The sequence below is a fragment of the Primulina tabacum genome, chromosome 6 (assembly GCF_025594145.1).
Source record: "Primulina tabacum isolate GXHZ01 chromosome 6, ASM2559414v2, whole genome shotgun sequence".
In the NCBI taxonomy this organism is placed as follows: Eukaryota; Viridiplantae; Streptophyta; class Magnoliopsida; order Lamiales; family Gesneriaceae; genus Primulina; species Primulina tabacum.
The window spans coordinates 18,324,670-18,396,758 of NC_134555.1; positions in this window are offsets into that span (position 1 = coordinate 18,324,670).

Consider the following 72,089-nt stretch of genomic DNA (forward strand, 5'->3'; position numbering starts at 1 on the left):
TTTTCCGCAAATTTTCAAGAAAGGAGTTTTAGGCCCTTCGCAGAGTTGCTCCTGTCCCGGTGTTTTGTTATAACACGGGAGCCATTGATCAAGCAAAGGAGCCGAGGTCTCATGAGAAGTCCAGACACGTATTGAGAAAGTACCACATCCTTAGAGAGATCGTGGAAAGAGGAGATGTCCCTATTGACAAAGTCGGCTCCGCAGATAATGTTGCTGATCCACTATTTAAGCCTTTACCTGGACCATTATTCGAGAAGCATCGCGAATCGATGGGTTTGAAACATATGGGTAGTTGGCTCTAGTGCAAGTGGGAGATTGTTAGAGTTGGTGCCCGTCGAGCCAAGTGTTGGCCGAGTGTTCACAATGAAACTCTATGTATGAACATTCTTTATTTTAATAATATTTGAAATTATTATTTTGGCACATCTTTATCTGTATACCCATGCTAGTTGCATAGATAAAACCCTTGAATATACAAATAGTAGAAAGAATATGAGATGCTCATATGATGAGTATCATGAAACTCATATTTGGAATACTGTATATTCTAAATAGTTTCTAGTCGATTCAGCCGCCACCAAGAAGGATATAGGCCGCTCGTGTTCGAGACTAGTATCTGCGATGTGAGTACCATGTTTCAATGGTAGGGGACATTGTGATGTCCGAGCATTCAGATAGGTGCTCCTGGTGGAGTGCACTGAACAACCCTCCATAAAGGACTTTCCAAGTGGTTCTCACTTATCGAGTGGAAAAGTCCTAGTTTATGGTTGTACACCATTAGTCCTTATGACCCGGGACAACATTGAGACTCTATGTGCTAGAATTACACTTTGACTTGTTTACCAACTCTCATGGGGTCATCACGTGGCAAGGTTGGGTGTTCTGTCGAAACATATAGGAGTCGATGCATTGTAGTTGGGGATTCACCGCTTACCTTCGGGTATGGATATCCTATGTGTTCTCATGTATGTGTAGTATGAAATCTCTGATGAGTATGGTGGTAATTATCAAAGGGGTTTCATAGATTACACCATCGATGAACCTACGACATGACACATAGTATCGATTCATTGACAACTCTCGATATACCAATGGTTGTCGAATCGGTCGGAATATATGAGTTGAAGGGACCGTACTGTATGCTAACCATAATTGAATGGTTCTTGCAGGCACTATTATTTGATACCTAGGGAATCATGTAAGCGATGCTGCTATGCATTTAACATGATTGCTTGGGTACTATCAGACTTGAGTTCTGACGTTCTTGCCATCAATGAGTTGATAAGTAAGAATGGAGCAATTGGGGTATGCTCATATAAGGACATGTTTAGTCCGAATCACATGGAGATGTGAACCCATGGCTAGTTGTATCAATGAACCATTGAGGGCCACACAAGTACTAGCTTTCTAGATCCCGTTGAGAAGTAAAATAGTTCAATGTGTTGAACGGCTTAAAAATGAGTTTATAAGCGTAAGGAAAATAGGAGTATGACTTCTATGAGAGAAATGTAACTTTTAATTTATGAATGTGTTCCTAAATTAAAAAGTAGGCCAAATAAATAATGTATTTGAAAATTGTGATTTTCATAAACATTATTATGAACTAAATTAAATTAATAATGTATTTGAAAATTGTGATTTTCATAAACATTATTATGGACTAAATTAAATTAATTAAGTGTTGAATTAATTAAACACTAGTGGGCCTAGAAGAGTCCAAATAATTAAATTATTAAACTAGTGGGCTTGAGTAAAATCAAAAAAACCTTAAATGAGCTCAAATGTGTTTGAGACATTTAAAAATAAAAGTCCATGGGCCTTGTAAATGTTACAAGCCCAAATAGATTTGCATGCATGGGATGTGAAAAGTTGGGAAACAACTTTTGCAACATCCAAGGCATGGCATGCCTTTGGAATACACAACACCTTTTCCCACAACCGAGACTAGTCTTCCCTCCTCCCATTTTGAGTGTGCTTGGCCGAAAATTTGAGAGATTTTCTCCCAAAAAATTCTCTCAATTTTCTTCTTCAAGAGTTGAGGAAAGAAATCAATTCTCCTTGAAAAGTCCTTTTGTTTTTCTAGTGCAAAATAAGAGGGGATCTTCTTAGCAAGTGGTGGGCCTAATTTTGAGCAAGGTGTGCTCAAGGAAAGCTTGTAGAAGTTCATCCTTTGAAGAGCTAAAGTGTTTACACTTTGGTTGGAGCCATCATAAATCTTGAGAGATTGATAGGTAAATTTCTAAACACCCTATGAATGTCATAGTTTGTGTTTTTGTATATGTTACATACTAGTACTAAGGTGCTCGATTTTTCTCTTGCAAAAACCGAAAATTTTGTACCTTCCGTTGCGCATTCGGGCACCTAAAATCGATCCCTATCAATGGCTGCCACAACGGGACCTGGAGTCTGCCTCTTCAAGGGCACGTTCTTCTTGGGACGTTGGAAAGAACGCTTCTTTCCCTTCCCAGGTGGACCGGTCTTCGTACCAGATGAAGAGCCCACAAAAAGAACCGGCTTCTCTTTCTTGATGGTGGACTCAAAGGTCACAAGCATGTTCACCAACTCCTCAAGGGTCGGCTCCATCTTGTTCACGTTGAAGTTCACCACAAAAGGATCAAATGAGCTAGGCAGCGATAACAGCAACACGTCGGTGGTCAACTCCGAAGTCAATATCAAATCCATGCCAACGAGCTTGTCCACGAGCCCAATCATCTTTAGGCCAGGCTCATGGACCGAGGCCCCATCTCGCATGCGCAAAGTGATCAGCTCCTTGACGGTAGCATGCCTAAGAGGACGTGTTTGCTCTCCAAAGAGCTCCTTGAGGCGCAAATGAATGTCAACAGCACTCTTTGCATCCTCAAAACGCCTCTGCAGCTCATCATTCATAGAAGCCTACATATAACACTTGGCCTTCAAGTCATGGTCACACCAATCCTTGTAGATCTGCAATTCCTCAGGAGTGCAGTCTGTTGGAGCCTTATCAGGGGGCGACTCAGTCAGTGTATATGCAATCTTTTCCAAGTTCAAGACGATTTTCAGATTTCTTAGCCCAGTGATGTAATTAGGTCCGGTTAATACGTGTTTTTTGAGTATGGCAGAAAGTGGATTGCGAATTGAAGACATTGTCAAATTTTGTACTGAAAAGTAAAACAGATAAATGTTAATGACTATTTTAAAATATTTAGTACGATATAAAGTATGGACTTTTACTTTATAAATTTTCGCTCCCACTGTTTTGACATTTTCACTACCCTCTAGTGAAAACGGGAAACTCCTTTCCTCAGTAGGTACGTAAGGTCCAATTAGCGAATTATGATCCCGAATAATATCAGCCAATCATAATCCCTAAAAGGTAGTTTCCAATTGCATCACAATGCAACCCTCTACGTAAACTTTTGTCTCACGTTTGATTAGGACCCAATAATATGACGTCGTTCATCTTCACGTGTCAAGCCTTACCCATCGATGTTGAACCTTAATGGACGGTCGCCATGAGTTCTCCCAATAATATGAGCCGAAATTATGGGAGTTCCACGTAGTTCACATCACCATGTCAATGGATGTCACAGCTTTCCGGCACCCAGGGCCCCCACAATAATATGAGCCGAGCCCCGAGTACGGGTAGCGTTAATCATGCACCCATTGTCGATGGAAGACATGGAAATTATAAACAAATTTATAATTCCCCTTTTCGGGCTTGATATTAATTTTGAATCTTATTCAAAATGAGGGTTTTTAATTTTGAAAGGTCTCATCATTAATTTTATTTAAAAGCTCGTCATGTTTGATCGTATGTTTGTCGGATTCATGCAACTTTGTTATTATAATAATAATAACGCACGTACTCATTATTTATAACATATCAAACATATATTATAAACAGTAAACAAACAAGGATGATCAATCGCCCCAATGGTAATGGCCCGTGTGAGCTAAACACGGGTCTAGGTCCAATCCTAGGGAAATGCATGGGATGCAAATGCAACTATTACATTAGCTACCAATATTTACATGTCTCCGATCTTCATAATCATCATGGCCACCATCTTCCAATCTTGATCATCCACTATACTAATATTTACAAATAAATATCCATGACAAATAGGGATACATCTCATGGGGGTGGGAACGGGCCATAAACCAAGCCCACTTTAAATTTGATAATTATTACAATCATTCAACACAAAATATCCTAGCATACACCTAGCAAATTGGGCTTGGGCTTTTGATCATCCTTCATGCATAACATCACATATCATACACCATCAATTAATTATCACAATAATTAATTGATCCAATATTATATGTCTTGAACCAATCACTAACCGCCACGATTATAAACTAAATTAACAAAGTATACAAACACCTTTGTCTACTTTCCAATTAATTTATTTATAACCGAATTTCTTGTAAATCACGATTTACTATAAATAATTAAAGTCCAACTTCAATTATTTATTTTATGAGAAAATATTTGCAACTTTTGTAATTTTAAAGTTAAGGGCCCAAAAAACTCATTTTTCACCAAAAACATTTTGGCCCATTTAAAATTCACAAATATGTTAGCCATCCAATGGCCCAACAACTCAAGGCCCATGACACTTTGATATTTTAAAACACCTTTTGAAAACCTAGTCGTCATCGCCGTCGCCGGAGCTCCGTGGCCGGATTCCGGCCAACAACAAATTTTTTTTTTATATTTTAAATGGGTTGTTCGGGGCTGCCCTAGCTGCCTGAAAGCTGTCCGAAATTCCCCTTGCAATGCCTTGATTTTTGTTGCAAATTTTCATCTCATGCGGTTAGAAATCGACCTCAATATAATATTATGTATATGCTACACAAAAACTAGTATCCTTAGCTCATGATACCACTTGTAAGGGATCGATTTTAGGTGCCCGAATGCGCAACGGAAGATACAAAATTTTCGGTTTTTGCAAGAGAAAAATCGAGCACCTTAGTACTAGTGTGTAACATATACTAAACACCTTTGTCATACATAGGGTGTTAAGAAATTTTACCTATCAATCTTAAAAGATTGATGTTTGGCTCCAACTTAGTTGTCAAGCAACTAAGCTCTTCAATGGCAAGACCTTCTACAAGCTTCCTTTGAACACTCCTTGTTCAAAATTAGGCTCACCACTAGCTAGGAAGATCCACTCATATTTTGCACTAGAAAAATATGAGGATTTTTCTTTGAGAAGTGAATTATTTCTCCAACAATTGAAGAGCAAAAATGAGGGAGAAAAGAACAAGGAATTTCGGCCAAGGTGATGCAAGAAAATGGGGAGTGAATGAGTTGTCTTGGTGTGTGAAAAGTAAGTCCAACTTTTGGCATGCCATGTATTATTTAATAAAAAGTATTCCATAACTTTTCACCTCCCAAGCATGCAAATCAAGTGGGCTTGTAACATTTACAAAGGGCCCATGGACTTTTTAATTTAAATTGTCTCAAACATATTTGAGCCCAATTAAACAATGCTTGATTTTACTCAAGCCCACTAGTTAAATAATTATTTCCAATTGGGCTCTACAAGGCCCAATGTTATTTAATTAATTCAACACTTGAATTAGTTTAATTATTTGGACTCTACTAGGCCGACTAGTGTTTAATTAATTCAACACTTGAATTAATTTAATTTAGTCCGTAATAATGTTTATGAAAATCACAATTTTCAAATACATTATTTTTTTGGTCAACTTTTTAATTTAGGAACACATTCATAAATTAAAAGTTACATTTCTCTCATAGAAGTCATACTTCTATTTTCCTTACGCTTATAAACTCATTTATAAGCTGTTCAACACATTGAACTATTTTACTTCTCCATGGGATCTAGAAAGCTAGTACTTGTGTGGCCCTCAATGGTTCATTGATACAACTAGCCGTGGGTTCACATCTCCATGTGATTCGAACTAAACATCTCCTTCTATGAGCATACCCCAATTGCTACATTCTTACTTATCAACTCCTTGATAGCAAGAACGTCAGAACTCAAGTCTGATAGCACCCAACCAATCATGTTAAACGCCTAGCAGCATCGCTTACATGATTCCCTAGGTATCAAATGATAGTGCCTGCAAGAACCATTCAATTATGGTTAGCGTACAGTACGGTCCCTTAACTCATATATCCCGACCGATTCGACAACCATTGGTATATCGAGAGTTGTCAATGAATCGATACTATGTGTCATGTCGTAGTTGCATCGATGGTGTAATCTATGAAACCCCTTTCACAATTACCACCATACTCTGATCAGAGATTTCAACCTACATACACATGAGAACACATAGGATATCCATATCCGAAGGTAAGCGGTGAATCCCCAACTACAATGCATCGACTTCTATATGTTTCGACAGAACACCCAACCTTGCCACCTGATGACCCCATGAGAGTCGGTAAACAAGTCAAAGTGTAATTCTAGCACATAGAGTCTCAATGTTGTCCCGGGTCATAAGGACTAATGGTGTACAACCATAAACTAGGACTTTTCCACTCGATAAGTGAGAACCACTTGGAAAGTCCTTTATGGAGGGTCGTTCAGTGCACTCTACCAGGAGCACCTATCTGCATGCTCGGACATCACAATGTCCCCTACCAATGAAACATGGTACTCACATCGCAGATACTAGTCTCGAACTCGAGCGGCCTATATCCTTCTTAGCGGCGGCTGAATCGACTAGGTACTGTTTAAAATATACAGTATTCCAAATATGAGTTTCATGATACTCATCAAATGAGCATCTCATTTTCTTTCTACTATTTGTACATTCAAGTACTTTATCTATGCAACTAGCATGAATATACAGATAAAGAAGTGCCAAAATGATAAATTCAAATATTATTAAAATAAAGACAATTTATACATAGAGTTTCATTGTGAACACTCGGCCAACACTTGGCTCGACGTGCACCTACTCTAACATTGTCGTGTTTGTATGTGTGCATGGCAACAGATGGGATAAGATCAGGGTCGAGGAGATGATGAGTGAGCGTGATTAGAGTGGAGACTACGGACATTGACGTTGCTGTAGATAGGATTCAGCACTTGACTTTTATTTGTTGAACCTTAGTTTGAGTTTGATGCTTGTCGTACAAGACTTGTACCTTTATACTGATATGTATATTAGAGTATATTCCATTATGTTCCGCGTTTAATACTGTATTTGAAAAAGGAAAAAATTTAGACCCTGTTTATTATAATGAATTGAATTGTCCCAATGATGATTAAGAATATGATTAGCGTTCGGGTCCCCACAACTACTCAGCTTATGAAAGTTCAGTGGAGTCGTCATGGCATTGAAGAAGCTACCTTGAAGACTGAGTCTGATATGTGGCAGTGATTCCCAGATTTATTTTATTGATGTGAGTATTCTTATTTTGCTTCTATTCTCCATTCTTTATTTTATCTGGTGGATATTTGATTTGATATCTGATTGAATTTCCTGTGATTTCGGGGACGAAATCAAATCTTAGGGGGGGAGAAATGTAATGCCTGAGATTTTGATTCTGTTAAACTGAGATTATTGATTTTGAACTGATGTGATTATAGATGGACCATTCCGAGACCAGATTGGGTGAGGCATGTGATTTACGTATATTTTGTACAGAACTGTTGGCGCCCGAGCGGTAGAAAAGGGCTGCCCAAGTGCCAATGTATCACAAAAATGGATTTTGGACAGAGAGTCTGGCGCCCGAGCGGTAGTTTTTGACTGCCCGACCCGGGCGGTAGTTTATGATCGCCCGAGCACCAGTGCATAATAAAACAAGAGCTTGGGCAGAACATTCCGCGCCCGGGCGGTGATTCTCGACCGCCCGAGCGCTGACCGAAGTTTAAGAAAAAGAGACACATATCATAGCCATGCAGTTGAGATATATATATAAGTTTTCTTCTTTCAGAATCATCAGAAACGAAGAAAGGGAAAAAAAAACGTTCGTAGAAAATCCTTACGCCTTTACATTTCTATCCGTCTGTCTGATTTTAAATCCGACTTCAGTACTGTGTTGCTATTGACAAGAGCTTCAACTGGACGTAAGTTTTATTACGTTTTGATATGTTTTGGAAATATGATGTTGAAGGAATCGGATATGATTCATATATGGTGTTTATTATATGTTAGACATCGTATAATCAAAACCGGATTGAAGAACGGATACCGTATAGAATTTTTATGATTTTCAGAGTTGATTTGATTGTGATTAGACCGATTTGATATCAGAATTGTGATGTTATTGATTATGAGATGTTGGGATTGATATCTGATTGATACTGTATTGCTGGATATATTGATATTATTCAGATTTGGATGAGATGAGTTGTTGATTGTATATACTGATATTGTATTGCCGGTATTTCTAGATTGTACAGTTTTATCGTTAAAACAGAATTTGAATGAATTCTAATTATATCCAGTACTGATTTGATTGAGGAGTATATTGATATCGTGTCTATTCGATATTGTCATTGCCAGATTGATATGGACAGATTTTAATTTGAGACTTCGACTTCGTCAGACCGAGAAGAGAAAGGTATAAATTAATGTTGATTCGGGATTGCACAACTCGAGTTTGATTTGACTTGAGTTTCCCAAAATCACATACTTTATCTTATTGCATTGATATTTGCAATTGATAAGTTTGATATGTCTAGGCTATAGATGTATAGTCTAGAATGTGTTGGGATGAGTCAGTGGCAGGACATGCCAGGGCGGATAGGCCTAGTCTTTGGCAGGATATGCCAAGACACCGAACGTTTGGTCATATTGATGGTGCATAGTAGTGGAGCAACTTCTATAGCGAGATTCAGTATGGACAGGACCAAAGTCCGTAATAAGAACGTACCGCCACCACGATCGGGAAAGTAGGTGGGAGATTCTTGCGTTCTTATTCAGATCGGGATCCCTAGATTAGGAATGAGTCGAGTCAGAGTCTCAGAGTCACAGAGCGTGATTTAACGCTTCCGTTAGAATTGCCAGAGGGACCAATCACGAGGGGACGTCTGAAGAAGTTCAAAGAAGCATTGAATGGGCTTATGACCAATCAAGGAGGGCTTACATGCAAGGAGCAAAGGGCCGAAGGGTTCGTGATGCATGGGAGTGAGTCCGGGAACCAAAGAAATATTATTCAGGCATATTTTTGAAGGACCGAGGCTGCACGGACCTGTACACGGGTCCGTGTTCATCACATCCAAGAAGAAGAAATCCCGAGTCTACACGGACCCAAGCATGGACCCGTACAAGGGCTCAGTGTCCTATGTTTTTGGCAAAGACCGAGTCTACACGGACCCCCTTCCGGACCTCTACACGGGGTCCGTCTATTAGGCGGCTTGGCGAGAATATTTTAAGAAATTAGAGTTTTAATATTTTGGCAACTAGATTTTGGGTATCTTTGATTATGTAAAGCATAATGGACGAAAATTAACACAGTTATTCAGATTATTATTGAGTGTATCAAAATTTTGAGATTTTTCTCTCAACTTTCAAGGCTTTTGCTTTGTTCTTCAAAATCAAACTTATCAAAGTTTAACTTTGTGGCATTTGTCGATCGTTCTTATGCGGATTGTCAAAGACGAGTTCTTTGAAAGTTCGTTCCAATTTCGATTGTTTTCATCGTGATTCTTTATTACTAAACCTCATAGTTTATGGGTGAAAATCACACCATACTTGATTCAAAAGATCGGGACAACACAACACGATCCTTGTTCATATTTGAATTGATGGCACGATTCGATTTTAATCGTGATTGCTTTTCATTCGCACGATCGTTCACATCAGTACCTGAAACTGATCCGCTACGCACCTTACCTTTTTTGCTAGGAGAATGGGAATATGGTCCAAGATGGGTTTAAGAGGTCTTTCCTGCAAGACGTTGAACAAAATCCTCTTCCTGTTATTTCTAAAGCCGAGAATCGAAATCCATAAAACTAGGAATTGGAGACCGAGTTAGCCTGATCGGAGATTCCATTGAGCTGGAAGGCCTAGAGACGGTCTTTAGAATTTCGATGCGGATGTAGACTCAGAACATGAAGATTGCTTACCGGCAGAAGAGGGAAGGAAAACAAACCTTATTTGATACTAAGGCTCAAGTGATACGAATCTGGCCGGTCATGACTTGCTAAATCTTGCGATTCGAAGCTTCAAAGAATTTGGCATGGATAGCAATGAAGTTGGAAGATATTTCCATGTTATTCAAGTGCTAAATTATGAAGAGGAAGCCAAATCAAGACCCTGGACCTGAGGGCCCTGCGCTAAGGCGGCCAAACATTACCGCCCCAGCGCCAAAGACACTGTCCAGAAGGTGAAGTTCAGAACGCTTCGCGCTAGGGCGGCCAAACTTCACCGCCCCAGCGCGCCTAGTCCAGAAGAATTGGCGCTAGGGCGGCCAAATTTGACAGCCCCAGCGCGCCGTCTACGAGAATATTATTTAGTTTCCTATTTTAGAGTCCTATTTGTTTTGGTAATTAGATTTTCGTATCTTTCTGATTTTGTGATAATATATGGACGAAAATTATCATTGTAAAATGACAATTAGAATTGACATTATATTGATTTTAATCATAAAGATTGAGTTTTCTCTCAACTTTTTAAAGGTCGGCTTTGTATACACCTTTGTGTGTTTCTCAAATCAAACTTATCAAAGTTTAGTACTTTGTGGTTTTTTCGATTGTTCTTCACTCGGATTGTCAAAGACGAGTTCTTTGAAGGTTCGCTTGAATTTCAGTTGTTATCTAGTTAATATTTGTTGCTAAATTCTTCGTAATTTAGAGGTGAATATTACAACCTTACTTGTTCAAAAAGATCGGGACAACACAACCGTTTCTTTGTTTCATCGAATCGAGGGCGTGACTCCATTTTTGAGTGGGTTTGCTTTTTGTGGTTCGAAGGATCCCATCATTTTGTATCAGAGCTTTAGGTTCCCTTTGATTCAAGTAAGTTTATATATTTTTATTATCAGATCTGTGTTTATCCATTTTTTGCTTTCAGATCTGTATTGTTCTTCCGTTCTTCGTCTTTTGTGAATCTTTGATTCTCGAAATTTTGAGATATTTTTTTCTTTTTTCGAGTTGCATGAATCCAGCCTTGTGCAAATACAAAATAAAAAAAATACAAAATTTTCGAAATTTTGCCATAGATTGGTTTTGGTATTTTGTTCTATTCTCTTGTGGGAGCCATATTCAAGTGCCTCTCACAATAAAAAAAAATTGTGCTATTATTTAGCATTAAATCTTCTTCTTATCTCTATTTTGAGTCATATTCAAGTGACTCTCACAATCCAAAAATATATATATTTCAAATTTCTCATTTTACGCAGTCCGTGTAAGTCAGTTTGCAAGTGTCGTGAAGTTTGAAATTGTGGTTTTGATGCACACAAGCTACAAAGCCTGAAACTGTACCTACGAGAGATCTCTCGAAATTGAGTGACATACTTGAGGGCGAGTGCTTATTTCTTGGAGTGACGTGCGAGGTTTTGTAGTGAGGACAAAAAAAAGGAGAGAAAAAAAAAGAAGAGTCGAGTGAATTTTCATTGGAGTTACCGGTGAGGATTCGTGGTGAGGAAATTATATCTTTTATTGTTTTATACTAACCTTTTCTTGCAGGTATAATGATTGACGAACGTCAATTTCAAACCATGTTAGGATGGTTGGATAGAATATGTGAGAAGGAGTTTAAGCCTCTACGAAAAAAATATAGGAGGTGTGAGGAAGAGGAAATACATGATAGGCAATATGATGAGGATAGGCGACGTAGAAGATTTGGAGGGAATAGATCGATGTATTTGCATCGTGAGGATGATAGGGGATGTGATGAGAGTAGTGGGTATAGCAACCGGGGAGAGAAAATCATTGTTAGTCCAATGGAGCAGTCGGGACGTGAAACTACAAGATATGAATATCAAGGTACATTTAAAAATTCAATTTCTAGTACTTGTGATGTAATGCCCGAGATTTTGATTCTATTAATCTGAGATTATTGATTATGAACTGATGTGATTATAGCCGGGCCATTCCGAGACCAGATTGGGCAAAGCATATGAATTGTACAAGTTTTGGACAAAACTATTGGCGCCCGAGCGGTAGAAAGTGACCGCCCGAGCGCCAATGATTAATCGGGAGGAAGAACACCTCGCGCCCGAGCAGTATTCTTCAACCGTCCGAGCGCCAAGCAAGCGCCCGGGCGGAAATTTATGGCCGCCCGAGCGCCAATCGATAGGGATGAAAAAATGATGCCACGTTTCTAGCCATGCAACTTGCAATATATATATCTCTTTCCTTCTAGATTTTCAATCCAACTTCAGTACTAAGTTTCTATCGACGCAGGCTGCAATGGGACGTAAGTTTCATTGATTTTTGTTATGTTCTGAAATTATGATATTGAAGGAATCAGATATGATTCATATATGGTGTTTCTGATATATTAGACATCGTATAATCGAAACCGGATTGAAGAACGGATACCGTGTAGAATTGTTATGAATTTCAGAGTTGATTTGACTAAGATGTGATATCAGATTTGTATCGTATTGATTATGAGTTGTGGAAATGGATATCTGATTGATTTATATTGCCGGGTATATTGAGATTGTACAGTTATGCTGTTGAAACAGAATTTGATTGAGTTCTGATTATATCCAGTATTGATTGAGTGGGGTATTGATATTGTATTCCTCGTTATTGCCATTGTCAGATGGAGTATTGACAGATTTGATTCCGAGACTTCGACAGATTCAGACTAAAAGAGAGAAAGGTATAAATCAATGTTGATTCGGGATTGCACAACTCGAGTTAGATTTGACTCGAGTTTCCCAAAATCACATACTGAATGATTATTGCATTGATATTTGCAATTCTTGATATTGATATTCTTAGTCTATTGATCTATAGGAAAGCACGAGTAGAGTTGGGCAGATCAGCCTAGTCTTTGGCAGAATCGCCATGGCAGAACCGCCAAGTCACTGGACATTTGGATATATATTGATAAACTGAGGAGAAGACCGACTCCCATTGTAGATCTTCGATATAGACAGCCAAAGTCTGGGACTAAAAACATACTACCATCTAGCTGGGGTAAAGTAGATGGGAGAACGTTGCGTTCTTATTCAGATCGGGATCCCTAGATTAGAGATGAGTCCTGTAGAACCCGTAATCAGTAGACGTATAGGTCATGCATAATTCTAGTGTTTTAAATTTAATTGACTTCATTGCATGATTATTTAAATGCATTTTTTTGAAGTTAATTATTTTATTATCTCAGTTCAGTAGTTTGATTTTTAGCATTTCAGTTATTTCAGTGAGGGCGGACTGGAGTCGGAGTTTGGAGATAGAATTTAAGATTCGAGAAATATTTCCAGAAGTTAATTTAGCTAGCAAGTAAGTTCATTTAAGTTAAAAAGGAGGTTTGAGGATTTAATTTAAGATGCTTGAGGTGATTAAGAAATAAGCTCATTTAAGTTGCATAATTAATGGTTTTATTCACTAAATTATTTAAGGGATTAGTGAGACTTTTAAGAGTTATTAATTTAGTAAATAAACAACATTCCCCATTCCTTCTATTAGTGGATTTCGGCCCAGCCCATAGTTGCTAGGAAATGCATTTGCCAATTCACCACCCTTTGACCCATTCTTGGTTGAATTAGCATAATGATCTTTTTATTTTTAGTCCACCTTAAATAAGTAAATATTTAGCATCATCCTAGTCCAATAAGCTCTATATTTCGGCCACTATACTCTAGAAGCATCCAACAAAGAGTTGATAGCAAACCACAATTCAAATTCAAAATTCAAATGCTTGGAGACTTGGTCTTAGATCTTTCTTATATTGTGCACCCTTCTCCTCACCTTCATAACCACTCAATCCCTCTCCCTCTCCACCGAAATTTAGAGTATTACAGAGGTAAAAGTCGTGAGTTTCATAGCCAAACAGAAGGGAGAAAAACCCGAGAGCAAGAAAGGAAAGAAACGTTCCACTCCTCCGTGCCGCGTCGTCGTCGTTTCGTTCGTTTTCTTTCGAAACGAAACCAGGCAAGTCTAGTTTTCTTTCAAAACCTCAATCAAGTCCTATTATCATCTATTTAACATTACATGCTCATCTTTTATGTGCAAAAACCGAAACATGACAGAAATTTTCAGAAAATTTTAGCATGCAGATTTCGGCCCTTCCCTTACCAAGCTTCACGTTTTTCTGAGTTTTGTGGTTTCAGATGATTGGTTCGACTCTAGGCTCCCAAGGCGACATCTATACACATAATAGGATGCATTAGGATCAGATTGGTCCATTCATTCAAGCCCCTTGTCGCTCGAAATTCAGAAAATGACAGCAACTTCACTTCTATACATTTACGCTTTTCGAAAATTCAGTTTGGTTGTCTAGGAGAAAGGATCTGATCTTGGCTGCCCCAGGGCTCATGGCCATGGTTGGACCACTCCCCTAGCATTTCTAAGACGTGACTAAGTCACCCTTTTGGTGGCTTGGTCCATGGCTCATCGGTTTTTAATCAAAACATTAAAACAGCCCCCTATACCCTTCGGCCCCTTCCATTTTTCAGCACATGTATTTCGAGTTGGTTGGGTTAGTGTGGATCTTGGTTGGCCTATGGCCCTTAGCCACGGTTCATACCATGCCCCTATATGTCTAGATCGTGCCATGGTCAATCAAATGGCCATTGGAACGATGCAAGACATCGATCTAAGCAAAACACTACACACGCATGCACGTTGGTTCTCGGTTGGAGTTTCGGTTGAGTTATGGTGTGATGCGGGTGGTGGCTGGCCTAGGGCCCTTAGACATGGTTCAAATCACTCCTTGGGATGTTGGTAAGAGTCTCTGGTTGGTGGTTCACGCCCCAATGGCCGGTAGTCTCGAAAACAACACAAGTTACACGATTGTACAGTTGCTGGAATTTTACAGTAAGTTGCGGTGTTGATTCGGTGGCTCGTTCGAGTTCTTGGTTGGCTTTTAGCCTATGGCCTTGGACTGGGCAGTGCCCCATTGAGTTGGGAAGGTCATGATTTTGACCATTCGTGATTCGGATCATTTTTGAGGTCGTACGAGAATTTACGGTGCGATGTGCCAAATTGACTCTCGAAATAGCGTTTCGTGTTTTGGCCTCCATTCCACCTAGATTTCGACCCTATCATTTTAGGAGCATTATTTTATGATTTTTCAGCGTATTTTAATCATGACTATACGTCGGTTTGTTGTCGGTTCAGGTTGGCTCAGAGTCATGATTAAATGCGAAGTCATTAGGCGTCATAGTCGCATCTTTTGAACTAAATTGCATAGTTGGTAAAGTTTAAGCTATTGCATATTTTTCATGGCACAGTTAGGTTGCAGCGAGCCTGGGGACGATCCAATCCAATCCAGTTGGTAAAATTACGGGACATTTTCATTATGCCAGTTAATTATTTTACGTGCATTAAATAGAAAATGATTATTTTTGAGATTTATGCGATATGGCTTGTGGTTCATTCACTACGTGGGAGTATTATTTTATACGGTCGCCAGTGACCGCACAGTTCAGTTTTGTACCACCCCGTCGCCAGTGACCGGCCAACTCAGTTCAGTTTCAGACTCCCCAGTAGCCAGTTACCGATCAGTTCAGCTTAGTGCAGTGGCCACAGGCGTAAAACATAATCTCAACAGAAAATTTTACCAGTTATTTCAGTACAGGCTCCAAGGAGTAAACATTTTTTTTTACTGTGATTATCAGTTCAGTTATGTACGTATTATAATTGCTCAGTACAGATTATTTTCAGCATGCCTCAGGACAGGATATGTTATCACATGCATATTTTAATTCAGATTTTTACTCGTTACCTGCGATATATGCATGCTGAGTCTTTAGGCTCACTAGACTTGATTGTTGTAGGTACTGATGAGGCCAGGGCCGAGGGCGGGGACCAGTGAGCCAGCTTGGGTCGACAGTAGTGGCACCCGAGGACCTCAGAGCAGCAGTTGTTATTTTATTCCGCAAACATTTTATCAGTCGTTGGATAGTTTTTAAATCGTGATTTTTGGCAAACTTTATTTTCTTCCGCTCCAATATTTTTAAATATTGAACTTGATTCACCAGTGATTTTATGAATGAGGCTATTTAAGTTCTCTTAAAAAGAAATTTTTAATTTTCCGCAAATTTTCAAGCAAGAAGTTCTAGGGCCTTTGCAATTGGTATCAGAGCGATGGTTCTGTATAGGGTTACCATACTACTGACCACGAGAAGCTCACGAAGCCACGCCTTCGGTCTGTAAGTTTTACAATTCAGCATTTTATTTATAGCATGAATTATTTTGAAAGCATGCTTCCATGAAATAATTTCAACCAGATTTTCAGTATTTCAGTGTTCATTCAAAATAAATTATGGAATTATGCATGTTAGTTACGTATGGGATATGTTGGAACAGTATGCCCCCTAGACGTATTCTAGAGCGCAATAGAGAGGAGGAGCCTCGCCAAGAGGACATAGATGAGCATAGACCAGAGGGAGACCTACCACCTCCTCGACCGCCCCCACCGGACATGAGTGCCCAGATGCTAGCTGGGATGACACAGTTCTTCGCACAGTTTGCGGGGAACAATGCGGTGGTGACTAGGCCGACAGGGCCAGAGGCCGTTTATGAGCGATTCATGAAGATGCGCCCGAAGGAATTCTCTGGGACATCTGACCCCATGGTTGCCGAGGGATGGATCAAATCCCTCGAGGTTATCTTCGATTTCATGGAGCTGGGAGATGCAGACAGAGTCCGTTGTGCCACCTATCTGTTCAGTGGAGATGCCCGCTTATGGTGGGAAGGAGCGTCAGTAGCCCTGACCTTGGCTACATTTTCATGGACCCGCTTTACGGAGGTGTTCTACTCCAAATAATTTGCTGAGGAAGTGCGCACCAGGTTGACCACTGAGTTCATGAGCCTGAGACAGGGAGATATGACGGTTACGGAGTTCATCCGTAAGTTCGAGAGGGGCTGTCATTTTGTGCCCCTGATCGCGAATGATGCCAAAGCCAAGTTGATGCATTTTCTGGTGGGTCTACGGCCGATCTTGCGCCGGGATGTTAGGGTGTCTGACCGTGATACTTACGAGATTGCTGTCTCCAAGGCCCTAGCCGCAGAGCAGGATCTGCGGGATATCAAGTGGGATCGCCAGGGCAAGCGCCCAGTTCTGGTACCACACTGCCCTACTCCTCATTAGCATCAGCAGCAGAACAAGAGGCCTTTTTATGGACCGCCTCGAAACAGAGGCCAGCAACAGCAGCAGCAGCGGGGACGCCCAGCGGCGAGGACTTATGAGCACCCAGTCTGCCCCAGGTGCTCATGCCGCCATGCTGGAGCATGTATGTCTGGCTCAGGAAAGTGTTTTAAGTGTGGCAGTCCAGACCACATGTTGCTGCAGTGCCCTCAGAGGAATCTGCCTACCCAAGGCAGAGTTTTTGCTCTCCATGCCGCGGAAACCAACCCTGAGACTATGTTGTTGACAGGGAGAATTTTTATATCTGGTTCCGCTACCAAGGCCTTGATAGATTCAGGGGCCACTCACTCGTTTATTTCGGAGGTCTTTGCTAACTTTCTCAAGATCAAGACCATTGGGCTAGACATAGCCTTTTCAGTAGTGTTGCCGTCAGGCGAGGAGATGGCAGCCACCAATGTTATTCGAGATATAGACCTGGAGCTGCACGGTAATCTTGTTTATGCGGATCTGATTGTGCTACCGATGCCGGAATTTGACATTATCCTAGGGATGGACTGGCTATTGAAGAACATAGTGTTGATAGACTTCCAGCGGAGATCTGTCCTTGTCCGACCGCCTGGAATGGAGCAGTTCTTATTTGAGCCGGACAGGTACTTTCCTTTACCGCGCATTATTCCGTATGTTCAGGCCAGGAAGCTCATGCATAGAGGGTGTCGGGCATTTCTAGCGACCTTTTTATCTGTCCCCGAGGAACCCAGCCAGTCAGCCTCAGATGTTCCGATTGTCAGAGATTTCTTAGACGTTTTTCCCGAAGACGTCTCTGGTATGCCACCCGAGAGAGAGGTGGAGTTTTTCATTGAGCTTATGCCAGGTACGGATCCGATATCCAAAGCGCCGTACCGACTAGCACCGACAGAGATGGCAGAGCTTAAGAAGCAGATTAAAAAACTTCTCGACAAGGAGTTCATTCGCCCGATCTTTTCACCATGGGGCGCGCTGGTCTTATTTGTGAAAAAGAGGGATGGCTCGATGAGGCTTTGCATTGACTACCGGGAGTTGAACAGGGTTACAGTGAAGAATAAATACCCACTTCCGAGGATTGAGGATCTGTTTGACCAGTTTCAGGGAGCTTCAATTTTCTCCAAGGTTGATCTGCGCTCTGGTTATCACCAGTTGAGGGTGAGAGATGCTGATGTTTCAAAGACTGCTTTTAGGACCCGTTATGGCCACTACGAGTTCCTTGTGATGTCGTTCGGTCTGACGAATGCCCCAGCGATCTTCATGGATCTCATGAATCGCGTATTTCAGCCGTATCTCGACCATTTTGTGATAGTGTTCATAGATGACATACTCGTCTACTCCAAGAGTCGGGAGGAGCACAGCAGGCATCTGACCACAGTGTTGCAGACACTGCAGAAGCACAAATTATTCGCAAAGTTCAGTAAATGCGAATTCTGGTTAGAGAAGGTGGCGTTCTTGGTCCACATTGTCTCCAGCAGTGGTATTTAGGTAGACCCCGCAAAAGTTGCAGCAGTCAGAGATTGGGTTGTGCCTCTGAATGCATCCGAGATCCGCAGTTTTCATGGGTCGGCAGGATATTACAGGAAGTTCATTCGGGGATTCTCATCCATTGCCGTTCCACTCACAGCACACTGACCAAGAAAAATGTGAAATTTGTGTGGAGCGAGGAGTGTCAGAAGAGCTTCGAGACTTTGAAGCAAGCTCTTATCTCAGCACCCGTTTTGGCTGTACCGTCAGGATCTGGTGAGCTTGTCCTTTATACCGATGCTTCGAAGCTTGGTTTAGGTGCATTTTTGATGCACCATGGGAGAGTGATAGCATATGCTTCTCGACAGCTGAAAATCCATGAGAAGAATTACCCTACCCATGATCTGGAGTTAGCGGCCGTAGTTTTTGCTTTGAAGATTTGGAGGCACTATCTATATGGAGAGAAATGCCAGATCTTTACCGACCACAAGAGCCTCAAGTATTTCTTTACGCAGAAGGAGCTGAACATGCGTCAGAGGCGTTGGTTGGAGCTTGTGAAAGACTACGATTGTGACATTAGCTACCACCCGGGTAAAGCTAATGTAGTTGCGGATGCATTGAGCAGAAAAGTCGCTGTGATGGCTCATTTGACGATTCAGAAACCTCTTCAGTTTGAGATACAGAGGTTTGATCTCGAGACTTATCCTCGAGGTAGAGTTCCTCGTCTATCTACCTTGACCATTCAGTCTTCCCTTATGGACCGTATTCGCAGTGGTCAGTCAGCAGATGAGCAATTGGCATAGTGGAAGAAGATAGATGAAGCCAAGGGCAGTGTTTTGTATACAGTTAGCGACGGTATTGTGAGATACCGAGATAGGATATGGGTTCCTAGCAGTGATTCTATCCGAGCAGACATCTTATCAGAGGCCCATACGTCCCCGTACTCCATTCACCCTAGGGAGTACGAAGATGTACAAAGATCTGCAGCTTTTGTATTGGTGGCCAGGGATGAAGAAGGACATCAGGCGTTTTGTATCAAAGTGCCTGACTTGCCAGTTAGTGAAGGCCGAGCATCAGAGACCAGCAGGTTTTCTCAAGCCTCTTCCTATTCTCCGAGTGGAAGTGGGAGAACATTACCATGGATTTTATGACCGGTTTGCCGAAGTCAGCCAGAGGATCGAATGCCATCTGGGTGATTGTAGATCGTCTTACCAAATCAGCGCACTTCTTGCCTATTAAGACGACTTTCACCATGGTTCAGTATGCAGAGTTGTATATCCGAGAAATAGTCCGACTTCATGGTATTCCAGTTTCTATCGTATCCGACAGAGATCCCAGATTCACTTCCTCATTTTGGAAGAGTTTGCATTCGACTTTGGGTACGAAGTTGCTGTTTAGCACAGCTTTCCATCCGCAGACAGATGGACAGTCGGAGCGAGTTATTCAGATTTTGGAGGATCTTCTTCGCGCTTGCGTCATCGATTTCTCAGGGAGTTGGGAGACGAACTTACCATTGGTAGAGTTCACCTATAACAACAGTTTCCAGTCGTCTATAGGTATGGCTCCGTATGAAGCGCTGTATGGACGCAAGTGTAGATCTCCTGTTCATTGGGATGAAGTAGGAGAGAGAGCAGAGTTGGGTCCAGAGATTGTTCAGCAGGCAGCAGAGGTAGTAGCCAAGATCCGTGATAGGATGAGAACTGCTCAGAGCCGACAGAAGAGTTATGCCGATCAGCGGAGGAGAGACTTAGAGTTTGCAGTGGGCGATCATGTCTTTGTGAAAGTGGCACCTATGAAGGGTGTCATGAGGTTTGGCAAGAAAGGGAAGCTCAGTCGGAGATTCATTGGACCGTTTGAGATCCTTGACAGAGTTGGGACGCTAGCGTATCGTGTGGCTCTTCCGCCGAATCTGGCCGGAGTACACAATGTGTTCCACGTCTCCATGCTGAGGAAGTATATGGCAAATCCTTCGCATGTGCTGAATTTCGAGCCGTTGCAGCTTACTCCGAACTTATCTTATGAGGAGAGACCCGTGCAGATCCTAGACAGGCAGGAGAAGAAGCTTCGGAACAAGCTAGTTAAGCGAGTCAAAGTCAAATGGCTTAACCATTCTGAAGAGAAAGCTACATGGGAGTCTGAGTCAGAGATGAGGGAGCGTTACCCCGAGTTATTCGGTGAGTTCTAATTTCGAGGACGAAATTTATTTTAAGGGGGGAAGGATTGTAGAACCCGTAATCAGTAGACGTATAGGCCATGCATAATTCTAGTGTTTTAAATTTAATTGACTTCATTGCATGATTATTTAAATGCATTTCTTTGAAGTTAATTATTTTATTATCTCAGTTCAGTAGTTTGATTTTTAGCATTTCAGTTATTTCAGTGAGGCCGGACTGGAGTCGGAGTTTGGAGATAGAATTTAAGATTCGAGAAATATTTCCAGAAGGTAATTTAGCTAGCAAGTAAGTTCATTTAAGTTAAAAAGGAGGTTTGAGGATTTAATTTAAGATGCTTGAGGTGATTAAGAAATAAGCTCATTTAAGTTGCATAATTAATGGTTTTATTCACTAAATTATTTAAGGGATTAGTGAGGCTTTTAAGAGTTATTAATTTAGTAAATAAACAACACTCCCCATTCCTTCTATTAGTGGATTTCGGCCCACCCCATAGTTGCTAGGCAATGCATTTTCCAACTCACCACCCTTTGACCCATTCTTGGTTGAATTAGCATAATGATCTTTTTATTTTTAGTCCACCTTAATTAAGTAAATATTTAGCATCATCCTAGTCTAATAAGCTCTATATTTCGGCCACTATACTTTAGAAGCATCCAAAAAAGAGTTGATAGCAAACCACAATTCAAATTCAAAATTCAAATGCTTGGAAACTTGGTCTTGGATCTTCCTTATATTGTGCACCCTTCTCCTCACCTTCATAACCACTCAATCCCTCTCCCTCACCACCAAAATTTAGATTATTTCAGAGGTAAAAGTCGTGAGTTTCATAGCCAAACAGAAGGGAGAAAAACCCGAGAGCAAGAAAGGAAAGAAACGTTCCACTCCTCCGTGCCGCGTCGTCGTCGTTTCGTTCGTTTTCTTTCGAAACGAAACCAGGCATGTCTAGTTTTCTTTCAAAACCTCAATCAAGTCCTATTATCATCTATTTAACATTACGTGATCATCTTTTATGTGCAAAAACCGAAATATGAAAGAAATTTTCAGAAAATTTTAGCATGCAGATTTCGGCCCTTCCCTTACCAAGCTTCACGTTTTTCTGCGTTTTGTGGTTTCAGGTTATTGGTTCGACTCCAGGCTCCCAAGGCAAAATCTATACACATAATAGGATGCATTTGGATCAGATTGGTCCGTTCGTTCAAGCCCCTTGTCGCTGGAAATTCAGAAATTGACAGCAACTTCACTTCTATACATTTACGCTTTTCTAAAATTCAGTTTGGTTGTCTAGGAGAAAGGATCTGATCTTGGCTGCCCCAGGGCTCATGGCCATGGTTGGACCACTCCCCTAGCATGTCTAAGACGTGATTAAGTCGCCCTTTTGGTGGCTTGGTCCATGGATCATCGGTTTTTAATCAAAACATCAAAACAACCCCCTATACCCTTCGGCCCCTTCCATTTTTCAGCACATGTATTTCGAGTTGGTTGGGTTAGTGTGAATCTTGTTTGGCCTATGGCCCTTAGCCACGGTTCATACCATGCCCCTATATTTCTAGATCGTGCCATGGTCAATCAAATGGCCACTGGAACTGACGCAAGACATCGATCTAAGCAAAACACTACACACGAATGCACGTTGGTTCTCGGTTGGAGTTTCGGTTGAGTTATGGTGTGATGCGGGTGGTGGCTGGCCTAGGGCCCTTAGCCATGGTTCAAATCACTCCTTGGGATGTTGGTAAGAGTCTCTGGTCGGTGGTTCACGCCCCAATGGCCGGTAGTCTCGAAAACAACACAAGTTACACGATTGTACAGTTGCTGGAATTTTACAGCAAGTTGCGGTGTTGATTCGGTGGCTCGTTCGAGTTCTCGGTTGGCTTTTAGCCTATGTCCTTGGACTGGACAGTGCCCCTTTGAGTTGGGAAGGTCAGGTTTTCGACCGTTCGTGATTCGGATCATTTTGAGGTCGTACGAGAATTTACGGTGCGATGTGCCAAATTGACTCTCGAAAGAGCGTTTCGTGTTTTGGCCTCCATTCCACCTAGATTTCGACCCTATCATTTTAGGAGCATTATTTTATGATTACGGGACATTTTCATTATGCCAGTTAATTATTTTACGTGCATTAAATAGAAAATGATTATTTTTGACATTTATGCGACATGTCTTGTGGTTCATTCACTATGTGGGAGTATTATTTTATACGGTCGCCAGTGACCGCTCAGTTCAGTTTGGTACCACCCGGTCGCCAGTGACCGGCCAGCTCAGTTCAGTTTCGGACTCCCCGGTAGCCAGTTACCGATCAGTTCAGCTTAGTGCAGTGGCCACAGACGTAAAACATAATCTCAACAGAAAATTTTACCAGTTATTTCAGTACAGGCTCCAAGGAGCAAACATTTTTTTTTACTGTGATTATCAGTTCAGTTATGCACGTATTATAATTGCTCAGTACAGATTATTTTCAGCATGCCTCAGGACAGGATATGTTATCACATGCATATTTTAATTCAGATTTTTACTCGTTACCTGCGATATATGCATGCTGAGTCTTTAGGCTCACTAGACTTGATTGTTGTAGGTACTGATGAGGCCAGGGCCGAGGGCGGGGACCAGTGAGCCAGCTTGGGTCGGCAGTAGTGGCACCCGAGGACCTCAGAGCAGCAGTTGTTATTTTATTCCGCAAACATTTTATCAGTCGTTAGATATTTTTAAATTGTGATTTTTGGCAAACTTTATTTTTTTCCGCTGCATTATTTTTAAATATTGAACATGATTCACCAGTGATTTTATGAATGAGGCCATTTAAGTTCTCTTAAAAAGAAAATTTTTAATTTTCCGCAAATTTTCAAGCAAGAAGTTCTAGGGCCTTTGCAAGTCGAGTCTGAGATGACGAGTCTAGAGTTGATTTACAGTTTTATATCGATACATGTTTTTCAGATTTGATACATGCTATTGATATGTGTTTCATGCTTTTATATATAAGTTTTTATATGACTGCATGTTTACATTGTTTATACTGGGATTGTATTTCTCACCGGAGTTATCCGGCTGTTGTCTTGTTTGTATGTGTGCATGACAACAGATGGGGCAGGATCAGGATCAGGAAGAGGATGAGAGATTACGATTAGCGTAGAGATCCGGACTTAGAGTAGATTGATTTTCAGTACTTGATGTAGTAACTGAACTTGAGTGTGAGATAAATAATGTTGTACAAGACTTGTACTTTTATATTGACATGTATATCAGAGTGTTTATATTACGTTTCCGCATTTGCATTTTAAGAAAAAAAATTTATGTCCCACATTTCTTAATTGTTATATTGATTCTTAATAATGATTAAGAAGACGAATTAGGTTCGGGTCCCCACAGCAGGTGGTATCAGAGCAGTAGGTACCTTTGATGGTGATAGGAGCTGGTGAGCGGGGTAGAATGAGTTTTCTTTCCTTGATTTTGAATGATAGCATGCTTTACTGCTTTATATGATACATGTTTAATTGACTATCTGATTGATTGGTAACGGGTATTATTGAGAATGAATCAGAACCGATTCTTGATTAGCAGTAAGATGATCAGAGGAGGACTGAAACAGGTTGTGGTATTTGGTTGCTAACCCTTTTGGTAATCAGATATGCCTCCTCGAAGAGTATCAGAACAGGGTAGTACATCTGCAAATCCGATGGATGTTAAAGCAACTCCGATGGAAACGTTACTGAAGAGGTTTCAGTCGTTTAAACCGCCAACCTTAAAGGGAACAGAGACTTCTGTTGACTGTGAGTGTTGGTTAGATGATATTGAAATGCTGTTTGATTTGTTGGATTACACAGATGAGCGTCGAATCCGATTGCTAGGACACCAATTGCATGATGTTTCAAAGAACTGGTGGATTACGACGAAGAGAGCATTGGAGCATCGAGGTACGACTATTATCTGGAATGTTTTTAAAGCTCAGTTATATCAGAGATTTTTCCCAGTATCGTATAGGAAAAACAAAGGGGCAGAATTTGCCAATCTGAGACAGGGTCAGTTGAACATTGAAGAGTATGTGACCAAGTTCTCTACTTTGTTGCGATTTGCTCCACATGTGGCCGAGAATGAGGAAGCTATTGCTGATCAGTTCATCAATGGTTTGAACCCCGAGATTTTTACATTGGTGAACACTGGGCGACCGAATAACTTTGCTGACGCCCTAAACAGAGCTAAAGGAGCTGAAGCTGGCCTGATTAGGCAGAAGGGAGCTTTGTTTGTTTCTTCAGCACCGAGACCACGGCAACCTCCTCCCAGATTAGAGGGTGGCAGCAGCAGTGGTGGAAAGAAAGATTTCTTGAAAGCCCGAGGAAAGCAGCTCAAGAAGTTAGGAAAGCGGTTCGTCTAGTTCCAGTGGTTCTAGTCAGAGTTACACCAGGATCTATTGTAGCATTTGCGGAGGGAGACATCCCACCGAGCAATGCCAAGGAGTATTTGGTAGTTGCCACATTTGCAAACGATGAGGACATTTTGCTAGAGTATGTCGACTGAGCGATTCCCGAAGATCACAGGGAGCAGAACCATCTGGACCAGTGGCACCGTCTGATAGACCATCATCTGTTGTTTGCTCTTTCCAACCACCCTGTAATGCCCGAGATTTTAGCTTAATACTTTTGAGTTATCATGTATTATGAATAAGGGAATGAAAGAACAGACACGGAGAAGCGAAATTGCAATTTGGGTTTAGTTGCAAAGTATAGAGTTGGAGTAGAAAGACCAGTGCACCCGCGCTTTAAAAGCTACCGCACCCATGGAGTTGGGACAGTGAGGGCAGCGCACCCGCGGTAAAATAGTTAGCGCACCCGCGGTCGTTCTTCTGAAATTATTGAAGTGATCTAGTACGCTCAGCGCACCCGCGGTGCAGAGTGACCGCACCCGCGGTGTGACGTGCAGCATGAACACGAAGCCACATTTTTTGAGCCATGCATGATATATATTACCAATTTCGTTCCTTCATTCAGATTCAGCAGAAAGGAAGAACGGAAGCTATAAGTTCTTAGGTACTAGCTTCGTGATTACAAGAAATCCGCCCGTCAGATTTTATATCTGAGCTCACTACCGAGTTCATAGCGACGACAACTACAAAAAAACGTAAGTTTTATTGAATTCTGGTATCATTTGAAAATATGATATTGGGGGCATTGTGATTTGACTGATATACTGTGTTCTGGGTATACTGATTAGTATATAACTGAAGAAAGATCGAAGAACGGGCTGTGTATGTAATTGTTATGATTTTTTTTGAAGTAATATGATCAAGATTGTACAGATTTGATATCATGACCTGTTCTTATTGAAGATTATGATTCCTACTGATATCGATTATAAATGATGGTATTATTTCTGTGATGTTGAGATTGACGGGGCGATCAAGACTGTATTATCATGCCATCGAAACATCAGTAGATTGGTTGTGATCAGATTCAGTATTGATTGAGATTGTGTCATGATATCGTTGATATGGATCAGATTATGTTTGATTTGAGTATTGATCGGAACAGGTTTTGAATTGAGTTATACATTAATACAGTATATTCGATATTGTCAATTTAGATTTGATATTGACAGATTTGACTTCGAGACTTCGACTTCGTCAGATCGAGAAGACAAAGGTATAAGTCATTGTGGTATTGGGAGATCGACTCAAGTAGGATATACTTGAGTTTCCCTAAATCACATACTTATTGTTATTATATGCTTTGATTTGATTTTATATGCTTGTTCTATTGATTTATAGAAAGCACGTATTAAATGAGTATTAGACGAGTGATCTTGTGACAGAAGTGCCTGATAGTGGTGGGATCGCCACGGGCACATTGCTCGATGTCACAGGATAGTGAATTGGCGATAATGCCAAAGTCTGTGACGGATAGGTCAAGACACTGGATGTTCGGTTATATCGACGTGGATAGAATTGGAGTTTCTTCTATTATTGTTGGTCGATATACGTATACCAACATCTGAAAACCGGGATCCCTAGACTAAGATTGAGTCTAGTATGAGCCGTGGAGTCACGAGTATGATTTACGATTTCATATTGATTATGTTTCAGATTTGATATGATTGCATGTTTCATTGATTTATACTGGGATTTTATTCTCACCGGAGTTATCCGGCTGTTGTCATGTTTGTATGTGTGCATGACAATAGGTGGGAAAGGTTCAGGGTCGAGGAGATGAAGATAGATCGTGATTAGAGTGGAGACTACGGACTTGGATTAGAGATAGGGTTTGGACACTTGACATTTAGTTGTTAAACCTTAGTTGAATGATTGTATATATAGTACAAGACTTGTACTTTAATATTGATATGTATATCAGATTGAATCCCATTACATTCCGCATTTTAACAAAAAAAAAGAAATTTAGACTCTGTTTATTATAATTGATTAAATTGTTCTAATGATGATTAAGAGTATGATTAGCGTCCGGGTCCCCACAACAGGTTGTATCAGAGCGATAGATCCTTTAGACTGAGATAGGAGCTAGTGAGCGGGGTAGAATGAATTTTCTTTCCTTGCATGTGATTGCTAGTGTAATATCCAAGCCTGGTAAACAGTAAAGTTTAAGATTTCATACGTTTATTGACTACTTGGTCAAGTTTAAGTATAGTTTGGATGTTAAGAGTTTCGATTTATGATTTATAGTATAGTTGGTTATAGATGACGTGTAGTGTTATAGTAGCGGCGTTACGATTAAATTCATGATAATTTATATATTGATCCAAATGAGGTGAGACCACTTCCATTAGAAAGATAAGACTTAAGGCTATAAATATTTTGTTATGGGTTTTGTTCAAATCATTGTGGAAGATAAGCCAAAAGTGCCCCGAAGTGTGTCGTGTGTTTCGTCGTTCCTCCAGTGACACATGTTGGGAGAATGGGCATAAATTTTTACTCAGACCTCCAAATGACCTGAAATTTGGGGAGATTCAAGAAAAGACATAGGGATACAACTTTCATGTTTACCATTTTCCTAATTCTGAAGGGAAGAGACGTTTCGGAAGAAATCTTTTATGTAGCAGTGAGCAGAGCGCGCCCGGGCCGAAAAAGATGTACGCCCGGGCGAGCCTAGTTCGAAAATTTTAGATTTCTGGCCGAGAGTTCCGCGCCTGGGCGGAAAAAGATGTTCGCCTGGGTGGCCAGCAATGTTTAAAAGTCGTGTTTTGGTATTTTTAGTGTTTAAATACAGGTATTTGCCCTCATTTCTCTCATTTCCTCCATTCTTCTCGGTTCTTCACTTCAAGGGAGAGCTAGGGTTCTCATTCCTTCTTCATTTCCTTTTATTCAAGCTTCTTGTTGGGTTGTTGAAGTGAGAGCAAGATTATTTTGGGTTCAAGGAGCTAAGGTAAGCTTGTGGTTTTGTTTATTCTTGGATTTTCATGTTGGGGAGAAATCATGGGTTTGTTGATTGTGTTGGTTTTATGGATGTTATGTTTTGGTTGTTGGATTATTGAGTTGTTGATGGTGCAATACATGGTTTATTGTTGTAGGTTTTGTACCAAGAGTTTTGAATCAAGTGCTCCAAGTGTAGAAAGTGGAATTCATTTCCTTGTGCTCACATGATAATATATGTATTGTGTTCCAATATTTTAACATGTTATTCTCTTCCATTTGATTCATATTATGTATAGATATACCATGTTGTATATGAGAGGCTTTATATGTCTCAATTGTGTAAAAGGGATTACAAAAGAAAAGAGTATGCAAAGTGTTTGGTTTAATGCCCAAAAGAGAGTTCAAATGATTTATTGGATTGATAGAGAGATAGTCAGAGATTGCATGCAATTAGTTGATCAACGACCATAGACTTATATCCCAACAAAGTATCGATTTATATCGATGGGATATAGGTACAGAGACAGAGATACTATTTAAATATCAATCCACCATAGAAAAGAGAAATACCATCGTTATTGTTATGCTATACCATGTTATTCTTGTTTCAAGAGTTGGATGGTATTCAATGATTTCGAAGTCATGTTTTACAAAGTATGATATATGTAGATTGTTATGTAAGAGTTCCACTTGCTGAGTTTTATACTCATTCCAGTTATTTAATGTGATGCAGATAAGAGTGACGGGCCCGGACGTTGATTGAAGCCGGGGTCATATGCATACAAGAGATGTGAGAACCCGAGATTTTACGATCCCAAGTAAATAAGGTAAGAAATATACAAGCTTAAAACTTAGCTTAATCTAAGATCAAAATACTTTCATTCTAATTATAAAACTTAAATATGAACTTAGATTTTCAGCTAGTAACTCGTGGAAGTAAATTCAAAGCTCGGGAATGAGCTCAACAGAAAGCCAAGCTACAAGTAACCGCATCCAGCGAAGTATTGTCACGGGAGGAGTAAAACCCCAGCTCAAGGACACGATCTTTCAGCTCAAAGCAGCTCAACCAAGTTTGTCCTAACAGAACCAATAAGGGAGCTAAAAGATAAGCCAAGGAATTAGACAAACTTTTAATGTAAGAAGCTACTTTTGAGATAACCAAGGTAGAAGCTAAGGGAAAAGCTAAAGGATAGGACAAACTTAATATGCAAGAGTTGACCTTTGAGATAATCCATGAATGAGCCAAGGGAAGAGCTAGGAGATCAAGACACCTTTATTATGCAAAGAATGACTCTTGGTGCTTGGATTTCTTTAACCAACATTATGATCACCATTATGGCCATTCTTGGAGACCAAGAATTTGGCCATGAGGCTAGGTGAAAAGCCTTGGATTGCCTATAAATACCACACCAAAGTGATAGAAAAACCATCCCACAAAGCCTCAAAATTTCGGCTATCTCCCTCTCATCTAAAGTCATTCGGCCGAAATTGAAAAAAAAAAAAGAAAAAGAAGCTCGTGCTACTCGAGTGCTAGAATTCTACGTCGAAGTGCTGCCGGAGTAAAGACAATAATTGCTAAGATTACGACGTAGTGCTGTCAAATTTCAAGAAACAAGTTCGCAACAAAGTCGAATCTATCTCCAAAATTCGGTAAGTGGGCTTTTGATATATATTCGTTTGTATTTTAAAACTTGAATATGTATATCATGACATGCATGTATGTGTGTCTTCATTTTCGAAAAAGGGCATGATGTCCGTCTTTTATAATTTCGATCGATTATGTGCTCTGTTTGTTGTTCAAAATTCTTTGGTTCCGCTGAATCCGTCTGAAACTCTGATATCTGAAAACTCTGATACGTTCTGTCTGGTAAATCTGAATATCTGAAAAGTTCTGTCTGTTACTTCTGAATTCTGTTTGCACTGTTATGAATTGATTTGAGATGGGACGAGAATTGTAATTCTGTCTGGCTCCCATTGGTGGGTATAAAACCATGTTCTGTTCTGGCCCCCATTGGTGGGTATAAAACCATGTTCTTTTCTGGCCCCCATCGGTGGGTATAAAACCATGTTCTGGCCTCACCCCTTAGAGGACTAACATATTGGGGACAATTTGACCATGGAAATGAGATGAGTAACAGTGTTCTGTTTGTTATGATATGTTCTGTTCTGAATTGAGTAATCGGTTTTCGAATTGTTCTGAATCATCTGATGAATTCTGTCATTTATTCGATTTGTCTCTGTCCTGATAAGTTAAGAATATTAAGTTTTGAAAGTCTGTTAAAAGAACGTTTTAAGAAAACGAAGTTCTATATGTATCTTTGGAATCGATCGACCCCACTTGCTGAGTGTTTCCCTAAACACTCTGTTAGAGTAGGTTCCCGTCGAGCCAAGTGTTGGCCGAGTGTTCACAACCGGAAGCGCAACGGAAGTTTAAAAAATCAAATTTTTCATGTAAATTTTCGGTCACCCCTCATTTCATGTAGCAAATACAAAAACACAACTATGTCAAACATAGGGTGTAAGAAAATCGTTACCTATCAACCTCTTGAGGTTGATGATGGCTCCAACTAAGTTGCAAACAACTTGGCTCTTCAAATGCAAGACAAATCTACAAGCTCTCCTTGTTCTTGAGTCCTTCTTTCAAAATCAAGCCCACCACCAACTAGGTAGATCCCCTCATATTTTGCACTAGAAAAATATGAGGATTTTTCAAAGAGAAGAGAAATGTTTCCTCAACAAATTATAGAACAAAAATTAGAGAAAAACTTGGAGAGAATTGAGGGGAGAGTTCGGCCAACATGAGTGTGGAATGGGGGAAGGGAGACTTGTCTTGGACTTGCAAAAAGCAAAAAGCAAAAGTAGCATGCCAAGCCTTGAAAACTCAAAAAGTAGTCTCCCAACCTTTCACCTCCCATGCATGCATATTATATGGTTTTTTATCAAAATAAAAAAACCATGGACTAAATTTAATTATCTCAAACATATTTGAGACTAATTAAACATTACTTGAATTTACCCAAGTCCCACTAGTTAAATAATTAATTTAAATTGAGCTCTACAAGACTCAATATAATTTAATTAATTCAACACTTGAATTAATTTAATTATTTGGACTCTACTAGGTCCACTAGTGTTTAATTAATTCAACACTTGAATTAATTTAATTTAGTCCATAATAATTTTTATGAAAATCACAATTTTCAAATACATTATTCACTTGGCCAACTTTTAATTTAGGAACACTTCCATAAATTAAAATTTACATTTCTCTCATAGAAGTCATACTTCTATTTTTCCTTACGCCTATAAACTCATTTATAAGCCGTTCAACACATTGAACTATTTTCTCCTTTATAGAAGTCAAACTTCTAATTTTATTTACGCATATAAACTCTTTTATAAGCCGTTCAACACATTGAACTATTTTACTTCTCAACGGATCTAGAAAGCTAGTACTTGTGTGGCCCTTAATGGTTCATTGATACAACTAACCGTGGGTTCACATCTCCATTTGATTCGGACTAAACATGTCCTCATTCGAGCATACCCCAATTGCTCCATTCTTACTTATCAACTCCTTGATAATAAGAACATCAGAACTCAAGTCTGATAGTACCCAACCAATCATGTTAAACGCATAGCAGCACCGCTTACATGATTCCCTAGGTATCAAATGATAGTGCCTGCAAGAACCATTCAATTATGGTTAGCGTACAGTACGGTCCCTTCAACTCATATATCCCGACCGATTCGACAACCATTGGTTTATCGAGAGTTGTCCATGAATCGATACTATGTGTCATGTCGTAGTTGCATCGATGGTGTAATCTATGAAACCCCTTTCATAATTACCATCATACTCTGGCCAGAGATTTCAACCTACATACACATGATAACACATAGGATATCCATACCCGAAGGTAAGCGGTGAATCCCCGACTACAATGCATCGACTCCTATGTGTTTCGACAGAACACCCAACCTTGCCACCCGATGACCCCATGAGAGTCGGTAAACAAGTCAAAGTGTAATTCTAGCACATAGAGTCTCAATGTTGTCCCGGGTCATAAGGACTAATCGTGTACAACCATAAACTAGGACTTTTCCACTCGATAAGTGAGAACCACTTGGAAAGTCCTTTTATGGAGGGTTGTTCACTACACTCAAGAAGGAGCACCTATCTGCATATTCGGACATCACAATGTCCCCTACCAATGAAACATGGCACTCACATCGCAGATACTAGTCTCGAACTCGAGCGGCCTATATCCTTCTTAGTGGCGGCTGAATCGACTAGGAACCGTTTAGAATATACAGTATTAAAAATATGAGTTTCATGATACCCATCATATAACCATCTCATATTCTTTCTACCATTTGTATATTCAAGGGATTTATCTATGCAACTAGCATAGATATACAGATAAAGATGTGCCAAAATAATAATATCAAATATTACTAAAATAAAGATTGCTTATACATAGAGTTTCATTGTGAAAACTCGGCCAACACTTGGCTCGACGGGTACCTACTCTAACAATCTCCCACTTGCACTAGTGCCAACTACCCATATGCTTCAAACCCAATGATTCGCGATGCATCTCGAATAATGGTCTAGGTAAAGGCTTAGCTAGTGGATCAACAACTTTATCTGCGGAGCCGACTATGTCAAAAGGCACTTCTTCCTCTTTCCACAATCTCTCCGAGGATGTGGTACTTTCTCAATACATGTTCGGACTTCTGATGAGACCTTGGCTCCTTTGCTTGAGCTAAAGCTCCCGTGTTGTCACACAACACTGGGATAGGAGCAACTCAATTAGGAATGACATCCAACTCTTGGACAAAATTCCTTATCCAAACAGCCTCCCTTGCTGCATCTGATGCAGCAATGTATTCGGCCTCTGTGCTGGAATCCGCAGTATTGTCTTGCTTGGAACTCTTCCAAGAGACAGCAGCACCATTGAGCATGAATACAAACCCAGAGGTTGACTTCGAGCCATCGATATCGCTTTGGAAGCTAGAGTCGGTATAGCCTTCCAATTTTAGTTCTCCACCCCATAGACCAAGAACAATTTATTGGTCCTTCTCAACTACTTGAGGATGTCTTTCACAGCTTTCAGATGTGGAAGACCAGGGTTCGATTGATATCTACTCACTACATTTAGTGCAAAAGCCACGTCAGAACGTGTAGATATCATCCCATACATGATGCTACCAATCGCAGATGCATAAGCAATGCTTTGTCATCGCCGCTATCTCTGCATCAGTCTTGAAAGACAGACTTGGATAGGGACACGCCATGACACATTGGTAGATGTCCTCTCTTGGACTTATCCATCGAGAACCGCTTCATGATGGTATCAATGTATGTGGACTGGGTGAGACCAAGCAATCTTCTCGATCTATCTCTATAGATCTGTATGCCAATACAAAAGATGCTTCACCCAAGTCCTGCATCGAGAACTTACTCGCTAACCATATCTTAGTTGATTGCAACATTCCTACATCATTCCCAATGAGTAGAATGTCATCAATATAAAACACCAGGAATGTCACTACACTTCCCATTGACCTTCTTATACACACAGGGTTCCTCAGGATTCTTAGTAAAACCAAACTCTTTGATTGTACTATCGAATCTGAGGTTCCAACTCCTAGATGCCTGCTTTAGACCATAAATTGATCTTTGAAGTTTGCATACCATATGCTCACTTCCGATAGATGTAAACCCTTCGGGTTAAGACATGTAAATCTCTTCCTTAATATCCCCATTAAGAAAGACTATCTTAACATCCATCTGCCATATCTCATAGTCATACCATGCAGCTATGGCTAGCAAAATCCTTATGGACTTGAACATTGCGACTGGGGAAAAGGTTTCCTCAAAGTCAACTCCTTGTCTTTGAGTATATCCTTTTGCCACCAATCGCGCCTTGAAGGTCAATACCTTCCCATCCGCCCCAAGTTTCCTCTTGTAAATCCATTTACACCCTATGGAAACAATTCTCTCAGGTGGATCCACGAGATTCCACACTTGGTTCGAATGCATGGAATTCATCTCAGATTCCATTGCTTCAAGCCATTTGGATGAATCGGCATCAGATAACGCTTCCCTGAAGGTCCTTGGATCACATCCATGGTTAGGCTCATCATGGCCCTCTTCAAGAAGCAGACCATACCTCATAGGTGGTCTCGAGACTCTCTCGGATCTTCTAGGAGCTTGTATCTCCTCTCTTGGCTCTTCGGGTGTGGGTTCTATAATTGTGGGTGTTTCTCGAACCTCTTCGAGTTCTATCATCTTTCCCTCTTCTATCCAATAGAAATTCCTTTTCCAAAAAGGTCGCATTCCTAGAAACAAACACTTTTGTTTCTTGGGGATGATAGAAGTAGTATCCAACCGAATTCATTGGATATCCCACAAAGTAGCATAAAATGGATCGACTATCCAATTTATCTCTCACTACCTGCTTCATATGCAGGGCACCCCTATATTCTAAAATAAGAATATTTGGGAGGCTTACCAATCCATATCTCATATGGTGTCTGCCTTTGAATAGACATTTAATGGAATATCTTTTAATTTTAAGTTATAGAGATCGTTTTCAAGTTCTCAAGTACCAATTAAACATTCATTCTTGTAAATGTTGCAAACACCTTTGCTAAATAGACAAGAATATCCATCTTTATCACAATAGAAATGAAAACAATGTTTTTCACCAAAAAGGTACAAACAAAACATCTCTTAAAAATCAACTTAAAATCATTGTTCAACAATGAGTAAACATTTATTAAGGTCTTGGCAGCAACTCTTGCTCCATTGCCTATCCTCAAGAAGGTCTCACCTTCTCTTAGTCTCCTACTTCTTCCCATCACCTGCAACTCATTACAGAGATGTGATCAACATTTGGTATCCAATACCCAAGAAGTAGAGTTAATTGAAATGTTTACTTCTATTTAGAACATACCGTTTCAAGAACTCTTCTGGGTCAGATATTCCTTGCAATTTCGCCTCCAATGTCCAGGCTTCTTGCAGTGATGACAAACATCACTAGTCTTGTCAGCCTTAACTGGTATGGCTGCCACAACGGGATTCGGAGATTGCCTCAACAAGGGCATGTTCTTCTTGGGACGTTGGAAAGAACGCTTCTTTCCCTTCCCATGTGGATCAATCTTCGTACCAGATAAAGAACCCACATAAAGAACCAACTTCTCTTTCTTGATAGTGGATTCAAACGTAACAAGCATGTTCACCAACTCCTTAAGGGTCGGCTCCATCTTGTTCATGTTGAAGTTCACCACAAAAGGATCAAATGAGCTAGGCAATGATAACAGCAACACGTCGGTGGTCAACTCCGAAGGCAAGATCATATCCATGCCAACGAGCTTATCCACGAGCCCAATCAACTTCAAGCCATGCTCATGGACCGAGGCCCCATCTCGCATGCGCATAGTAATCAGCTCCTTGACGGTAGCATGCCTAAGAGGCCGAGTCTGCTCACCAAAGAACTCTTTGAGGTGCTTATGAATGTCAGCAGCATTCTTTGCATCTTCAAAACGCCTCTGCAGCTCATCATTCATAGAAGTCAGCATATAACACCTGGCTATCAAGTCATGGTCACACCATTCCTTGTAAGCCTGCAATTCCTCAGGATTGCAGTCAGTCGGAGCCTCAACAGGGGGCGACTCAGTCAGTGTATATGCTACCCTTTCCGAATTCAAGACGATTTTCAGGTTTCTTAGCCAAGTGAGGTAATTAGGTCCAGTTAATATGTGTTTGTCGAGTATTATGGATATCGGATTGCGAATCGAAGACATTGTCAATTTGTACTGAAAAGTAAAAACAGATAAATGTTGATGACTATTTTAAAATATTTAGTAAGATATGAAGTTTGGACTTTTACTTCATAAATATTTGCTCCCACTGTTTTGACATCTTTCACTACCCTCTAGTGAAAACGGGAAACTCCTTTCCTCAGTAGGTACGTAAGGTCCGATTAGCGAATTATGATCCCGAATAATATCAGCCAATCACAATTCCTAAAAGGTAGTTTTCAATTGCATCACAATGCAACCCTCTACGTAAACTTTTGTCTCACGTTTGATTAGGACCCAATAATATGACGTCGTTCATCTTCACGTGTCAAGCCTTACCCATCGATGTTGAACCTTAATGGACGGTCGCCATGAGTTCCCCCAATAATATGAGCCAAAATCATGGGAGTTCCACGTAGTTCACATCACCATGTCAATGGATGTCACAGCTTTCCGGCACCCAGGCCCCCCCCCAATAATATGAGCCGAGCCCCGAGTACGGGTAGCGTTCATCATGCACCTATTGTCGATGGAAGACAAGGAAATTATAAACAAATTTATAATTCCCCTTATCGGGCTTGATATTAATTTTGAATCTTATTCAAAATGAGGGTTTTTTATTTTGAAAGGTCTCATCATTAATTTTATTTTAAAAGCTCGCCATGTTTGATCGTATGTGTGCCGGATTCATGCAACTTTGTTATTATCATAGTAATAATGCACATACTCATTATTTATAACATATCATGCATATATTATAAACAGTAAACAAACAAGGATGATCAATCGCCCCAAAACTAATGGCCCGTGTGAGCTAAACACGGGCCTAGGTCCAATCATAGGGTAAATGCACGGGATGCAATGCAACTATTACATTAGCTTCCAATATTTACATGTCTTCGATCTTCATAATCATCATGGCCACCATCTTCCAATCTTGATCATCCATTATACTAATATTTACAAATAAATATCCATGGCAAATAAGGATACATCTCATGGGGTGGGAACGGGCCATAAACCAAGCCCACTTCAAATTTGATAATTATTACAATCATTCAACACAAAATATCCTAGCATACACCTAGCAAATTGGGCTTGGGCTTTTGATCATCCTTCATGCATAATATCACATATCATACACCATCAATTAATTATCACAATAATTAATTGATCCAATATTATATATCTTGATCCAATCACTAACCGCCACGATTATAAACTAAATTAACAAAGTATACAAACACCTTTGTCTACTTTCCAATTAATTTATTTATAACCGAATTTCTTGTAAATCACCATTTACTATAAATAATTAAAGTCCAACTTAAATTATTTATTTTATGAGAAAAATTTGCAACTTTTGTAATTTTAAACTTAAGGGCCCAAAAAATTATTTTTCACGAAAAACATTTTTGGCACATTTAAAATTCACAAACATGTTAGCCATCCAATGGCCCAACAACTCAAGGCCCATGACACTTTGATATTCCAAAACACTTTTGGAAACCCCAGCCGTCATCGCCGTCGCCCGAGCTCCATCGCCGGATTCCGGCAACAAAAAAATAATTTTTTTTTTATTTATTAAATTGATGGGGGGGCAGCCCCTCGGGCTGCCCTCGCTGCCCGAAATGGGCAGCCAGAGGGCTACCCGAAACGGGCAGCAACATGCTGCCCGAAATATGCTCCATCAAACCTTGAATTTTTGTTGCAAATTTCATTCTCATGCGGTTAGAAATCAATATCAATATAATATCTTGTATTTGCTACACAAAAACCTAACCATAGCTCTGATACCACTTGAAAGGGGATCGGTTACGGTGACCGGAAGCGATCCACTTTCACACTCACCCCTTACAAATTTAAGATAAAAATGAGGAGCAACTGGATGAGGAAGAGCAAGAAGCGTTCTGGGGATGATGATCAGATTTCGAGATCAGGAAATCGAGAATTGTACTCCTTTTATTTTGTTTAGCTTCTGCAACTCTGATGTAAAAATTTATTCTTTTGTCATTGTAAAACAATACTCTATTTATGAAAAAGACTGGTTTGATTTGATACGAGGTTTTATTGTTTTTCAATGTAATTGTTAAACAATGCCGGATGTCACCGACGCTTCGGACTCGAGGCGTGACATTTAAGTGGTATCAGAGCCGCCAGGTTCATAATCCCGCTGCGATTTTGATAGACAAAATTTGGCGAAGTCAAATTTTGGCAAAAGCCTAGTGTATCCCAATTTGAGTCCAACTTTCACCCATTCTTGAAATTCAACTTCCATCTGCTTCCTAAATTTCGAATAGACTTCAAAGATCTATCACTTCGATCATTCCACAAACTCTGAGTATCGAAAAATTTTCCACGACAACTTTGTTTCTACTATTTGTGCCTTTCTATCCTTTATACGATTCTGATGTTTTACTTCCATTTTTATCCTAGGAAATGGCTGCTCCTCGTACCCGCGCACAGGCTGCTCTTCGTATGCGTCAGCTTACGATTGATAATCAGACTAGGGAAATCGCGACTTTGAAAGCGCAACTAGCCAAGGAAAGATTGGAGAAACAAGAGCTTAGTGAGATTAGACACATGCTTGAGACTGATGTGCATCGATTGACTCATCATCTGTACTTGGCGGAGAGCCAGCTGTTGCAGATACCGACCGATTCCGTTCGCATCACACGCTTAGTTACACTTAACAAGGAATTATTGGAGAGAGTGGAGATAGAGCGAAGACGTCCTGCTCAGGTCCGTCAACGCCAGGACGAGTACAACTCCAGACAGGATTGGTACATTTCGAAGATCCACAGCGCTATGGACAGACTTCAGGATCAGAATAACTACCTACATTTGGTAATAGAGAACATGGAGGAAGAGGAGGTAGCACCGATGGAGGTGGCCAGAGACGACAGTGCCAGCGACAATGACGGCGGAGAGATGTTCGATTAGATTAGCATTATAATAAAGTATCTGGGATGTAGTAAACTTGTGACTAAGAAAATAATATGTGTACCAAACTATTTTTAAACATTCTATTATTGCATATTTAAGAATGGATGAGTATCTTATTTAAATGTTTTTATTGGAAACCAACATGGACTTTCAAAGCATTATAAATGAACTTCAGAAACAACTTCAGGAAAAGGAGTCAGAAATTAAAACACTGAAAGAAAAGAATGATAAACTTGAAAGAGATAAGTATCAGTTGGACGGAAATAACGTGTGCATGATGGAGGATCTTCGTGAGGCCAGAGTGGAAGAGAAGAAACTACGCGAAGACGTTAGACGTTACGCGGCTTATCATCTAGAGTCAGAGCGTCAGCACGAGATAACCAAGCAAGAGTTGAAGAAAGCGCAAGATAGGATTTTTACGCTCGAAATTCGGGAAAATAGTCTTCTCAAAACCCAACTTCGTCTTCAGGAGCGGATTGAAGAGCAAGAAATCGATGAAAAAGTGAGCCAATCAACAATACAAGAACTACAGGATCAAGTAAACAATCTCGATCACCACAACACACAATTGCAGAATTACATCGAGCATCTACAAAATGAGATGGTCAATATGGAAGAACTCATAGAACAACTGGAAGAGAACCCTGTGGAGGAAGAAATTAACGAGGCAGTAGGAGACGGAGAAGTAATAGACGAGTAGGGAGAGAAAGTTCTAGAATAGGCTTCGATTGTATCTAGAAATATTTGATTAATCATTTGTTTTGAAAAATATTTGGTTGTATGAAAAATTTTACAATTTAATGAAATTATTTTTTTGATTAAATATTGTGGCAAACAAATTAATAAAATACCTGTTTATAGGAAATGGCAGGTAGACCACCCCGAAACAACCGTAACCCTCGTGGCACCAACCAAGATGAAAACCCACCACCACCACCAAGAGTGAATCTCAGTCAAGAGGATATGATGGCAATAGCCACTATCGTAGCTGCAACGTTACAAGGATTCGTCAACCCATTGGCTAACGCCATCCAACCACCACTTGAACCGCAACCGCGTGGGATTGAGTACCATTACGAATCTTTCAGAAGGAATCGAGTTCCAACTTTTGATGGGAACACAGACCCAGAGGTCAGCCACAACTGGCTCAAGAACGTCGAAACACAACTACATTTACTAAAGATACCTGAAGAGCTGAGAGTGGAGGTTGTAACACCGTTTTTGTGGGGACCCGGGCTCTAACTCAATTTTTTTTGGGATTACTTGGATCTTTATTCAAAATGTGGGTCAAATTTTTGCTTTTAACATTAAATCAAATGTTTATAACTCAAGCACAAGATAATTCTATATTCATTTCATTACAACAAACATAATATACATGCCTCGTTTTATTCATATTCTACAAACCAGTAATTATTTACAGTACATATCAACAGTACAACTACTAGTTCATCTGCTACGCCCGTGATCACCACGCTATGTCCATCTCTCATCTCTGTCGCGACCCTGATCCTGCCCCACCTGTTGTTATGCACACATACAGACATAACAACAGCCGGAAACTCCGGTGAGAACAAATCCCAGTATAAAACATGTAGAACCCGTAAATCAGTAGACGTATAAGCCATGCATAGTTCTAGATTTTTAAATTTAATTGACTTCATTGCATGATTATTTTAAATACATTTATTTGAAGTTAATTATTTATTATTTCAGTTCAGTAATATGATTTTTAGCATTTCAGCATTTTCAGTGAGGCCGGACCGGAGTTAGAGTTTTGAGATAGAATTTAAGATTCGAGAAATATTTCCAGAAGTTAATTTATCTAGCAAGTAAGTTCATTTAAGTTAAAAAGAAGTTTAAGGAATTATTTAAGTTAGTTGAGGATTTTAATTTAAATTATTGGAGGTGATTAAGAAATGAGCTCATTTAAGTTACTTAAATTAAGGGGTTAGCTCACTAAATTATTTAAAGGATTAGTAAGACTTTCAAGGATTATTAGTTGACTAGATAATCAACATTTCCCTTTATTTTATCATGCATTTTTCGGCCACCCTTAGTGCTAGAAGATTCATTTTCCAACTCACCAACTTTGACCAATTCTTTGCATGTAATTAGTAGGATAATTCTAGGATTTTTGGGAGCACAATTTAATTAAATAAATGGACATATCCTAGTCTAGAATCAAGCTAAATTTCGGCCACCACCTCCTAGAAGCATCCACCAACTCATTTGATATCAATTCAAAATTCAAATTCAAAAGGGGAGTGGACTTGGTCTTGATATGATCCTATTTTTGTGCACCCTTCTCCTCACCTTCATAACCATCACTCCCCCCTCCACCTCCACCGAAAATAAGACCCCTTTTCAGTAGAAAAAACGTGGATAGCAGCTAGGGAGAAAGGGAGAAAAATCGAAAGCCAAGAAAGGTAGAGAAGCTAGCCACTCCGTCTCCTCCGCGCCGTCTCGTCTCTTCTTTTCGTTTTCTTTCGAAACGAAACCAGGCATGTCTAGATTTCTTTCAAACCTCAATCAAGTCATATTATCATTTATTTTTCAGTACATGATCAAGTTTTAGCAAGCAAAAACCGAGATACATGTCAAAATATTTTTGGAACACACATGCAGAATTTCGGCCCTTTCATGACAAGCTTTACGTTTTTCTGAGTTTTGTGGTTTCAGGTATTGGATCGACTCCAGGCTCCCAAGGCGGCTTGTATACATGTAGTAGGATGCATTAGGACCATGTTGGTCCATTCAAACCAGCCCCATGCTTGCTGGAAATTCAGAATGACAGCAAGTTCCCCATAAGTGCAGAAATGTGATTCGAAATTCAGTTTGGATGTCAAGGAGGAAGGATCTGATCTTGGCTGCCCCAAGGGCCTTTAGCCATGGTTGGATCACTTCCCTAGCATGTCTAAGACGTGACTAAGTCGCCCTTTTGGTGGCTTGGTCCATGGCTCATCGGTTTTTAAATAATCAACAATAACAGCCCCTTTCCCCATTCGGCCCTTCCATTTTTCAGCATATGGTTCGTTTCTTTTGTGGCTTGGTGTGGATCTTGGTTGGCCTAGGGCCCTTAGCCACGGTTCATATCATGCTCCTAGATGTCTAGATCGTGCCATGGTCAATCAAATGGCCACTGGAACGACGCAAGACATCGATCATAGCATAAACACTACACACGCATGCACGTTGCTCTCGGTTGGACCCTTCGGTAAAGATTTGGTGTGATGCGGATTGTGGCTGGCCTAGGGCCCTTAGCCATGGTTCAAATCATTCCTTGGGATGTTGGTAAGAGTCTCTGGTCGGTGGTTCACGCCCCTAATGGCCGATAGTCTCGAAACCAATGCAAGTCTTGTAGTGCGCAGCTGCTGTATTTTTTGACAGCAAGGATGCTGCTGTTCAGAAGCGTCGTTTGAGTTCTTGGTTGGCTTTTAGCCCATGGCCTTGGACTGGACAGTGCCTCATTGAGTTGGGAAGGTCATGTTTTCGACCGTTCATCATTTGGATCATTTTTGAGGTCGTACGAGAATTTACGGTGCAATGTGCCAAATTGACTCTCGAAAGAGCGTTCCGTGTTTTGGCCTCCATTCCACCTAGATTTCGACTCTATCATTTTAGGAACATTATTTTATGATTTTTTCAGCGTATTTTAATCATGACTATACGTCGGTTCAGTGTCGGTTCAGGTTGGCTCGGAGTCATGATTAAATGCGAAGTCATTAGGCGTCATAGTCACATCTTTTAAACGTAAATTGCATAGTTGGTCATGTTTAAGCTATTGCATATTTTTCATGGCACAGTTAGGTTGCAGCGAGCCTGGGAACGATCCAATCCAATCCAGTTGGTAAAATTACAGGAATTTTCATTATGCCAGTTAATTATTTTACGTGCATTAAACAGAAAATGATTATTTTTGAGATTTATGCGATATGGCTTGTGGTTCATTCACTATGTGGGAGTGTTATTTTATACGATCGCCAGTGACCGATCAGTTCAGTATGGTACCACCCGGTCGCCAGTGACCGGCCAGCTCAGTTCAGTTTCAGCCTCCCCGGTAGCCAGTTACCGATCAGTTCAGCTTAGTGCAGTGGCCACAGGCGTAAAACATAATCTCAACAGAAAATTTTATCAGTTATTTCAGTACAGGCTCCAAGGAGCAAATATTTTTACAGTGATTTCCAGTTCAGTTATGCACGTATTATAATTGCTCAGTACAGATTATTTTCAGTATGCCTCAGGACAGGATATTTTATCACATGCATATTTTAAATTCAGATTTTTACTCGTTACCTGCGATTTATGCATGATGAGTCTTTAGGCTCACTAGACTTGATTGTTGTAGGTACTGATGAGGCCAGGGCCGAGGGCGGGGACCAGTGAGCCAGCTTGGGTCGGCAGTAGTGGCACCCGAGGACCTCAGAGCAGCAGTTGTTATTTTCTTCGCAAACAATTTTTATCAGTTGTTGGATATTTTTAAATCGTTGTTGTTGGCAAAACTTTGATTTTCTTCCGCTGCAATATTTTGAAATATTGAACTTGATTCACCAGTGATTTTATGAATGAGGCCATTTAAGTTCTTTTAAAAAGAAAATTTTTAATTTTCCGCAAATTTTCAAGCAAGTAGTTCGAGGGCCTTCACAGTTGGTATCAGAGCGGTTGTTCTGTATAGGGTTTCACTACTACTGACCGCGAGAAGCTCACGAAGCCACGCCTTTGGTCTGTAAGTTTTTCAGTTCAGCATTTTGTTCAGCATTTCAGTTATAGCATGAATTATTTTGTCAGCATGCTTCCAGATTTTCAGTATTTCAGAGTTCATTTAAAATAAATTATGGAATTATGCATGTTAGTTACGTATGGGTTATGTTGGAACAGTATGCCCCCTAGACGCATTTTAGAGCGCAACAGAGAGGTGGAGCCTCGCCGAGAGGACAGAGAGGAGCATAGACCGGAGGGAGACCTACCACCCCCTCCACCGCCACCACCGGACATGAGTGCCCAGATGTTAGCTGGGATGGCACAGTTCTTCGCACAGTTTGCGGGGGGCAATGCCGCAGCCGTAGCCGCAGCCGCAGCCAGGCCGACAGGGCCCGAGGCAGTGTATGAGCGATTCATGAAGATGCGCCCGAAGGAATTCTCTGGGGCATCTGACCCCATGGTTGCCGAGGGATGGATCAAATCCCTCGAGGTAATCTTCGATTTTATGGAGCTGGGGGACGCAGACCGAGTCCGATGTGCCACCTACTTGTTCACTGGAGACGCCCGCTTGTGGTGGGAAGGAGCTTCGGTAGCCCTGACATTGGCTACACTTTCTTGGACCCGCTTTACAGAGGTTTTCTACTCCAAGTATTTTGCTGAGGAGGTTCGCACCAGGCTGACCACCGAGTTCATGAGTCTGAGACAGGGGGATATGTCGGTTACGGAGTTTATCCGTAAGTTCGAGAGGGGCTGTCACTTTGTGCCCCTGATAGCGAATGATGCCAGAGCCAAGCTGATGCACTTCCCGGTGGGTTTACGGCCGATCTTGCGCCGGGATGTTAGGGTATCTGACCCTGCTACTTATGAGATTGCCGTCTCCAAGGCCTTAGCCGCAGAGCAGGATCTGCGGGATATCGAGAGGGATTGCCAGGGCAAGCGCCCAGTCCAGGCACCGCACCGCCCTCCTCCTCATCAGCATCAGCAGCAGAATAAGAGGCCTTTTCATGGACTGCCCAGGAACCGAGGCCAGCAGCAGCAGTAGCAGCAGCGGGGACGCCCAGCCCCGAGGAATCAGGAGCACCCAGTCTGTCCCAGGTGCTCACGTCGCCATCCTGGAGCATGTATGGCTGGCTCAGGAAAGGGTTTTAAGTGTGGCAATCCAGACCACATGTTGCTGCAGTGCCCTCAGAGGAATCTGCCTACCCAAGGCAGAGTTTTTGCTCTCCATGCCGCGGAAGCCAACCCGGAGACTATGTTGTTGACAGGTACCTTTAAACTTTAAGTTATTATTTGAATTTCCGCGTTTTGGGAATCGGGAATTAGATTTTGAACTTAGAACTGTTATAGGATTGCATGCTCTACTCAGATTTATTTCGGGGAAATTAAGCTAGAGGAACCTAGACCTTTGCATGTCTATAAGTTTAGATCTTGTAGTGGGATTCAACTTAGAGCTCCGCTCTTTCAGGGAGAATTTTTATATCTGGTTCCGCTACCAAGGCCTTGATAGATTCAGGGGCCACTCACTCGTTTATTTCGGAGGTCTTTGCAAACTTTCTCAAGATCCAGACCATTGGGCTAGATACAGCCTTTTCAGTAGTGTTGCCGTCAGGCAAGGAGATGGCAGCCACCAATGTTATCCGAGATATAGACCTTGAGCTGCACGGTAATCTTGTTTATGCGGATCTGATTGTGCTACCGATGCCGGAATTTGACATCATCCTAGGGATGGACTGGCTATTGAGGAACAGAGTATTGATAGACTTCCAGCGGAGATCCGTTCTGGTCCGACCGCCTGGAATGGAGCAGTTCTTATTTGAGCCGGACAGGTACTTTTCTTTACCGCGCATTATTCCTTATGTTAAGGCTAGGAAGCTCATGCATAGAGGGTGTCGGGCATTTCTAGCAACCTTTTTATCTGTCCCCGAGGAACCCAGCCAGTCAGCCTCAGATGTTCCGGTTGTCAGAGATTTCTTAGACGTTTTTCCCGAAGACGTCTCTGGTATGCCACCAGAGAGAGAGGTGGAGTTTTCCATTGAGCTTATGCCAGGTACGGCTCCGATATCCAAAGCGCCGTACCGTCTAGCACCGACAGAGATGGCAGAGCTTAAGAAGCATATCCAGGAACTTCTCGACAAGGAGTTCATTCGCCCGAGCTTTTCTCCATGGGGCGCGCCAGTCTTATTCGTGAAAAAGAAGGATGGCTCGATGAGGCTTTGCATTGACTACCGGGAGTTGAACAGGGTTACAGTGAAGAATAAATACCCACTGCCGAGGATTGAGGATCTGTTTGACCAGTTGCAGGGAGCTTCGATTTTCTCCAAGATAGATCTGCGTTCCGGTTATCACCAGTTGAGGGTGAGAGATGCTGATGTCTCGAAGACAGCTTTCAGGACTCGTTATGGCCACTACGAGTTCCTAGTGATGCCGTTCGGTCTGACGAATGCGCCAGCGATCTTCATGGATCTAATGAATCGCGTATTTCAGCCGTACCTTGACCAGTTTGTGATAGTGTTCATAGATGACATTCTCGTCTACTCCAAGAATCGGGAGGAGCACAGCAGGCATCTGACCACAGTGTCGCAGACATTGCAGAAGCACAAATTATTCGCAAAGTTCAGTAAGTGCGAATTCTGGTTAGAGAAGGTGGCGTTCTTGGGCCACATTGTTTCTAGCAGTGGTATTGAGGTAGACCCGGCGAAAGTTGCAGCAGTCAGAGATTGGGTTGTGCCTCAGAATGCATCCGAGATCCGCAGTTTCCTTGGGCTAGCAGGATATTACAGAAAATTCATCCAGGGATTCTCCTCTATCGCCGTTCCACTCACAGCACTGACAAAGAAAAATGTGAAGTTTGTGTGGAGCGAGGAGTGTCAGAAGAGCTTCGATACTTTGAAGCAAGCTCTTATCTCAGCACCCGTTTTGGCAGTACCGTCAGGATCTGGTGAGTTTGTCCTTTATACCGATGCTTCGAAGCTTGGTTTAGGTGCAGTTTTGATGCAGCATGGGAGAGTGATAGCGTATGCTTCTCGACAGCTGAAAATTCATGAGAAGAATTACCCTACCCATGATCTGGAGTTAGCGGCCGTAGTTTTTGCTTTGAAGATTTGGAGGCACTATCTGTATGGAGAGAAGTGTCAGATCTTTACCGATCATAAGAGCCTCAAGTATTTCTTTACGCAGAAGGAGCTGAACATGCGTCAGAGGCGTTGGTTGGAGCTTGTGAAAGACTACGATTGTGACATTAGCTACCACCCGGGTAAAGCTAATGTAGTTGCGGATGCTTTGAGCAGGAAAGTCGCAGTGATGGCTCATTTGACGATGCAGAAACCTCTTTAGATTGAGATGCAGAGGTTTGATCTTGAGACTTACCCTCGAGGTAGAGTTCCTTGTTTATCTACCTTGACTATCCAGTCCTCTCTTATTGACCGTATTCGCAGCGGTCAGGCAGCAGATGAGCAGTTGGCACAGTTGAAGAAGAGAGATGAAGCTAAGGGCAGTGTTTTGTATTCAGTCAGCGACGGTATTGTGAGATACCGATATAGGATATGGGTTCCCAGCAGTGATTCTATCCGAGCAGACATCTTATCAGAGGCCCATACGTCCCCGTACTATATTCACCCTGGGAGTACGAAGATGTACAAAGATCTGCAGCTATTGTATTGGTGGCCAGGGATGAAGAAGGACATCAGGTGTTTTGTATCCGAGTGCCTGACTTGCCAGTTAGTGAAGGCCGAGCATCAGAGACCAGCAGGTTTGCTCAAGCCTCTTCCTATTCCCGAGTGGAAGTGGGAGAACATTACCATGGACTTTGTGACCGGATTGCCGAGGTCAGCCAGAGGATCGAATGCTATCTGGGTGATTGTAGATCGTCTTACCAAATCAGCGCACTTCTTGCCTATTAAGACGACTTTCACCATGGTTCAGTATGCAGAGCTGTATATCCGAGAGATAGTCCGACTCCACGGTATTCCAGTTTCTATCGTATCCGACAGAGATCCCAGATTCACTTCCTCGTTTTGGAAGAGTTTGCATTCGACTTTGGGTACGAAGTTGCTGTTTAGCACAGCTTTCAATCCGCAGACAGATGGACAGTCGGAGCGAGTTATTCAGATCTTAGAGGATCTTCTCCGTGCTTGCGTCATTGATTTCTCTGGGAGTTGGGAGTCGAACTTACCATTGGTAGAGTTCACCTATAACAACAGTTTCCAGTCGTCCATAGGTATGGCTCCGTATGAAGCGCTGTATGGTCGCAAGTGTAGATCTCCTGTTCATTGGGATGAAGTAGGAGAGAGAGCAGAGTTGGGTCCAGAGATTGTTCAGCAGGCAGCAGATGTAGTAGTCAAGATCCGTGATAGAATGAGGACTGCTCAGAGTCGACAGAAGAGTTATGCCGATCAGCGGAGGAGAGAGTTAGAGTTTGCAGTGGGCGATCATGTCTTCGTGAAAGTGACACCTATGAAGGGTGTCATGAGATTTGGCAAGAAAGGGAAGCTCAGTCCGAGATTCATTGGACCGTTTGAGATCCTCGACAGAGTTGGGACGCTAGCGTATCGTGTGGCTCTTCCGCCAAATCTGGCCGGAGTACACAATGTCTTTCACGTCTCCATGCTGAGGAAGTATATGGCAAATCCTTCGCATGTGCTGAATTTTGAACCGTTGCAGCTTACTCCGAACTTATCTTATGAGGAGAGACCCGTGCAGATCCTAGACAGACAGGAGAAGAAACTTCGGAACAAGTTGGTTAAGCGAGTCAAAGTCAAATGGATCAACCATTCAGAGGTAGAAGCTACGTGGGAGTCTGAGCCGGAGATGAGAAGTCGATACCCTGAGTTATTCGGTGAGTTCTAATTTCGAGGACGAAATTTATTTTAAGGGGGGAAGGATTGTAGAACCCGTAAATCAGTAGACGTATAAGCCATGCATAATTCTAGATTTTTAAATTTAATTGACTTCATTGCATGATTATTTTAAATGCATTTATTTGAAGTTAATTATTTATTATTTCAGTTCAGTAATATGATTTTTAGCATTTCAGCATTTTCAGTGAGGCCGGACCGGAGTTAGAGTTTTGAGATAGAATTTAAGATTCGAGAAATATTTCCAGAAGTTAATTTAGCTAGCAAGTAAGTTCATTTAAGTTAAAAAGAAGTTTAAGGAATTATTTAAGTTAGTTGAGGATTTTAATTTAAATTATTGGAGGTGATTAAGAAATGAGCTCATTTAAGTTACTTAAATTAAGGGGTTAGCTCACTAAATTATTTAAAGGATTAGTAAGGACTTTCAAGGATTATTAGTTGACTAGATAATCAACATTTCACTTTATTTTATCATGCATTTTTCGGCCACCCTTAGTGCTAGAAGATTCATTTTCCAACTCACCAACTTTGACCAATTCTTTGCATGTAATTAGTAGGATAATTCTAGGATTTTTGGGAGCATAATTTAATTAAATAAATGGACATATCCTAGTCTAGAATCAAGCTAAATTTCGGCCACCACCTCCTAGAAGCATCCACCAACTCATTTGATATCAATTCAAAATTCAAATTCAAAAGGGGAGTGGACTTGGTCTTGATATGATCCTATTTTTGTGCACCCTTCTCCTCACCTTCATAACCATCACTCCCCCCTCCACCTCCACCGAAAATAAGACCCCTTTTCAGTAGAAAAAACGTGGATAGCAGCTAGGGAGAAAGGGAGAAAAATCGAGAGCCAAGAAAGGTAGAGAAGCTAGCCACTCCGTCTCCTCCGCGCCGTCTCGTCTCTTCTTTTCGTTTTCTTTCGAAACGAAACCAGGCATGTCTAGATTTCTTTCAAACCTCAATCAAGTCATATTATCATTTATTTTTCAGTACATGATCATGTTTTAGCAAGCAAGGGCCTTTAGCCATGGTTGGATCACTTCCCTAGCATGTCTAAGACGTGACTAAGTCGCCCTTTTGGTGGCTTGGTCCATGGCTCATCGGTTTTTAAATAATCAACAAGAACAGCCCCTTTCCCCATTCGGCCCTTCCATTTTTCAGCATATGGTTCGTTTCTTTTGTGGCTTGGTGTGGATCTTGGTTGGCCTAGGGCCCTTAGCCACGGTTCATATCATGCTCCTAGATGTCTAGATCGTGCCATGGTCAATCAAATGGCCACTGGAACGACGCAAGACATCGATCATAGCATAAACACTACACACGCATGCACGTTGCTCTCGGTTGGACCCTTCGGTTAAGATTTGGTGTGATGCGGATTGTGGCTGGCCTAGGGCCCTTAGCCATGGTTCAAATCATTCCTTGGGATGTTGGTAAGAGTCTCTGGTCGGTGGTTCACGCCCCTAATGGCCGATAGTCTCGAAACCAATGCAAGTCTTGTAGTGCGCAGCTGCTGTATTTTTTGACAGCAAGGATGCTGCTGTTCAGAAGCGTCGTTTGAGTTCTTGGTTGGCTTTTAGCCCATGGCCTTGGACTGGACAGTGCCTCATTGAGTTGGGAAGGTCATGTTTTTGACCGTTCGTCATTTGGATCATTTTTGAGGTCGTACGAGAATTTACGGTGCAATGTGCCAAATTGACTCTCGAAAGAGCGTTTCGTGTTTTGGCCTCCATTCCACCTAGATTTCGACTCTATCATTTTAGGAACATTATTTTATGATTTTTTCAGCGTATTTTAATCATGACTATACGTCGGTTCAGTGTCGGTTCAGGTTGGCTCGGAGTCATGATTAAATGCGAAGTCATTAGGCGTCATAGTCGCATCTTTTAAACGTAAATTGCATAGTTGGTCATGTTTAAGCTATTGCATATTTTTCATGGCACAGTTAGGTTGCAGCGAGCCTGGGAACGATCCAATCCAATCCAGTTGGTAAAATTACAGGAATTTTCATTATGCCAGTTAATTATTTTACGTGCATTAAACAGAAAATGATTATTTTTGAGATTTATGCGATATGGCTTGTGGTTCATTCACTATGTGGGAGTGTTATTTTATACGGTCGCCAGTGACCGATCAGTTCAGTATGGTACCACCCGGTCGCCAGTGACCGGCCAGCTCAGTTCAGTTTCAGCCTCCCCGGTAGCCAGTTACCGATCAGTTCAGCTTAGTGCAGTGGCCACAGGCGTAAAACATAATCTCAACAGAAAATTTTATCAGTTATTTCAGTACAGGCTCCAAGGAGCAAATATTTTTACAGTGATTTCCAGTTCAGTTATGCACGTATTATAATTGCTCAGTACAGATTATTTTCAGTATGCCTCAGGACAGGATATTTTATCACATGCATATTTTAAATTCAGATTTTTACTCGTTACCTGCGATTTATGCATGCTGAGTCTTTAGGCTCACTAGACTTGATTGTTGTAGGTACTGATGAGGCCAGGGCCGAGGGCGGGGACCAGTGAGCTAGCTTGGGTCGGCAGTAGTGGCACCCGAGGACCTCAGAGCAGCAGTTGTTATTTTCTTCGCAAACAATTTTTATCAGTTGTTGAATATTTTTAAATCGTTGTTGTTGGCAAAACTTTGATTTTCTTCCGCTGCAATATTTTGAAATATTTAACTTGATTCACCAGTGATTTTATGAATGAGGCCATTTAAGTTCTTTTAAAAAGAAAATTTTTAATTTTCCGCAAATTTTCAAGCAAGTAGTTCGAGGGCATTCACAAAACATGCTGATACTAAATCATAAATCATGCATGAAAGCAATAACAATGGCTCCATAGTCTATGAAACCGATCTATCTAAACATGCAACTCAAATCAAATCATGTCTTGACTCGAATCGACTCTACTCTAGGGATCCTGGTGTGAATAAGACGTCACTGTCTGTCACCTACTCTCCCATTCGGGGTAACTGTACGTCTTATTCCTAGACTTCGGTCAAGTCTGTATCGAATGTCTACAATCGGAGTGAATCTGCTCCTATGCGTCGATACCACCGAACATCTAGTTTGGCAAGTCTGCCAATGACTCTCCTATCTCAAATGCATGAATATAAATCTATAAATGCATAATCATATCAAAAGATTTGAATACAATCCATAAATAAATCATAATCATGTCAAAAGACAAGCAACTAATCTAGTATGTGGTTTTGTTGGGAAACTCAAATTGAATCTTATTTGAGTCGTGTCTTCCCCAAACAAAACATGCATTATACCTTCTTGTCGTCGAATAAATCGAAGTCTCGCAGTAGGGATATCGAATCTGTCAATCCAAATCTGAAATGACAATGTTGAGATGCACAATATCAAATCACAACTCAAACTATTACTAGTATGGTTCAACAACAAATCTTGATACAATTCGACGGTATAACGGCATAGTTTCTCGATACCGGTCCATTAAAATCTCAACATATCTCAACAAATCATAATCCTCAACTCATAATCAGCACAATCTATGTGTCATATCTCAAAATCTGCATAAACTCATACATATATATGCTGGAAATTCATAACAATTGCATATGCCCTCATTTCTCGATTCGTTTACGTTTCTACGATGTCCATGATCTCAAGAACATATGATTATAAGCATAACAGAATTTCCCCCAACACGTAACTTCAAAACATGCTGAAACATAATCAAACTTACATCCTTTGCTAGCCCTTAAAGAGAGGAGCTCAAACCCGAAATCGGATTAAAGTTTGGATGTGTGAATCTTTCAAAATCACAAGCTCAAGAGCACAAGAGAAGTTGAAGCTTTCTCCCCTGAATCTCTCGGTTCTATCTTCTTAAGAAGGAAAGGAACAAGGACAACTCATTATATTGCATGGTTAAGGGCAAGTGTTATATTTTCCAAGTAACACGTATGACCGCGGGTGCGGTAGTTCATGAACCGCGGCTGCGCTCAAGCTTCGGCAATCCATTCATTTTCCAAAATTGACGACCGCGGGTGCGCTACATATAAGACCGCGGGTGCGGTGTCATCAACGCGGGTGCGGTTACGTTTGGACCGCGGTTGCGGTGTCATTTCTGTAAATACTTTCCAACTCTCCGTCCATTAACCGCGGGTGCACTCCTTCTTGGACCGCGGGTGCGGTGACCCTACTGTAAAAATGATTAACTTTCTTTCCATGCACCGCGGGTGCGATGCTTTTCTAGACGCGGGTGCGGTCCCTTTCTTCAAGCAACACTTCATCTTTTAATTTTATCCACATACAATCTAGGGCATTACATTTCTCCCCTTCTTAGATATTAGTTCGTCCTCGAACGTGAAATCAATTAATCAAAGTATGTAAAAACAGCAGTAAAATCAAAAGCTGAATAATTACTCACATCATGAGAATAACTCGGGATATTTCTCTCTCATATCTGCTTCTGTCTCCCAAGTCGCTTCCTCGGTGCCATGACGACTCCACTGGACTTTCACTAGGGGAATAGTCTTCGTTCTGAGCTGTTTCTCTTTCCGATCAAGAATCTGTATCGGTTGTTGGACATAACTCAACGTCTGATCTAGCTCAGCTTCGTCAGGTCGAATGACATGAAAATAATCTGGCATGTATCTACGCAGCATCGATACATGAAAAACATCATGTATCCCGGATAGAGACGGAGGAAGAGCCAATCGATATGCTCGATCGCCAATCTTTTCAAGAATCTCGTATTTCCCGCGTTTGCCAAATCTGACAACGCCTCTGAAAGGAGAAATTTTCAAGAATAATCTGTCTCCATGTTCAAATACTAACGGTCTACGTCGGATATTGGCATACTTGGCCTTTCTATCCTGTGCCGTCTTCATTCTTTTCTGAATGATCTTCACCTTCTCAGTCATATCACGAATCATATCAGGCCTAAGTTCTGGTATTTCAGATATATCATCCCAATATAGAGGAGATCTGCACTTCTTGCCATATAACGCCTCAAACGGTGCCATCTCTATGCTCGTTTGATAGCTGTTGTTGTACGAGAATTCACACAACGGTAGTGAATCTTGCCAACTAGTGCCAAAGTCTAGCACTACAGCTCTCAATATATCCTCTAAAGTCTCGATAGTCCGCTCTGACTGTCCATCTGTCTGGGGATGATAAGCAGTACTTAGGTGCAATGTCGTACCTAAGGCCTGCTGCAGACTGTGCCAAAAGTATGAAGTGAATCGTGGATCACGATCTGATACGATAGACTTCGGCACACCATGTAATCTGACTACCTCTCTGATATATATCTCAGCCATTTGATCATATCTGTACGTCATTCTATACGGAATAAAACACGCTGATTTGGTTAATCTGTCTATCACAACCCAAATCGCATCACAACCCCGGGATGATCGAGGTAACTTCGTCACAAAATCCATGGAAATGTGATCCCATTTCCATTCTTGAATAGATAGGCTCTGAAGTAAACCTCCGGGCTTCTTTCTCTCAGCCTTCACCTGTTGGCAATTTAAACACTTAGACACAAATTCGGCAATGTCTGACTTCATCTGTTTCCACCAGAACTGTGTCTTTAGATCGTTATACATCTTTCTGCCACCAGGGTGAATGCTGAACCGACTACAGTGCGCTTATGACAAAATCTGTTGCTTCAACTCTGCAACATCTGGCACTACAAGTCGGTTATTCACATACAGAACAAAATCATGTACCTGGTATTCTGACTGATGTCCTGATCTAACCATCTGAATCGACTTCTGAATATTCTGATCAGTTCTCTGCGCTTCTTTGATTCGTAAAATTAAATCTGGTTCAACTTGAATCGAAGAAAGTAGCAATGGTCCTACTACTTGTATCAAATGCTAATCCAGACAAACAACAGTCTTCAATCATATTAGTCACACCTATGGTCGATAAGGATAGAGCACAAACCTTTCGACTCAAGGCATCTGCTGCTGCATTTGACTTCCCTGGATAATACTTGATCTCGCAATCAAAATCTTTCAGTAGATCAAGCCATCTACGCTGCCTCATGTTCAACTCTGACTGAGAAAATAGATACTTCAGGCTTTTATGGTCAGAGTAAATCTCAAATTTCTCACCATAAAGATAATGACGCCAAATCTTCAATGCAAAAACAATAGCCGCTAATTCCATATCATGAATGGGGTATCGAATCTCGTGTGGCTTCAGCTATCTCAAGGCGTATGCGATCACATGACCTCGTTGCATAAGAATACATCTCAGACCTCTGTGAGATGCATCACAATATACAACGAAATCACCAGTACCCGAAGGAATCATTAAGACAGGTGCACTAGTCAGCCTCTTCTTCAACTCTAGGAAACTAGATTCACAATCCGCAGACCACACAAACAGCGCATTTTTCTGTGTCAACTGGGTAATCGGCTTCGCAATACTGGAGAAATCTTTGATGAATCGTCTATAGTACCCTGCTAGACCCATGAAATTGCGTATCTCTGGCACAGAAGTCGGTCTCGGCCAACTGATTACAGCTTCCACTTTACTCGGATCTACAGAAATACCGTCTCCAGATATGATATGACCCAAGAAGACAACCTGTCTCAGCCAAAACTCACACTTTGACAGTTTCGCATATAATCTTTCATTTCTCAATGTTTGCAACACAATTCTCAAATGATTGGCATGCTCATCCAAGTTCTTAGAGTACACCAAAATATCATCAATAAAAACAATCACAAATTCAATTAAATACCTCTGAAAGACACGGTTCATTAGTCCCATGAACACCGCTGGAGCATTCGTTAAACAGAAAGGCATGACAATAAATTCGTAATGTCCATACCTGGTTCGGAATGCTGTCTTTGGTATATCAATATCTCGTACTCGCAGCTGGTGATATCCAGATCTCATATCAATCTTGGAATAGATAGATGATCCCTGCAACTGATCAAATAAGTCTTCGATACGAGGCAAAGGATATTTGTTCTTTATCGTTGCCTTGTTCAGCTGCCTGTAATCTATACACAATCTCATAGAACCGTCTTTCTTGCGCACGAATAGCACTGGAGCACCCCAAGGAGATACATTGGGTCTGATATATCCCTTGGCTAGAAGATCTTCTAGTTGTGCTTTCAATTCTTTCAACTCTATAGGCGCCATCCTATACGGAGCTCGAGATATAGGAGCGGTACCTGGAATAAGATCAATACTAAAATCTACCTCTCGAGCTGGAGGTAACCCTGGAATCTCGTCAGGAAATACATCTGCAAACTCCCGCACTACTGGCAAATATGCCAATGTCGGGCCCGATTTCAGTAAATCTACTGAATAAATAAGGAACCCTTCTGCTCCTTGCTGCAATAATCTACTCATAGTCAGAGCAGATACTAAGGGAATCCGAGATCTGGAACCCTTACCATAGAATTTCCACTCCTCTGTCATTTCAGGTCTGAATCTGACAATCTTGTAAAAACAGTCTACGGTGGCTCTGTACTTAGTCAACATGTCAATCCCGACAATACAATCAAAATCAGATAAACCAAGTACAACACATTCTAAATCGATCTCATGCCCTTCAAACTGTAGTACACAATGTCTAACTGAAGTCACAGATATCAGACCACTTCACAACGGAGAAGAAATAAACACTACAGTAGACAATGACTCTACAGGCAATGCATGTGTCAATGCAAAACGTTATGATATGAATGTATGTGATGCACCTGTATCTATCAATACATATGCAGGATAACCACAAAGAAAACAGTTACCTGCAATCACATCGTCTGGTGCATCTTGGGCTTGCTCCTCGGTCAGTGCAAACACCCTAGCCTGCTGTCTAGGAGGTTGGCTCACTGTCTGGCCACCACTGGCTCTAGGCTGGGATTGTGCAGATGGTGGCTGAAATGAATGTACAGATGTCTGTCTCTCAAATCTGAGGCACTGATGTAGAGGACCCTGCACTCTGAAATCTCTGGGCACCTCTCTGGGGACAAACTCTGGCAAAGTGTCCCTGTTGCCTGCATATATTACATCTGCCCATCACTCCCTGACACTGCTCTGTGGCAGGTCGGCCTCCACAAGTAGTGCAATACACACCTGTCACATCTATACTCTGGCTAGGACCTCTCTCTCTTGACCCACTGGAGCTCGATGAACTGCTCCCTGCTCTCTTGAACTGCTTACCCTTAGCCTTCAAAGAATCTTTTTTCCCACTACTACTGATTCCACTATCAAATCGAGGAGGTGGTGGTGGAAACTGTGTGGCAAACGGTGGCGGTCTCTGACCCTGAACACTATAGGAAGCTCCTCGCTGCCTAATCAAGCCAGCCTCTGCTCCCTTCGCTCGATTCAGCGCCTCAGAAAAAGTGTTGGGTCGCCCCGTGTTCACTAAAGTGAAGATATCCTGTAACGCCCCAGATTCGACGACTGTCCTCACTGTATCAAGACGAGTCTTTCCAGCGTGCTTATGTCCTCACTCACACGCACCCTGGGAAACTTCCCAGGAGGTCACCCATCCCAAAATTGCCCCAAGTCAAGCACGCTTAACTTTGGAGTTCTTATGTGATGAGCTACCGAAAAGAAGATGCACCTTCGTGATATGAGTAGTACAAATCAAATCTTTTAAGCCCTCTTCAATTGTACAGTCCATTACATTGAACAGTCTCGGAATCCCTCTCATTCCCGTGTGGGTTCGGTTCATTCATGTTCCCTTCACCTAGAAGCCTGCCAGGAGCCGCTCATTGTCCGTGCAGCTGATGGCACCGGCGATCACCCCCCGCCCTCTTCGGCCCCGGGCCTCACATATCCGGATTCACACCATTTATGAACTGATCGGCCACTGCCTCATCATTCCCTGATACGTGAGGTGCAAATCGAAGTAAGGACGAGAATTTGGCAACATACTCCTCTATGTTCCGCTGGCCCTGTCTCAAGTTGGCGAACTCGGCCCCTTTGACTTTTCGATACGACACTGGAAAGAAACGTTGATAAAATTCATCTTTAAAGACTTTCCAAGTAATATCAATACCTCGATGTTCTAAGGCTCGTTTCGCTGTTAGCCACCAACTCTTGGCCACTTCTTGCAATTGATGCCCAACCAGCTTCACTCTACGTTCATCTATATAGGCAAGTGATTCAAATAACATCTCTATATCATCCAACCAGCTTTCGCAATCCACTGCATTTTCTGTGCCCTTCAAGGTAGGTGGATGGAACGATTGAAATCTCTTCAACAAAGTTTCCATCGGTGTCGCAGTAACGTCTATCTGAGTACCTGACGTACTACCCTGTTCCGGCACTTGACCTGCAGCTGGTTGTGGTATTCTTCTAGACGGCATATCTGATTATCAAACAGATTAAGATACAATCTATACAATCTGTCTCAGCCCTCCTCTGATCATATACCTCTGATCCAGAATCGGTTCTGATTCAGTCTTGACAATTATATGCTGTAAATCAACTCAGATACAATACAAAATTTAATAGGGAAAGCAATAAATCATGCTAGCACATCAAAAGCAAGGAAGAAGACTCAATCTACCCCCACTCATTCTATTCTATCTCAGTCTACAGAACCTACGGCTCTGATACCACCCGTTGTGGGGACCCGGGCTCTAACTCAATTCTTTTTGGGATTAATTTGACCCACATTTTGAATAAAGATCCAATTAATCCCAAAAAGAATTGAGTTAGTTACAATTAAAGTTTGGATGTGTGAATCTTTCAAAATCACAAGCTCAAGAGCACAAGAGAAGTTGAAGCTTTCTCCCCTGAATCTCTCGGTTCTATCTGCTGAAGAAGGAAAGGAACAAGGACAACTCATTATATTGCATGGTTAAGGGCAAGTGTTATATTTTCCAAGTAACACGTATGACCGCGGGTGCGGTAGTTCATGAACCGCGGCTGCACTCAAGCTTCGGCAATCCATTCATTTTCCAAAATCGACGACCGCGGGTGCGCTACATATAAGACCGCGGGTGCGGTGTCATCAATGCGGGTGCGGTTACGTTTGGACCGCGGGTGCGGTGTCATTTCTGTAAATACTGTCCAACTCTCTATCCATCAACCGCGGGTGCACTCCTTCTTGGACCGCGGGTGCGGTGACCCTACTGTAAAAATGATTAACTTTCTGTCCATGCACCGCGGGTGCGGTGCTTTTCAATACGCGGGTGCGGTCCCTTTCTTCAAGCAACACTTCATCTTTTAATTTTATCCACATACAATCTAGGGCATTACAGTTTTTGGAAGACCGAGCTAGGAAATGGTGGGAAACTGTGCCGCCATCCTTGGCAGAAATGGAAGAAATCACATGGCAGATTTTTAGGAGAGAATTTTTGAAACAATATTATCCAGCTGAGTTTCGACTACTGAAGTTGAGGGAGTTCGAGAATTTCAAACAGGCTCCGGACATGTCAGTAATGGAATACACTTCCCGGTTCAACGATCTAGGAACCTATGTCCCAACGATCATGTCGGATAAGACGTTAAAAATGCATCGTTTCAAAAAGGGACTCAACAGTCGAATTCAGTCGGCATTGGCAGTATTCAAGCCAAACAATTTTGCGGATCTGATGGGCGCTGCAATGAGCCCAGAAACTGATATCAAGCGACGCGAGGATGAAAACAAGAACAAAAGACCGATGAGCAGTCAATCTACTCAGAAAGGTCCCAAGTTTAAGAAACCAAATTATTCAGGTGGGTCTTTCAAAGGAAATTCTGGCAGTGCTGGTAACACCGAAGGAAAGTGGTATGATACATGTCGACAGAAACATGTTGGAGAATGTTATCGGAAGACGGGCGCTTGTTTTAAGTGCGGAAAGGTGAGGGTGAATGGAGTACGGGGACGTATGGGCCTCTGATAAGATGTCTGCTCGGATAGAATCACTGCTAGGAACCCATATCCTATCTCGGTATCTCACAATACCGTCGCTGACTGAATACAAAACACTGCCCTTGGCTTCATCTCTCTTCTTCCACTGTGCCAACTGCTCATCTGCGGCCTGACCACTGCGAATACGGTCCAAAACGGAAGACTGAATGGTCAAGGTAGATAGACGAGGAACTCTACCTCGAGGGTAAGTCTCAAGATCAAACCTCTGCATCTCGATCTAAAGAGGTTTCTGAATCGTCAAATGAGCCATCACTGCGACTTTTCTGCTCAAAGCATCCGCAACTACATTAGCTTTACCCGGGTGGTAGCTAATGTCACAATCGTAATCTTTCACAAGCTCCAACCAACGCCTCTGACGCATGTTCAGCTCCTTATGCGTAAAGAAATACTTGAGGCTCTTGTGGTCGGTAAAGATCTGGCATTTCTCTCCATACAGATAGTGCCTCCAAATCTTCAAAGCATAAACTACGACCGCTAACTCCAGATCATGGGTAGGGTAATTCTTATCATGGATCTTCAGCTGTCGAGAAGCATACGCTATCACTCTCCCATGCTGCATCAAAACTGCACCTAAACCAAGCTTCGAAGCATCGGTATACAGAACAAACTCACCAGATCGTGACGGTACAGCCAAAACGGGTGCTGAGATAAGAGCTTGCTTCAAAGTATCGAAGCTCTTCTGACACTCCTCGCTCCACACAAACTTCACATTTTTCTTGGTCAGTGCTATGAGTGGAACGGCAATGGATGAGAATCCCTGAATGAACTTCTTGTAATATCCTGCTAGCCTAAGAAAACTGCGGATCTCGGATGCATTCTGAGGCACAACCCAATCTCTGACTGTAGCGACTTTCGCCAGGTCTACCTCAATGCCACTGCTAGAAACAATGTGGCCCAAGAACGCCACCTTCTCTAACCAGAATTCGCACTTACTGAACTTTGCGAATAGTTTGTGCTTCTGCAATGTCTGCAACACTGTGGTCAGATGTCTGCTGTGCTCCTCCCGACTCTTGGAGTAGACGAGAATGTCATCTATGAACACTATCACAAACTGGTCGAGGTACGGCTGAAATACGCGATTCATTAGATCCATGAAGATCGCTGGCGCATTCGTCAGACCGAACGGCATCACTAGGAACTCGTAGTGACCATAACGAGTCCTGAAAGCTGTCTTCGAAATATCAGCATCTCTCACCCTCAACTGGTGATAACCGGAACGCAGATCTATCTTGGAGAAAATCGTAGCTCCCTGCAACTGATCAAATAGATCCTCAATCCTCGGCAGTGGGTATTTATTCTTCACTGTAACCCTATTCAACTCCCGGTAGTCAATGCAAAGCCTCATCGAGCCATCCTTCTTTTTCACAAATAAGACCGGCGCGCCCCATGGAGAAAAACTCGGGCGAATGAACTCCTTGTCGAGAAGTTCCTGAATCTGCTTCTTAAGCTCTGCCATCATCTGTCGGTGCTAGTCTGTACAGCGCTTTGGATATCGGAGCCGTACCTGGCATAAGCTCAATGGAAAACTCCACCTCTCTCCCGGGTGGCATACCAGAGACGTCTTCGGGAAAAACGTCTAAGAAATCTCTGACAATCGGAACATCTGAGGCTGGCTGGCTGGGTTCCTCGGGGACAGATAAAAAGGTCGCTAGAAATGCCCGACACCCTCTATGCATGAGTTTCCTAGCCTGAACATACGGAATAATGCGCGGTAAAGGAAAGTACCTGTCTGGCTCAAATAAGAACTGCTCCATTCCAGGCGGTCGGACAAGAACGGATCTCCGCTGGAAGTCTATCAACACTCTGTTCCTCAATAGCCAGTCCATCCCTAGGATGATTTCAAATTCCGGCATCGGTTGCACAATCAGGTCCGCATAAACAAGATTACCGTGCAGCTCAAGGTCTATACCTCGGATAACATTGGTGGCTGCCATCTCCTCGCCTGACGGCAACACTACTGAAAAGGCTGTATCTAGCCCAATGGTCTGGATCTTGAGAAAGTTTGCAAAGACCTCCGAAATAAACGAGTGAGTGGCCCCTGAATCTATCAAGGCCTTGGTAGCGGAACCAGATATAAAAATTCTCCCTGAAAGAGCGGATCTCTAAGTTGAATCCAGTAGTTACAAGAACTAAACTTATAGACATGCAAAGGTCAAGGTTCTCAAAAGTATTAGAAAAATCAGGCAAAACAAGTAAAAGCGCATTAATTAATTTTTGTTTAATAATATTAAAAGACTTCTCTTGCTCCTAGCCCCAGTGGAATAGAACGTTCTTCTTAATTACTGCCGTCATCGGTGCCGCCAGTGTGCTAAAATCTTTTACAAACCTTCTATAGAAGCTTGCAAGACCATGAAAGCTTCGAACTTGACTAACATTAGCAGGCGTTGGCCAATCTTGAATAGCACTTACCTTGTCCTCATCCACTTGTATCCCCTGTGAACTTACCACAAAACCAAGAAAAACAAGTTTGCTTGTACAAAAATCACATTTCTTAAGATTAGCATATAAATGTTCAGCCCTAAGTGTTGTCAGTACAAGTCTCAAATGCTCAACATGCTCTTCTAAATCTTTGCTATACACAAGAATATCATCAAAATAAACCACAACAAATTTCCCTATGTAAGCACGCAAAACATGATTCATCAACCTCATAAAGGTACTAGGAGCATTAGTTAAGCCAAAAGGCATGACCATCCACTCATATAACCCATATTTGGTTTTAAATGCTGTTTTCCACTCATCACCTTCCCTCATTCTAATTTGGTGATAACCACTTTTTAAATCAATCTTACAAAAAATACTTGCACCATGCAACTCATCTAACATATCATCTAGTCTAGGTATGGGATGCCTATACTTGATGGTTATATTATTGATTGCCCTACAATCTACACACATTCACCATGATCCATCTTTCTTAGGAACTAGTAAAACAGGTACAACACAAGGAGACATGGACTCACGCACAAAACCCCTATCTAACAACTCACTTACCTGTAGTTGTAGCTCCTTAGTCTCCTCCGGATTGCTTCTGTAAGCTGGACGATTTGGCAATACACTTCCGGGTACCAAATCAATTTGGTGCTCAATCCCCCTCACTGGTGGTAATCCTTGAGGTAGCTCCTCCGGAAATACATCTTCAAATTCCTGCAAAAGTGAAAGAACAATGCTCGGAAGGGATCCGGCTATATCACTTGTGTTAAATAGAATCTCTTTGTAAAGAATCAACACAAGTGGATCATGTGTGTGCAACAATTGTTTCAACTCACTCTTTTGGGCCATATATGTTTTCTTTTTGACCTCTTTCCTCTCATTTTCTTTTCCCTCATTTTTCTTTTGTAAGGCTATCTCACTTTTTCTTTTAGCCATGTCATTTTTGTTTTCAAAGGCAATCTCACTTTTTAATTCACTCTTTTTTTCGGCCTCATCTCTCTCTTTTTTTTCAATTGGTCCTCCAACACTTGCTTTGGGGACAAAGAAAGTAAAACAATGGGTTCTTTCTTGAGTACAAAAGAATATTTATTTCTAAACCCATCATGTGTCACTTGCCTATCATATTGCCATGGTCTTCCTAACAAAATATGAAAAGCATGCATTGGTACCACATCACACAATACCTCATCAATATACTTCCCAATCGAAAACGCAACCAAAACTTGTTTGTTCACCTTCACTTCGGCACAGTCATTCAACCACTGTAGCCTATATGGTTGAGGATGTTTCAAAGTAGGCAAGCTCAATTTTTCCACCATCTCAAGACTAGCAACATTGGTACAACTCCCTCCATCTATAATAATGTTGCAAACTTTGCCACTGACAAAACATCTAGTATGGAACAAGTTTTCCCGCTGATTCGTCTCCTCTTCTTTGACTTGGGCACTCATGATACGCCTAGTCACTAATGCCTCACCCACAACTGCTTCATATCCCTCATCAGGATCCTCTAATGCAGGCATCTCATCTTCATCCTCTCCATCATCTCCCTCACTATGAGATTCATACTCCCCATAATTATTCAACACCATCACCCTTTTATTGGGACATTGGCTAGCAATATGTCTAACTCCTTGACACCTAAAACATTTAATATCTCTAGAATGATTAATAGGAGTTTCAGGTTTACCTTGAACTCCCTGCTTAGGCGCCTCCTGTTTAATGTCAACTTTGGGCTTGACCACTACCTTGCTTTCTTCACGTTTAACAACGTTGGAACGCCAAGATGTTGATGTATTACCAGATTGTGTGGTACGACCAACTCCTCTCCTCTTCAGTTGTTGCTCCACTTTTATCGCCATCTGCACCATTTCATCTAGATCCAAGTAATGTCTAAGTTCCACTTGGTCTTGAATTTCCCTGTTCAAACCACACAGAAAACGAGCCATAGTAGCCTCACTATCCTCATCTATGTTTGCTCTAATCATGACTACTTCCAACTCTTTATAGTAGTCCTCAACACTCTTCACACTCTGTCTCAAAGTTTGTAACTTCTTAAACATTTCTCTATAGTAGTGATTTGGTACAAATCTCTTCCTCATTACGCTTTTCATCTCAGACCAAGTTTCTATAGGCCTCTCATTGCATCTTATCTTAGTGGTCACTAATTGATCCCACCAAATAAGAGCATAATCAACAAATTCAACCACGGCCAACCTAACCCTCTTTTGTTCGGAATAATGGTGACAATCAAACACGAATTCAACTCGCTTTTCCCATTCTAAATAAGCCTCTGGATCCGACTTACCATGGAACGACAGAATTTTCATCTTAATGCTACCTATGTTATTATCTTCCTTATTCCCATCATCGTACCTACCACGTAAGTCTTCTCTTCTTCCCCTACCAAATCCTCTACCTCTTCTGCTTCTTCCCCAGTTCTCGTTTTGACTCTTCTCTTCTACGCCCAATTCATAATCATCCTCTTCTTCTTCGACTGTACCCAAACCTTTAGGCTTAGATTTATTTTCACTAGTGCTAACTTCAAGCCTATCCAACCTCTCTTATAAAGGATCCAACTCGGCCCTCATCATTCTACTAAAATGCCCAAATAACGCCTCCATTTGAACCTGGGACAACCCCTGGTTCAAACTCTCTCCTACTTCCCTCTCCATTTTAATTTCAGATTTTGTACCTGCAATAAAATGTTAGTAGAAATAAAAGATTTTCATCACCCAAATTCTCACGATCACTCCAAAGAAATAACACTCGCACTCAAATGTTTTTCACTCGAATTTGATAGTTCTCTCAAAGGTGTGCTCAATCTTTATATTTTCTTTTTATCAAACTAACAAGATTCAACTCGTAACACTTGCAACTGTCTCACTTGGACTGCACAAAACAAAGAACAACTAGAATAACGCAGATCTTACAACAATACAAAGGATAACACGGATCTGAAAACAGAATCGAAGTTTTAGAAAGATCTTGAATAAAAACGAAAAGATAACACAGATCTGAGAACAGAATAAAATTTTAAACAGATATGAAAATAGAAACAAAAGGATAACACAGATCTGATAACAGAACGGATTTTTTTTTTATTTTTAGACAGATCTGAAAAATATAACAACAACAACGATAACTTACTTGAATCAAACAGAACCAGAAGCTCTGATACCAAATGATACGAATCCTCGTACGAATGAAAGGCAAGCACGAATATAGAAATCGGACCCTCAATTCAATAACAAACAAGGAACGATTATGTTGTCCCGATCTTTTGAAACAAGTAATGATTTTGTGATATTCACCTCTAAGCGATTATAACTTAGCAACAAATATCAATGATAAAACAATTGAATTTCAAACGAACCTTCAAAGAACTTGTTTTGACAATCCGTGCGAAGAACAATCGACAAACGCCACAAATATGCAATCTTTGATAAGTTTGATTTTGATAAACACAAAGCACAAGCCTTGCAAATTGAGAAAAAAATCTCCAATAATGTTTAAACTTCTTCAATGATTTCGTTCATCCCCCTTACAATACATTATATAAACAATAAGAAAAGTAGTGTGAAAAGGCTTAAATAAGATAACTAGCAAATTTGACACGGAAGTGCGCCCAAAGACCGCGGGTGCGGTGCTTTTTTGACCGCGGGTGCGGTGTAGCTTCGGCAACAGACCGCGGGTACGCTAATGATTTGAACGCGGGTGCGGTGCAGCTTCGGGAAATTTTCTTAAATATTATTATCATGGACCGCGGATGCGGTCCCTGCTTTAGCGCGGGTGCGCTGGACCTTCGGCAATTGCACTTGAATAACATTCCAAAGACCTCCAATATTATTCCCATGATTCCCAACCTCTTCTAATTTAGTCATCCAATTTGTAGATCCTCCTTGGTAGTTCATCATGAGTCCTTGAAGTGCTTCTTTAAACTTCTTGCTACGTCTCCTCGTTATAGGTCCTTCGGGCAATTCCAACGAATCCCATGTTTTCTTTGGTGCTCGATCAACCACGTTTGCATCATATTGCATTGATAGTACATGGGATGTGTCCTCTTTCCATGATTTAAATTTTATTGGTTATGGTTGTGAAGATTACATGGATAGTACATTTAGTGTGTTCTATTTGCATAATTTGTATTTGTTTGATGATGATGTAATGCCCAAGATTATAGTTGATATTTTTGAATTATCTCATATTATGAATAAGGGAATGGAAGAACAGACATGGAGAGGAGACGTTGCAATTCAAGTTTTGGTGGTACAGTAGAGTCAGTGCACCCGCGCCATAAAAGTGACCGCACCTGCGGTGTTGGGACAGAGAGGGCATCGCACCCGCGGTCAAAAATGCACCGCACCCGCGGTCGTGTCTTTTGAATTTGTGGAAGTATTACAGTAGGCTCAGCGCACCCGCGGTGCAGAGCTAGCGCACCTGCGGTGCGACGTGTTGAGCAAAGATTAAGCCATTTGCCCTCACCATGCAATATATATATATAAAGTGTTTTCATTCCTTTATTCAGTAGGAAAGCACCGAGAGAACTTCAGAGAAAGCCTCCAAACTTCATTTCCTTTTAGACAATTGATTGTGAAAGATCTAGCCATACGATTTTCAATCAGAGTTGAGATTCTTGTTCCTTTTGATAAACACAAAGCACAAGCCTTGCAAATTGAGAAAAAAATCTCCAATAATGTTTAAACTTCTTCAATGATTTCGTTCATCCCCCTTACAATACATTATATAAACAATAAGAAAAGTAGTGTGAAAAGGCTTAAATAAGATAACTAGCAAATTTGACACGGAAGTGCGCCCAAAGACCGCGGGTGCGGTGCTTTTTTGACCGCGGGTGCGGTGTAGCTTCGGCAACAGACCGCGGGTACGCTAATGATTTGAACGCGGGTGCGGTGCAGCTTCGGGAAATTTTCTTAAATATTATTATCATGGACCGCGGATGCGGTCCCTGCTTTAGCGCGGGTGCGCTGGACCTTCGGCAATTGCACTTGAATAACATTCCAAAGACCTCCAATATTATTCCCATGATTCCCAACCTCTTCTAATTTAGTCATCCAATTTGTAGATCCTCCTTGGTAGTTCATCATGAGTCCTTGAAGTGCTTCTTTAAACTTCTTGCTACGTCTCCTCGTTATAGGTCCTTCGGGCAATTCCAACGAATCCCATGTTTTCTTTGGTGCTCGATCAACCACGTTTGCATCATATTGCATTGATAGTACATGGGATGTGTCCTCTTTCCATGATTTAAATTTTATTGGTTATGGTTGTGAAGATTACATGGATAGTACATTTAGTGTGTTCTATTTGCATAATTTGTATTTGTTTGATGATGATGTAATGCCCAAGATTATAGTTGATATTTTTGAATTATCTCATATTATGAATAAGGGAATGGAAGAACAGACATGGAGAGGAGACGTTGCAATTCAAGTTTTGGTGGTACAGTAGAGTCAGTGCACCCGCGCCATAAAAGTGACCGCACCTGCGGTGTTGGGACAGAGAGGGCATCGCACCCGCGGTCAAAAATGCACCGCACCCGCGGTCGTGTCTTTTGAATTTGTGGAAGTATTACAGTAGGCTCAGCGCACCCGCGGTGCAGAGCTAGCGCACCTGCGGTGCGACGTGTTGAGCAAAGATTAAGCCATTTGCCCTCACCATGCAATATATATATATAAAGTGTTTTCATTCCTTTATTCAGCAGGAAAGCACCGAGAGAACTTCAGAGAAAGCCTCCAAACTTCATTTCCTTTTAGACAATTGATTGTGAAAGATCTAGCCATACGATTTTCAATCAGAGTTGAGATTCTTGTTCCTCTTGACAAGGGCTTCGAAAAAGTACATGTTTTATTACTTTCCAGCATGTTTTGATATGTATGTGTTGGAGAAATCAATATATATGCTTGATAGTATATGTTGTTGAGATGAAAGAGTACATATAGTTTGTACCGGATTAAGAAACGAATATGATATGCGAATTTTGTTCATTTCCAGCATGTATTGAATTAAGATGACACAGATTTCAGCATAGTACATTCATTGTGTTCTTGAGGACTATGAGTTATTGTTATTGATTACTGATGTTTGAGTTGACCGGTATCGCGAGACTACGCCGTTATGCCGTCGAAAGTTATTGAAAGTGCATATTGATCTACACACATATCTTACTTTGAGTTGGAGATTGATAGGGTACATGATATATATGTTATTTCAGATTGGTATTGACGAATTTGAGATCGAGATTCCAAGACTTCGACTTGTTAAACCGAGACTACGACGAGAAAGGTATAATCCAATGTTTGATTGGGGAGATATAACTCGAATCAGATCCGGTTTGAGTTTCCCACAAATCACATACTAGACTTCTATACCTTGTTATGCTGTGCTTTATATTGATTTATATACAAGCATTGAGATAGGAGAGTCATTGGCAGATATGCCAAGTTTCTAGACGTTTGGTGGTATCGAGGCATAGGAGAAGATCGACTCTGATTGTAGATATTCGATACAGACAGGGCCGAAGTCTAGGAAAAAGACGTACCGCCACCGTGATTGGGGGAGTAGGTGGGAGACTTGTTACGTCTTATTCACACCGGGATCCCTAGATTTAGATATGAGTGGAGTTAAAGAGTAAGAGTCAAATTGTTTTATCTGTATTCACTAATGTGTCATAATTACTGAATTATGTGTTATGATTTTGTATGAAATTGCATGACATGCATGTATACATGTTTTATACTGGGATTTATTCTCAACGGAGTTTCCGGCTGTTGTTGTCTCTGTATGTGTGCATGACAACAGGTGAGACATGATCAGGGTCGAGACAAAGATGAGAGATCAAGATAGCGTGGTGATTACGGGCGCGTAGAAGATGGACTAGTAGTTTTTACATTTGATATGTAATGTGTTTCAAATACTAGTTTGTTTAAGAATGAAATGGAACAAGACATGTATTTATGTTGGTTGAAATAAAATAAAGTTATCATGTGTGTATGATTTATATACACTGGTTTATGTTGTTAAAAAAATTTTTTTTTATGACCCATATTTTCTAGCAAATATCCAATCAATTCCAAAGACAATTGAGTTAGAGCCCGGGTCCCCACAACAGGAGGTATCAGGGGGGTAGATTGAATTTTCTTCCTTGCTTTTATTGTGCTAGCATGATTTATTGCTTTCACTATTACATGTTATATTGTTATCTGAGTTGATTACAACATGTAATTGCAAAGACTGAATCAGAACCGATTCTGGATAAGAGGTATATGATCAGAGGAGGACTGAGACAGATTGTATAGATTGTGTACTAATCCGTTTGATAATCAGATATGCCTCCTCGAAGAGTACCGCAACCAGTAGCAGGTCGGGCACCAGAACAGGGCAGTACCTCCAATGATCTGATGGATGTGACCGCTACACCGATGGAGACTTTGTTAAAGAGGTTTCAGTCGTTTCGACCACCGACACTGAAGGGCACAGAAAATTCAGTTGAGTGTGAAAGTTGGCTCGATGACATCGAGATGCTATTTGAGTCTCTTGACTACACTGACGAGCTACGAGTTAAACTTATTGGGCATCAACTGCAAGAGGTTGCAAAGAACTGGTGGCTTACCACGAAGATAGCATTGGAGCATCGTGGCACAGAGATCACTTGGAAAGTTTTTAAAGCAGAGTTTTATCAACGATTCTTTCCCGTGTCCAACCGAAAAGACAAAGGTGCTGAATTTGCCAATTTGAAACAGGGAAAGTTAAACATCGAAGAATATGTGGCAACGTTTTCGACATTGCTTAAATTTGCTCCTCACGTGGCAGAAAATGACGAGGCCATTGCAGATCAGTTTATCAATGGCTTGAATCCCTATATCTTTACCTTGGTGAATACAAGTAGACCCAATAGCTTTGCAGATGCCTTGAACCGTGCCAAGGGGGCAGAAGCTAAAATGCTTAGGCAACGAAGCACTTCCTAATGTTAGAGTAGGTGCCCGTCGAGCCAAGTGTTGGCCGAGGGTTCATGATTAAACTCTATGTATAAACAGTCTTTATTTTAATAATATTTAAATTTATTAATTTGTCACTTCTTTATCTGTATACCCATGCTAGTTGCATAGATAAAGCCCTTGAATATACAAATAGTAGAAAGAATATGAGATGCTCATATGATGAGTATCATGAAACTCATATTTGGAATACTGTATATTCTAAACAGTTCCTAGTCGATTCACCCGCCACTAAGAAGGATATAGGCCGCTAGAGTTCGAGACTAGTATCTGCGATGTGAGTACCATGTTTCATTGGTAGGGGACATTGTGATGTCCGAGTATGCAGGTAGGTGCTCCTGGTAGAGTGCACTGAACAACCCTCCATAAAAGGACTTTCCAAGTGGTTCTCACTTATCGAGTGGAAACGTCCTGGTTTATGGTTGTACACCATTAGTCTTTATGACCCGGGACAATATTGAGACTCTATGTGCTAGAATTACATTTTGACTTGTTTACTGACTCTCATGGGGTCATCAGGTGGCAAGGTTGGGTGTTCTGTCGAAACACATAGGAGTCGATGCATTGTAGTCGGGGATTCACCGCTTACCTTCGGATATGGATATCCTATGTGTTCTCATGTATGTGTAGGTTGAAATATCTGATCAGAGTATGGTGGTAATTATGAAAGGGGTTTCATAGATTACACCATCGATGCAACTACGACATGACACATAGTATCGATTCATTGACAACTCTCGATAAACCAATGGTTGTCGAATCGATCGGGATATATGAGTTGAAGGGACCGTACTGTACGCTAACCATAATCGAATGGTTCTCGCAGGCACTATCATTTGATACCTAGGGGATCATGTAAGCGATGCTGCTAGGCGTTTAACATGATTGGTTGGGTACTATCAGACTTGAGTTCTGACGTTCTTATTATCAAGGAGTTGATAAATAAGAATGGAGCAATTGGGATATGCTCATATAAGGACATGTTTAGTCCGAATCACATGGAGAAGTGAACCCACGGCTAGTTGTATCAATGAACCATTGAGGGCCACACAAGTACTAGCTTTCTAGATCCCGTTGAGAAGAGAAATAGTTCAATGTGTTGAACGGCTTATAAAGGAGTTTATAAGCGTAAGGAAAATTAGAAGTATGACTTCTATAAAGGAGAAATTAGTTCAATGTGTTAAACGGCTTATAAAGGAGTTTATAAAAGTAAAGAAAAATAGAAGTATGACTTCTATGAGAGAAATGTGAATTTTAATTTATGGATGTGTTCCTAAATTAAAAGTTGGCCAAGTGAATAATGTATTTGAAAATTGTGATTTTCATAAACATTATTATGGACTAAATTAAATTAATTAAAGTGTTGAATTAATTAAACAATAGTGGACCAAGTAGAGTCCAAATAATTAAATTAATTCAAGTGTTGAATTAATTAAATCATATTGAGTCTTATAGAGCTCAAATTAATTAATTATTTAACTAGTGGGACTTGGGTATATTCAAGTAATGTTTTAATTAGTCTCAAATATGTTTGAGATAATCAAATTTAGTCATAGTTTTTTAATTGTTAAAAACACCATATAATATTGCATGCATGGGAGGTGAAGAGTTGGAGATAACTTTTTCAAATATCAAGGCTTGGCATTCTCCTTTTGCCTTTTGCTTTTTGCAAGACCAAGACAAGTCTTCCTCTCCCAATTTTTGAGATGCAAGGGCCGAAACTTACACACAAAAAAATTCTCTCCATTTTCTTCAATTTTTGGTTGAGGAAATCTTGCACTTCTTATTGAAAAATCCTCTTAGTTTTCTAGTGCAAATTAAGAGGGGATCTACCTAGTTGGTGGTGGGCTTAATAGTTGAGCAAGGAGTGCTCAAAGGAAGCATGAAGATAGTTTCTACCATTGAAGAGCTAAGGTGTTTACACCTTAGTTGGTGCCATCATGAACCTCAAGAGGTTGATAGGTAACGATTTTCTCAACACCCTATGTATGATATTTGGTGTTTTGTTGTATTTGCTACACAAACAAAGAGGTGGCCGAAATTTTCTTGTAAAAATTCGATTTTTAAACTTCCGTTGCGCTTTCGGTCACCGTAACCGATCCCCTTTCAAGTGGTATCAGAGCTATGGTTACGATTTTGTGTAGCAATTACAAGATATTATGTTGAGATCGATTTCTAACCGCATGAGTGTATTTTTGCAACCAAAAACCGAGGCTTATTGTGGGGAACTTCGGGCAGCTCGGGCTGCCCGAACAGCCCCA